The following is a 72,089-nucleotide window of genomic DNA, read 5'->3' on the forward strand; positions in this document are numbered from 1 at the left end:
GGATGGCACATATTCCTAAAAATGCTCAGTGTCATGGTTTATGAAGCCCATGGGCAGAGAAATCAGCTTCAGACGCTAAGCCTTGTTTACTTTTGGCTGGAGAGACAGAGGGCTCTTTAAAGATGAACCAAGGAAACTACCATCATTTCAAAGGCAGGAAGCTACAGACTTCCATTCCCGTCCAAAATATAATAACAAAGAACAACAGTCCATATATACTGCTTTGTAGTTTTTAATATTATTTTTATTTGCTATTATTTTTAGACTTTATAAGCACTCCGCATGCCTAGAACCAAAAAGTAGAACCAACTCACTTATAATTATGTGAGATATTGTAAAAACTTTGAGCAGATCAAGTCCTAATGTCAAACAATAAAAATTTTCAATAACACATAAAACTGAAACATAGCTCCTATAAAAATTAACCTTACAATTTTACTTACATTAAGAAAGAAAATCTTAAAAAACAATGGTTCAAATGACATATGGCTGATTTAAGTAATTTTTAAACTTATCATAATAAATCATATTTGTGATGTCAGATGTGAGCTGAACACTGCCTGAAAAATAAAATACAGTAACTGGAATATGTGGTTTTAAAATTAAAATATGATGAAAATTTAATAAAATGTAATCTGTAAAAGTTTTATTTAAATGATTTTGGAAATTTTTCTTAAAAGTTTTTTTCATTGATCCCTGGCATCAACTGTTAGTTAACTTTGCCTCAAAGTAGTTGAATCTGGGAGTTCTTGTTCTGGGAATGGATCTTGACCAGAATATTTCATTAGCCACAGGAAAACTAAGCTAGAGATAAAGAGCCAAAAAGAATAAGAATGCCTCTAAATGATAGGAATTTTTTAAAATGTCTAAATAACTGAGGAAGAGAAAAAAATCACAATAAAAATGAGAAATTATTTTGAATAAAATGCTTATGAAATTATGACATCAAATTTGTAGAATGAAGCTTAAGCCCTGCTTAAAGGAAAGCTTTAGAGTTGAATGTATAAATATCAATAATCTAAGTCTCAATGTCAAGAAATTATAAAAATAGGATAAATCTAAGAGTACTATACCTAGGGAAATGAAAATAAGAGCAGAAATTAATAAAAGAATAAAACATAGTTCTGGGGTGGGGCAAGCAAGTATTTTTTGAAACAACCTTTAAAATTGATACACCCTTGATGAGATTAATAAAGAAAAAAGGGATAAAAACACAAATTTCCCATATCAGGAATACCAAAGGTAATATTGCCACAGATCCTAATATCATTATATAGGCAGTAAGAGCATATTATAAACAAATTTAGCCCACTATAATTGAAAAACAGGTAAGATGGACAAACTCCCAGAATAACAGAAATAAACAATAGTTGTACAAAAAGGAATAAAATATCTGCATTGTGCTATATCAATTTTTAAAAATCTATAATTGATTACTTTCTAATAAAACAATGCCCAGATCCATACACTGTTTATTTCTACCAAACATTTAAGGAAGGAAGACATAAAACTCATTTCACACAAAATTTTTAAGGCACCTGAAAAAGGAAATACTATTTTAGGAGACCAGAAAATCTTGATGCTAAAATCTGATAAAGATATTAAAAGAATAGAAAATTCCAGTTCTATTACTTTCATAAACATCCTATGAAATCATAAACAAAATATAGGCAAAGTACAGTAATATGTAGAGATAACAAATCATCATCACCAAAATGAATTCATTTCAAGGATGCACATTCGACCTGGAATTTGAAAATCAATCAGTTTAATTCACCACAGTAAAAGGACAGTATAGAATACCATATGATAATAATTGGATCTAATAATTTTTAAAAATCTCATCTTAAATAAGGAGCAGAGAGTAGCACCTTTAATCTATTGAAGGATATTTAAAGGAAAGAAATATGAACATTATACTTATTGTTGAAATATAGAATGAATTTCTCCTGAAAGTAGAATGAGATAAAGATGACTGCTAGTCCCACTCTATATGGAACAAGCCAGTGCAATGTATCAAACAAAGAAATGAAAGGTACCTAAGGGTTGCAAGGGAAGAGTGGAAACTATTTTTATTGGCAGACAACACAACTGCATACAGAAAAGTTCCAAAAGAATACACTGATAAAATAATTCAAAAGTTAATTTACAAAGTTAATTGAATAAAGGTCAGTATACACAGATTAATTACAACCTCATATACTTGCAACAAGTAATTCTAATTTAAAAAAAAAAACACATCATTTTCTAAAGCCAATCAAAAAACATCAAATAGCTAGGAATAAAACTAATGAAAGATGTATCAGATATCTATTGGTTAAATGATAAACCATTATTCAAAACAAGAAGACTTTAAATAAATGGGGTGGATGTTGTGTTAAGAATTGAAAATTTATAAGGAAAATTCATCTAGGGTTTCCTTCTCTAGAAATTAGCAAAGCAATTCTAAATTGTATATAAAATTTGTATGAAGGATCAGGAATATCAAATATTCTAGAATTTAAATTAAATTGTAGATCAACTTAGGGATGGATCAGGAAAACAGAAGGTCTCAAGACGCTGATAGTGGTTCCACCAAGACAAAGCCCAGGACGCTCTTCTACAGGAAGTCACCATCAACAGCTGGGTCTCATAGCTTGGCTTCAGTCGGGCTTTCAAAAGCAATCTTTACTTAGACACACGCCAAGGTTCTGAGTAGTCATAGACAGATCACAACAGCATTTATTGTAAACATTTGTCCAAAACAAACACAAAAGACCACAGTCCAGGCAAGAAGATGGAAGATCTATAAAATGACACACTTTTAAAATGGTAATACATCAAAACTATGAAACCAGATGCTATGAAAAGAGAACATGCAGAAAAAATTAGGTGCTGTTGGATATTAAAAGTATAATAGGTGAAATAAAATATCCCATTAGAAGATATAGATGAGAAAATTTTCCAGAGAGTAGAGCAGAACACCAACAGACAAGGGTAAAAAATATAAGATGAGAAATTATATGACTAGTCCACTAGGGGTACATCCAAATAAAAGAAGTTTCAGAAAGGAGAACAAAAGAAACAGAGGGGAAAAGATTACCAAAGATGTATTTTAAATAAATTTCTCAGAACTAAATGTCATATGTTTCAAGACTGAAAATAGCCACAAAGTACCTTGCTCCAGTGAACTACAAAAAATCAATTGACATGGACTCATATCCCCCTATATTTATTTTATCTTCAATAAAATATATTCCAATAATTTCATTATCATTTTAATGCAAAAATATCAACAAAGAAATTTCCATGAATGTGTTAAAACACTTTGTTCATTACCATAAGATAACAACATGTTCTCTAGTGTGTTGAGCCCTGTGTTGAACTAGCACTAAATCAATTGGATGTTTACTTAGAATTATGTTTGGCAATGTAACTCACAATAGAATAACATAATACAATATAACCAATAAACCAAGAAAAATATATTTCTCTAAATGAAGCAAAATTGTACAAAATAATATTTACCCTTATTACATAAATGAGCTCTGGTTTACCTTATCCTTCTCTGTTTGAAGAAATGCTTACTGCTATTGAGACCCTCCAGATTGATTTCATAATGTTCTGGGATTGTGAATTTAAGAAATGATACTTTTTTAAAATAATGATCTTCACTTCAAAGTTCCTTTTCATTTTTTTAAATTCTACTGAAATTATGGTAACGTCATAGTTGATTGTAGCTTAAAGATTTTTCAAGTGTTGAAAGGTTTGAGAAAAAATACTCTCAGATATAAGTAGCATAAATTGTTTGTTCATTTATATGGTACGAGTAGCTGCGGTTGTGTGCAATAATTCCAATTTACTGCTTTCTGCCCTTTGTGATGGTCTTTAAGAACATATCAGTCTTTAAGCAAATCGGTGGATCTGATTGCTGAAGCAATCATTAGGCTTATCACCTGCTTTCACTGATGTAGTTGAATCAATATTATTCACAGCGTAAATATTACTAAGGAGTGAATAGTATAAACTTTTCTTTATGGAACCCAATGACCTTTCTGAAGCATATTTTCCAATTATCAACATCTTAAACTTTATGATTTCATACACCATTCACTTAAAAGGATGAGGAGATCAGGGGAAAAGTTGCAGATGTCAATATGTAAACTTCTCTTAAAGCACAAAAGAACATTTTCTTCTTTCTCTTTCTCAATTAATAGAAATGCTACTGCTCAGGTATGTCTTGTTTTTGCTTTTGAATAAATTCATACCCATAACTCTCCTTGACTTTATTTTAAAAAATTAATTGACTCACATCCCTAGGGATAATATTTTAGGACATTACAGAGGCAACATGGTGAATTAAATTTATTCCTATAAAATTCTAGAATTAATTTAGGAAACACTCGTTGTACTCTTTTTTAGATGGTGAGGAAGGAAAAAAAAATGAAAGAACTTAAAGAACAATGAGCAGTGAATGAATGACCAGAATATAAAAGGGCAAGATTAGAAGTGGTAATGAGCAGACACATACACAGGTAAAAGTTTAATTAATTAACACCTCAGAATCTTCAGAGTCTTGGGAGGGAGGAGTGGGGGGGGGGGAATGAGGGTAAGAAAGATGGTGGAATGAGATGGACATCATTACTGTAAGCACATGTATGAAAACACCAATGGTGTGACTCTACTCTGTGTTCAACCAGAGACATAAAAAATTGTGCTCTATTTGTGTAATATTAACTGAATTTCATTCTGCTGTCATATATAACTAATTAGAATTAAAAAAAATAAAAAAAGAATCTTCAGAATCTTCTATCTGGTTATCTCTCACCAAAAATGTTTCTTATTCTTTTAGTTTAAACATAAAATATATTTCATATTTTACATTTTTTAAAGAAAAAAAGAGTAATTTGGGTTACTTTCAGATTATGTCCCTAAATTTGCCATTTTGTGGGTAGATTGTACCAAAAAGGCAAAAAAACTTGACTTACGGTCTATATACACTTGCACATCAAATGCAGTGCTCACTAGCCACATGTTATTTAAAGTTCAACTTAGCTTCAACTGAAAATGTTCAAGTTTCTCTGTTGCACTAACCATATTTCATGTGTTCCAAGTCCATTTGTGGCCAGTGGCTATTGTGCTGGACAGTGCAGATATGAATTATTTCCATGAATACAGAAAGTCCCATTGTTGAGTACATCTCCACACTGATCTTGCAATTTTAGCAGGAAGGAAAAGGAATTCACATCACCACCTCCTCTAACTGACAGTCACAAATTAAAGGCTCGAGATCTTTCTGGGGAAAAAAAAAAAAAGGAAAGAAAGAAAGAAACAAACAAATAATTCCATAATTGCTGCAAATGAAACCAAATTCCTAAAAAATAAAACCAGAACACAAAAGCCAAATTAAGTTTCTGAAATGAACTACAAACTGTTTCAATGATTTTTTTTCACTTGAACTTATTGAATTGACTCATTGAATCGGTTTATGGAAGCATAAGTCCGGACAAATCTGCATGACATTTGTATCAGCAGTGACAGGAAGTGATGTGGGAGATGAGAGAGGAAAGCAAAATTTACCTACTCTAACAGGAAAATCGTAAATGTGGAATTGTCTTTTGAAGTTCCCCCTAAAATACTGTTAAAAGGATTGTTTTCAGACTTCAAAGGAATTTGAACCTCATATATCTCTGTGTCTTTATAAGCAAAGGTATCGCCCTATCCTAAAAAGGCTTTAGGATCTCTACTAGTCTAATTCTATTCAGTGCAAATTATTAAATACCTGCTGTGAAAAGTATTTTCTGCAGAGAATACAAAATTTAAGTAGAACAAAATTCCTTTTCTGAGGAAGTGAGAGTACAAACAATGTAAAGGCAAGTGTACTAGTGGAAACACATGTAAAGAGGCTACATTAATATGCAGAGCAAAAAAGAGAAAATAATTTTCAAATTCAGGACAGGAGAGGTGTTTTAGGAAGAGCTTCCTAAAGCCCTTGAAGATGGGGGATTTCTGTGGAAAATCCCAGGCAACAAGGGCAGCAGGAGCCACCTGGGCAAGACAAGGTCTGCACAAAAAGTGTCTTTGGCCAGAGTATCTCTGAGTCCTGGTCACACACAGCATTTATGAAAGGTATCCTGAGACAGGGAATTTGGGGTTGTATTGCAGAGAGCCTTGAAGAACAGGGTAAACATATATCATGCTTGTATTACTGTTGTTGGTTATCAGGATACAGGACTGAGAGAGGGGTGGGAAAAAAGTAAAAAAGAATAACTGGAAAATTCCATATGCTTTCAGTGTCTTTCAAGTTTTGCAAATCTCTGCAAGAGACAAACATTAAAATAGCAACTTAGATTTGTTTAGCATGTTTTCATATTAATGATGTCATTGACTAAATCCTGACAAAAACTACCTTTGGTACACTTTATTATCTTTATTTTATAAATGATGTTAACTATGGTTTAAGTTATCACAATATAACTAGCAATTTGAGTTATATTTAAAAGAAAAAAAAAGATTTCCGTTTGCTAAATGGTCTTAATCTTCCCACTGAAGCAGTAAATCTTACACTGTTTTGGTTGCAGAATCCTCTAAACACATAAAACTGTTAAGGACCCCAAGAGCTTTTGTTTAAGTGAACTATCTCTCTTCAGATTTATCATGAAACTGACCATGTAAAAAATAGCATCTATTACTTAATTTTTAAAAATTTACATGCTAATCTACATAACACATCTTTTTACAAAAAATAACTTTTACAAAAAAAATTTCCTAGAATGGCATTATTTTACATATTTTCCAAATCTTTCAAATGTCTGACTTCATAGAAGTCAGCTGGGTTCTCAGAGAAGCTTCTGCTCAGTCTGTTGAAACAGATTATTTGGGGTAAAGTATGTGAAGAAACTCCAGCCTCACATTGACAGGTAGATAGCTACAGAAGGAATAGTCCAATAGCCTTTTCAAAAAACTGCAGATATCTTTGATATGATGTCAAAAGTTCCAATGGAATTTGAAACCCTCTCAATGGATTTTCTTGCATGCTGTTCATTTCAAATCTATTCTTCTAGACTGTACATTGATTGACTTGTACTCATGAATGGTTCTATACCAAGCACTGATCATATGGGAAATATCAGTTCACTAGATTATAGTTTCCCATTGTGGACACAACTCATCACACAAGATTAAGAATCTCACATGTTTTAACATAAGTGAAGTCTTTTAAGTACTTTCAAGCTACAAGGATAGTTACAAGTTTCCAAAATTCAAATTTTCACTTGAAAGGTCAAATTATATCATTGGAAACAAATTCTGTAACTTATTTTCCTTGAAATGACATAATCACTTTATTAATTTTCAAGAAAATGTCTAGAAAATATTCAAGTTTGAATAACCATAACTTGCCAGTTGTTCTTTCAAATACAAATGCTGCTTTATGACAAAAAGTGGCCAGTTCAGCTTACATATCAATCATTACCCCTCCTACTTCAGTATGAAGCAAGTACTTGATGTACCCAGTACTTTCCATTTTGACATACAAAATATTAAAAAGATGGGAAATCAAGGGTATACATCTGATAAAAGTAATACGCTTACCTTTTCACCAAGGACAATTTTCAGTGAAATTGGCATATATTTACGTGTGTGTGTGTGTGTGTGTGAGAGAGAGAGAGAGAGAGAGAGAGAGAGAGAGAGAGAGAGAGAGCATGAACTCTGTAGGTATGTGTGACCTGAGAATGTGTGGTGGTAATACAATGACTACTAGAACATGTTGATGCTATGGCTTTAATTTTTGTTAAAGTGGCAATATTTTCAGGATGAATATTAACACAGTAAAAAACACAAATAGCAACTTATTGTTATTTTGATCTTACCAAATCGAATTGAGGGACTCACAAGGGCCCATGGACCATGCTTTGAAGACTGCTAGACTGAAGAATTCTTATGCTTCTTGTTTGATTCCTATGTTGTGTCACTGAATGAGAAAAGACAGTCACCAAATATCTTACTGAAAGCAACATTTAAGATGTTAGTAATCACTAACCTAAGGATAAATGGTTAAGTTTGCTAAGAATTGACTAATAGCAAATATCAAATTGGCCCAAGTCACTGATTTGCACTGAAAACAATGTGTGCCTCCCCCAAATTCATACATTGAAACTTCAAGCCTCTGTTTGGCTGTTGGTAAGGGAGCTTCTGAAGGAGTGGCTAAGGTTAAATGAGGTCATAAGTGTGGGGCCTTGGTCCAACAGGATCTGTGTCCTTATAAGAACACACTCTACAGGTTAGTTGCACTTGCAGCTGTTTAGGAGGCTGAGGCAGGAGGATAAATAAATAAATAGGTAAGAGAAGACACCCAGAGAGCTCACCATCACCATGTTTTCCATGTAAGCACGTAGCAAGAAGGCTGCCGTCTACAACCCAGGAAGAGAGCCTTACAAGAAACCGACTCTGTCAGAACTTGATATGGGACATCCAGACACGAGAACTGTGAGAAAACAAATTTCTGTTGTTTAAGCCACCCAGTCTACAGTGTTTTATTATGGCAGCCTGAGCAGATTGATACAGCACATACGTATGATTCATGAAAACCCCAGCAAAGTGCTAGAATTTTACACTGAAAACAACAACTCGTGGACTTGAATGCAAGACAGGCTTTTGTAAAAAACCTACATTTTTGATTGTCTAATGTAGTGAGATGCTGGACTATATTTACATATAGGTTCAGCTCTAATGTTAGGAAGTAGATTAGATTATTACTTTCTTTAATGCCCTATGCTTCCCAAGAGGAAGACCATATTAGTTTGAAGAGTCTGGATCCATTTTCCAAAATCAATACATGTTCTTTAGCAGTGACACAGTAGCAGACAATTGCATAATGAAGCTGTCTGTCTTTATTTACACAATGTATTTTTGTATTCACTAGGCCAGAAAGAATAGTTCTGTGTAGCAGCTGTCATTGTATTTTTTGCTTATCTCAGTCCTGTCTGCCAGTGTTATAATTCACCAGCTGACACCCGCGTTGGCAGAAACCAAGGGCCGTGATTTCATGCCAAAGCAACAACGGAGCTCTGAACTCTGACACAATTCATCTTAGTTCTAGTTAGTAAAGGGGGATTCTTTGAGTTTTCTCTCCCTTCTGTTGAAGCATTTTGCTGCTGGGAGGGGAGGGAGAAAGGGAGAAGATGAGGGGCAGGCGCGATGGAAATGAACACTGAGAGACAGTGATGGCTCTGTCTGGTGCAGTGGAACGGGGTCACAGGAAGACAGGGTCACTTGTGAGGGATAAAGGCTGGACATCCAGATAATGAAATTCCTGCTTGTTTGATTTTTACAGAGTTGGAAGGATATGAGAGCACATTTGGTATCCAAAAATACACTTCTGTTCAACTCACACTATTTGGAGGTTCAAAGTGTAATTTCTGGCACTTTCTGATTTAGGAAGCTTAGACTCAGGCATGAAGGCAGTTGATTGTAATCATCAAAAATAGCCCTGTTTGGGTTGTGAATGCTTGATAAATAAGATAGAAACTATACTTGTTCAAGTTAATTTCTACACACTCATGTTCATGGTTCATGTAGGTCTTATATTACAGGCAGAATGACTTCACCATGGAGGCAATATTAACCTTGAAAAGAAGTGTTGGACAAATATCACAACATTTTAAGGAGTTGCCTTTTATAGTTTTAAAAAAACACATGTACCCTCTGTAAGAATCCCCTAAATTTCCCTCAATATGCCTAAAATAAGAACTGTACTTTCCATCCTGTTTCCTGATACTGAGTGTGTCACCATGAGCAAAGTCAATTGCAGAAATGAGAAAAGGAACTAGAAAACTGAGGCCTTTAAATGCCACCTTGGTCTTGGTTATCTCACTATATCAGCCAAAAGCAGGTGTAAAGCTTGAAATATTAAGGTAATTGCCTCAGTCCTCTTCTTCTGTGTGTAGACATAATCTGACTAAGAAGACTACAACAAGGGTATTGCCTTAAAAGCAATCTGACTTCCTTCTGTGTCTCAGGCTGACATATCTTGGCAGGATATAAAGCCAGTTCTGATGAATCCCTGTATTTTTAAAGAAAACATCTGAATTTTTTTCTGATTGTGATCTCAATATTGTGTTAAAAACACAACCCTAAAGGTGGGGTGAAACATTATGTGTCAATATTACAAATGTACTAGGAAGAACAGAAACGAAAGTTATAATAATTTACCAAAAATTTAAGATAAAACTACAACATGGTTCATAGAAGAGTAATGGGTCAATAGTCACTGAATATCAAAAAGAATTCATTTTATATATTTTGCTGACATCACAGCATTGAATATTGCCAGGTTTTCTTAATGACGGATAATTAGCAAAGACTGTTTATGTTATGAGTTCTTTTAAAAGATAATATTTATTTAAGGGAAGAAGTTTTCAGGACCTTAGTTTTTACCCTAAAATTGATAAAAATAAATTTACGGTGTCATACTTACTCCAAAGGAAAAGAAAAATCCCATTCCATCAGATTTTTTTACAAGTAAGGCAGAACAGAGTACTTGGTGATAATTTTTAGGATTGAACTTAAAAGATGATGGACATATTTGAGAGGAAATGGCTAAATTGAGAGCAAAGGGATTGGTGCCCACAAGACAATGACACAGCTCAGAGGAGAATGATGAGTAAGCCAAGTGAAAGAGCTGAACAATGTCAGCATCCTCAGCTCTCAGTCAGAAACCGGGCTCTGGTCATGAGAGGAAGCTCTGGTCCTCTGAGCACTGAGAGGTCAGGGACAGAGGATCTGTTTTATCCCCAAGCATTCCTACTGCCCTTCTCTCATGGCAGTGTTGGAAAGCTAGTCTCCCCAAATCATAGCTGGTCCTCTGAACAAATCCAGCCTATAGACCCGCACTGTTGGCCTACAACAAGTTAAAAAACAAACATGTCACCAGCATTTGTCAGTAAATTACACAGAGAAATAGAGATTTCCAGATTCTCTTTTAAAACACAGGCCACTCAGACAAAATAAAGTGTATATTCTTGCAAATTCAAACAGTGTGTTTATGTGTGTCCCCCAATTTGCCTCCGTCTCTATAATGCCTATTTGATTGTTGTATCCCCACCCAACCTGCTGGCCTGCAACATTTGTTGTGACCTCTGTTATTAAGTGGTCCTGCATGTAAGCTCCTTCAGGAGACCAAGCTTGGTGAACCATCACGCTCCAAAGCGCAGGGTGAGACTCCTACAGCTCGTAAACTGAATTCAATAGCATTCCCTCTTTTGCTTTTCCAAGAGCAAACTTTACTAACAAGATATTGTCTACTCTTTTTAAGTTTGGTCAAACTCATATCTAAAAAAAAAAATTTAAAGTAGTTTATTTGGAAAGAAATTCTTTTTTGACTAATGATTTGATTTTTTCCCCCTCATTTGGTTTCAGGTATTTTTATTTTTCTAGACTTGTTAATTTATAGCAATTTACCAATTTGTTGATGTGTTTGTCTTGATTCTTCTACTATGTCTTATGCTGTTTTTAAGTTTTCACTCTAGAACAACATCTCTTAATTTTTTCCTGTTAATCTTATAATAGCTTAATGCGTTGTCTTTTTTATTCTTTTTAAAGATGAGGGTTTTTTTTAAACATTTCCATTGGTTCTATCATAAATTTCTATTTCTGTGATTTCTACTTTCATTGTTTCTTGCCTTTTAGTTCTTAAATTGAATATTTAAATAAGTTATTTTCAATTTTCCTAGTGTTTTAATATGATAATTTAAAATTATATATCCTTTGCTAAGATCTGGGCTCAGAAAACACATAGAGTCTTTGTTCCATAACTACATTCGATGATACTACATATCCTTAATTTTCTTTTAATTCTTCGTATGTCCTAATTTACACAGATATATTTTAATTTTACTCCATAAGTTATTTAATTTTGTGTTCTCTTTTTAAAATATTGGGTAAGAAAATTGTCTATTTCATATGCTAATTTCAAAATCAATTAATTTTTGTTCAGAGAAAATGCCCTACACATTATTTATTATTTGGAATTTTTCAACTTTTTACATACATGGTATATATTTTTGTCTTATTTATTAATTTTATTTTTCACATTTTTTATAAACTTACTAAATCTATCAGTTTCTGAAATGTGCTAAAATGTACTACTATAATTTTTGTTTGGCAATTTCTCCCTGAAATTCTGTATTGGGTAATTTGAAGTTAGATTCTCATGTGCAAAATGCGTATGATTTCTATATCTGGATATGAGGTATTTATACTTATATGCATTCACTATCCCCTGCTATCTCTATTAATTTTTCTTTAAATGTTATCTTGTCCTGATGTTAATGTTGTTCTGCCCAATGGACATGGGTTAGGATTTTATGCTCTTTCTTTTTATACCTCTCCATTTTCAGTAATTCTGAGTTATTTTGTTTAGGTCTATCCCTTGTCAGAAACAGGTAACAGTATTATTGTTTGTTTTTAAAATTTCAATATACTTTGGTAGGCAGGTATAATCTACTTATACTAATTGAAATCACTAACAAATTTAGACTTTATTCCTATCATTCTATAGGATTTTAGCTGTTCCTCTGCCTTTTTTTTTTAACTAGGTGATAGTTTTGAGGACATGATTACATATGAACTGTGTGTAAATATATATAGAATTTTGAAGATAGTTTAGCTAGGTAGAACTACTAAGTTGATTGTTTCACTCTTGAACTTTTTTGGTAGGGGTACTGGGCATTTAACTACTGAGCCACATCCCCAGTTACTTTTTTTTTTTTTTAATTTAGAGACCGGATCTCACAGGGTTGCTTAGGACCTCACTAAATTGCTGAGCTGGTTTTGGTTTTGAATTCATTATCTCCTGCCTTAACCACCCCAGTTACTGGGATTACAGGTGTGCACCACTGCTTCTGGTTCACTCTTGTACCTATTAGGATACTCCTTTTTTGATTTTTTATTTTTTATTCCCAATGAACAATTATTAATTGAATTACTGTTTCTTTATAGGTTTACCTGTTTCTGCTTGAGTCATGTTGCATACCAGCCCCAAATCCCAGTGACTTAAACAACAGTCATTTACTTCATACTCAAGGGTGCATAAATTGACTTCAATTCAGCTGGTGTAGGCCAGGCTAATCCAGCATTTAGTTGGGTCCAGGTATTTTTCTCACATTCTTTTCCTGGAAACCAAGTTGAAGAAATCAGCCTACCTGTGTCATGCTCATCATGAAATAGTTCAAATTCAAGAGGACTTTAAACCTGATGCTAATGTATGGTTAACTCTGCCCGTATTCTATTGGCACAAACTAATCACATAGCCAAGGTCAAAGTCAAAAGTCCAGGGAATTCCAAACCATCCACCCTGGCAAGAGTAATGACAGAAGATTCACAAGCACTTAATACAATCTTCCATTATAGGAAAGTTATCTTCTCTCTGATAATTTTAAATATTTCTTCTTCATTTCTCCTCTGTCACAATAGCAATCTGTTTTTTATTCTAACTCAGAATGGTGTGAACTCCCCCTTTTCCCCCGCCCCCCCTGCCTTGTTTGTTTGTTTGTTTGTTTTTGGTTTTGGTACCAGGAGTTGAATTCAGGGGCACCTAAACACTGAGCCACATCCCCAGCCATTTTTGTATTTTATTATAGACAGTTCTCACTGAGTTGCTTAGGGTCTTGCTAAGTTGCTGAGGCTGGCCTTGAACTCGTGATCCTCCTGCCTCATCCTCCCAACCCTCTGTGATTACAGGCCTGAACCACCATGCCCCTCTGGTATGAACTTTTCAATTTGGAGCTCATAATTTTCTTCAATTCTAGAAAATTTTTCATGCATCACTTTTTTTCAATGTTATTTAGAGTCATTCCTTTAATGATATTCTGACATTTCTTTTAGATGCCTATGGACTTATTTTCTCAACTTTACATGTATTGTGGTTTCTCTTATCTTTTTCAAATCTGTTTCTATTTCTTCTTAACTGCATTCTGAATAAACTTTTTGGTTTATCTCTCTAGTTTTACTTTATGCCCCAGTTGGAGTAACCCTTTTCTTCAATTAACAAATCGATCTTTTTAGTGCTTCTAATTGGCATCTTTTGGCCACAATTTGTTGTTTTATTTCTGCCTATTTTTATTTCATATTTTTTTGCTGTTTCCCTTCAGTCAGAAGCTTGTCTGCATCTTCCCTCATTCTTATCAACTCCTCTTCATGTCCATAAAAAGCAAACTTCTGCTTTTATCCATGTTTAATCTCTTTTAATCATCTACATCCCATTCTCTTCTGCATCCTCATGGCTCTCAGTTTATGATTTCTTTCTTTTCACCTGTCTCTGTCTGAGCCTCTAGTCTTTAGGAATGTAAAAGTCCAATTGAAATTTAAAATGTTAACCCAATATTCCTATTCTGTTGTTCTTCTTTTCATCTTCCCATTTAATAATACTGGAAAATAGTATTTGTCTTCAGGCTTCATGTAACTTCTGAGTAACTTTGTAAAGAACTAAATTCCTACTCCTCACATGTGTGCTACCTTGTACATGGGCATATTATTATAATATTATATTATATATTGATTTAAGCAAGTAGACATGTTTATTCACACTCACCCACTTGTTTGAGAATTGTCATGCAAGAAAACCTTTGCATAACCACACTTGATGTTTCCTCAAACTCCAATCAGACCTCACAGCCATAGTCTGTCTACTGCTCCTAGCACGTTAAAAGTACTTTCACAGAGTGACCAATGGCCACCAGTATGCTAAATGTCAGCAATTTTTAATTCTTCTGTTTCTTTAAGTCCTGTGAATAATTTCAAACCAGTAATTACCCTTAATTGTCTCTGAACATTCATTAATTTCTTAGATGTTAGGGATCAACTATTTCAGATTTATATCATACCTTTACCTGAAATTTCCATTCCCTCTGTCTGCTCCTTAAATGTCAATAGTTCTCACATTCATAATTTTCATCACATTAGCTTCCCATTTTCCTGGTTGATTTTATTCACCCTTATGGCTTCACCTGTGACCTGTTAAGTTTCATATCATCTTTTATCTACCTCTCAACTAAGCCATCACTGAGCTATGCAAAGCATGTAAACTTGGGGAAACCACAAGTATTTGGACTTGATGGGTGAAAAAGTACACTCACCATCTACCATGTAAAGTCTCAAACATTTCTGAATTCCTTGTGTAGATTTTTGGCACTATTACCATCAAAACCAAAGACCTATGTCCTTTTCCCTTACTTTTCACTATCCAAATTACTGAGTCTTATCTACCATCTATACCTCTTAAATTCTTATTGTTTTAGTTAGCTTTTTGTTGCTGAAACCCAAACACCTAACAAGTAAACTTTTAGAGGAGGAAAAGTTTATTTTGGGGGCTCTTGGTTTCAGAGGTCGCAGTCTGTAAAGAGTCAGCTCCATTCCTGGGGCTCAAGGTGAGGCAGAACATCATGGTGAAAGAGTATGGCCAAGGAAGATCTCAGGAAATGACAATTAGAAGTACAAAAAAAAAAAAAAAAAAAAAGAGCTCTGTCCAACAAGGACAAAATATAAATCCCAAATCCTCAGGGAACAACTTCCTCCAGCCACACCTTATCTGCTTACAGTTACCATCAAATTAATCCCTATCAGGGAATTAATGCACTGATTAGGTTAAACCTATTATATCCCAATTATTTCTCAACTTCCTTGAATCACACATGAGCTTTGGGGGACACCTTATATCTAATTCACAACACTTATCTCTCTTCTGCATCTCTGTTATCATTGCTCACTCAGGGACTCTTCCTGGAAACACATACCCCTAATTTGCCTACTCATGGGCAATCCTGCCTGATCCCAAGGCAATCTCCACAATTTATCCAGAGAGTGTTTTTGACAGTAATAATTTGAACAAGTATTCCACTAAACTTCTTATCTAGTTCCATACGCATTAGAATCCAAATGCTTTAAGAAAACATGGTCCATATTAGGCACTGTATTCTCTTCATAATAATGTATTTATATATTTTCATGTTCAACATCCTTTCATAACTTATTCTAGTTTTCATCTTTCATAACTTATTCTAACTTAGCTGAACCTGGTCCCTCTCCTCCGCTAGCTCTGGATAATGACTACCTATTCTTGAAGGCTAAGTAGAGAGTTACTTACCCCTGGAGAGTCTTATCTAACCCTTTCTTATAAAGTGTCAAAGTAACCTGCTTACATCTATCACAATGCATATAACGGCATATTAAACGATATTTATACTTCCTGCTTCTCCAACTCTAATGTGAGCTTTCTTATTAGCACATTTTTGTGTTAGAAAACTAGCATAATATCTGTCACAATAGATGATCACTAATTGGAATAAATGGATAAATAATTATAATAATTTAATGTAACCTAACCCAGGAAAAATTTTCAGAACTGTCAGTACATAAATAATTTATTGCCATGTGAAAGCAGTAATATTTTAAGATGAGAAATGTTTAAGTTAAAGAGAACTTAATGGTGTTAGATGTTAACCAGAGGCCTGAAAGAGACAAGAATAACAAAGACACGAGCATTGAAAAAAAATTTCTCTTTCTCCTACATGGTTCTGCCAAAATATTCCTGATGGCATCAGCAACTCTTTCTTCAAGTCTACTTTGTGCATTAAAAAAAAAAAATTCTTGTGCATTCAAGCAAAAACACCTAAGAGGATTTTTCTGACAGGTGTAACAAATGTGTGCAATGACTTTCATGACATAGTAACTGAGGTGAGAATTTTATTGAATTCTTTTTTTGAAACTGACAAAGAATATACCAACAGTGGTGTTAAATAGACCTATGTTTCTCTACCTTTTTTGATGTTTATGGAGATATATTTCTAGTTATTTGTTAGATAATAGTAGATCCAAATGTGTTTTCTTTTGAAAAGAATAATGTTTATGTCTTTCTATGAGATGGTCAGTCCTGACACAGTACTCAAATCACCCAGACTTCATCGATCATTGGTTTAAGAGCTCTCAATACTTCATAATATGTTTGATGATAGGTGATTTTCAAAGTTAGGAATAAGGCACTTCCCATGTATTCTCAAGTGTACCACCGCTTTGCTCACATCTTGGGCCCAAAAGTCAAAGCTCCCATAGGAAGACTCTGCAACTTGCACATTCTTTCTAGAGATTAACTGAAGAAGTACATAAAAAGGGAATCCATTCAGGAAGAATTTTATTTTGAATACATGATTTTGGTTTCAGGTATGTAATAGTCCTTTGTAGATCAAAAAGAACAGTATCCTACATTTATAAATTAATGCAGATAAAATTAGAATAGCTTGAAAAATATTTGTGCAATAGAACATTTTTTTGAAATGTTAATGATCTTTTTACCTTAGTGTCTAGATTTATTTCCTCTTTTCCATTCAAGCAGCAAATTTGCTAAGTCTACTGATACAGCATTTTCTTTGTAGGTATGAATATACCCTTGGAAGTTGTACATTGGTTACCCACAATTTGTTTGGCTTTCAGAGTGTTTTAATTAGAATTAATTACTTATGTTTGAATATTTCGAAATTTCAAATGAAACTTCAGGTTTCTGACCACTCTTGCAAACCTGGGTAGCTTTAACAACACTGAGACTGACTTGTATGGCAGCAACCGCCTGCAGCTGAATAGATGCTGGTTCCTTAAGACAAGGCAAGTGTTCTCTAGTCACTGGGCCCACAACCCTTGTATTCATCCCCTTTCCTTGCTGGACTTGAAGCATTTGAGTGTAAGAATGCTGCACAAGGAAGCTTAATATTCCTTCCAAGAATTATCTAGCCTTTCAACTTCAAGATAAAATAGGGTACACTATAAATATTTGCTGCACACACACACACAGACTCAGAGAAAAACAGAAACTATATACATAAGCATGAATCAAATCTTCCTCAAGTCTGGATTATTAAAAGGGAGAGATGTTTCCTGTACTGAAAGAAAGAAAGCCCTCCAGGATTTAAAACACAAGGCGTGCACAGGGAGAGTGGACAGCATGTGTGCAACTTGAATACAATGGATCCATCAAAGAAACCTTGTGTAGAGATTGCCAAAGAACAGTCAGCATTTCCTTTAGAAAAACTAGCGTTAACCACAGAGAGGAAAGGGAACATTCTAGGATACAGAATGAGAAGGATTAGAGTTTGTCTTTGGACTAGTAAACCTGTGATTATTTAGCAGTTCATTTAAAAATCCATCCCTGGATTCATAAAAACTTCCAGAACATTTAAAATGATCCTTTACTGAGAAGAACATCTTGTTAAATCAAAAATAACTCCAATCATTTGAACAATAGTGATTTACAAATAGCACTACCTTAAGTAAACAGAAGAGAAAGCTCAGAGTATCTCTTTTGCCCATATAACTTAGACTTTGGGGAATTACATAAATACTCTCACAAGCTCAATGATCAGCTCTTCTGTTTCTTCTGTCTCTATCATGCATTTGCAATATATCATGAAGACATCTAGCTGGCATACAGTAGGTAAAACTATGTGTTGGAATAGAAAAATCTAATTGATATAGCTCTAAAATATTGCAAATATCTGATGAGTGTCAAAATGTCAGACTTCTCTCTTTGTGGTATTATTAAAATCTTTTGATTTTAAGGAGAACATGAAATGTCAAAGCATCAGAAAATTTCTGTATGGTATTTCATTTTATTTTTTTCAAATAATAAGTATATTCAATAGAAAGCTTTCATCCCTGCAAAAAAAATTTTTTTTCAAGCAAGTTAGCTACTGAAACATTGTCTTCTTTAATAAGCCTCCTATTTTATTTCTAACTGGCAGCTGTTTATTTTGAAGGTTACTAAGATTTCCAAAGTGCTTAGCTGAAATACTAATTTGAAGTTTACAAAGATTGATACATTTTAATATAATGTCATGTGACCTTAATCTACTTAAAATCTAAAAAAAAATATTTTTTAATGATCCATTAGATTTTTAAATGTGTTCTTTATTTTTGGAATGCCAATTTGGCTCATGGATCAGAAATTTAAAATGCAACAGAAAAATATGTCTTGGGGGAAAAAAATAACAGGCATTTGTAGCATGATGGAAAAGTTCTATTGAGCTTTGAGGGAAGTCCATTCAGTCTCACTGACATTCATAAATGATGACTAATGCATTCAGATAGAATGAGTAATTTACCAAATTACGGACATTTGGATGGGCTCAGAATGAAGATCTTGTTTGTTTGGATATGTCCTGAAGTGAATCTCAATGAGGTTCACTTGGTTATGCCTGACTCTACAAATAGGCTTCAGTCACTCTCTGAACAAAAGCCCTGACATGTAAATAAATGTGAGAATGATGGCCAGCTACATTACTCTTTTTGTTCTCAGTCCTCTCAGGGATAGACAACCCCATTAAGAAATACCAGTCACAAACAGATGACACCATTATACTTATCACCTAAGTGCCACCAAAGACTTCCTTAGACAGGTGTCGGTGTCACAGCCAACATACTCACAACCACAAAAGTGAGGAACACGTGCTAGCAACTGTGGGCTACCCTGACAGCACCTTATCCACACATTAATGTTAGGGATTCACCTGAGATGGGCACCTCCCACGGGGTACCACAACAAAAGAACTTTAATCCTGAACATACTTCTTTTAAAGGATTTCCATCCTCTGGTATAAACCAGAGAGGAAGAAGAGAAGCAATAAACCCAACTTTGGGTGAAAGCTGCATCACCAAATGTCCTATGATGGTGTTCAAATTGTGTACACATTTTGGCTGTTTCTGTAAAGAATATAAATTCCAGGTAAAAATATAAAAACATCCCTTCATGGAACTGTTTTATTTATATCTTTCCGCAAATTAGATCTAGTGTATGTCTAATCCAACAAATTCTGTTCATTTAATGAATATGACTGAAAAAATAAAAAGATAGCCTACATCTTTGATAAGCTGAATTGAATTAGGAACAATAGTTTTTCTACAAGTAATTACTTCAACTTCAACAACAAATAACTGCCTAATTGCATTTCACAATAATTCGAAATCTTACTAACACCCTGTCCATAGCAGTTACAAGTTCATTTTTCTGCCACAAAGGTCATGATTCTGTCTATTGTTGGGCTGTTCATTCTGAAGTTTCATTCAAATACATACAGAGCACTAACTACACAATAGAAAACAGTAACATGCTATATATAGGGAAGTGGGCAAGACAGAAATTGTTTCTGAGAACATGGAGGTTATAATCTTGCATAGAAGACATATATTGAGGGGCTGGGGTTGTGGCTCAAGTGATAGAGTGCTTGCCTAGTATATGTGAGGCACTGGGTTCGATCCTCAGCACCACATAAAAATAAAGATATTGTATGCACCTAAAACTAGAAAATAAATATTTAAAAATAAAAAAGAAGACATATATTGATTAACTGGGGAGTGACAACAGCTGTACCAGTAGAACTATAAAATTCAATGGAAAATTACCCCAGAATTACCATAGATTTCTGTTTTAGTCAGTTTTTTTCACTGCTGTGACTAAAAGGACCCAACCTCAACTATTCAGGAGGAAAATTTTATTTGAGGGCTCACAGTTTCAGAGGTCTTAGTCCATAAAGGGCTGGCTCCATTCCCATTCCTTAGGGCTCCAGGTGAGGCGGGACATCATGGCGGGAGAGTGTGGAGGAGGAAAACAGCTCACACTGTGATCAATAACCAGAGAGAGAATCCCTGGGCTAGATACAAATATATATCCCCAAAGCCATGCCCCCATTCCTGCCTTCTCCAGCCTCACCCTACCATTTCAATTACCACTCAGTTAATCCCTATCAGGGGATTAATTCACTGATTGAGTTAAGACTCTTACAACCCCATCATTTCTCCACTGAAACTTCTTGCATTGTCTCACACATGAGCTTTTGGGGGATACCACATCTAAACCATTACAATTACCTTGTCTCCTAGCCTTGGGGGTTTCTTGAAGGAGTGATGTTTAAGTTGAGCCTTGAAAAAGGATGGCGCTAAATAGGTGAATGAGTGGCATAAGAAGGTAGGAACATTTCAAATAGAAGGAACTGTGCATCCAGAGGCTACAGATCTGGGGTTGTAGCTCAGCGGTAGAGCGCTCGCCTAGCACGTGCGAGGCCCCGGGTTCGATCCTCAGAACCACATAAAAATTAATAAATAAAAAAGAGGCTACAGATCAGGGAAGATAATAGTGTACTTGAGGAACTGCCCCAAAGCCAGTATGTTTGGAGTGCAGACAGGCTAAGGATGTGGCTTCTCAAGAGTGGCCAAGGATGAGACAGAAAAGGCAAGGGTAAAGTAAGCCGGATCATCCTGGGCCTTAGTTACTACATTGGGGTTTGTAGACTTTATCGCAGAGATGACTGAAATTCACTGCAGGGCATATGAGGCTGCCACTAGAAAGCGCCATAGACCAGGTGGCTTATTCAACAGAAATTTATTTTCTCACAGTTCCAGAGACTAGAAGTCCAAAATCAGGGTGTGTCAGAGTTAGTTTCTTCTGAGGCCTCTTTCCTTGATTTGTAGATGGCTGTCTTTTCTCCTGTCTCCACATGGTCTTCCTTCTATGTGTCTGGGTTCTAATCTCTTATAAGAATATCAATCACATTGTAAAAGGGCCCACCCTAATAATCGCATTTTAATTGAATTACTTTTAAAAATTTTTTTAACTAGAGATTGAACACAGGAGCATTTAACCACCAAGCCCCAGCTCTTTTTTATATTTTATTTTGAGACAGAAGCTGCTGAGGCTAGATTTGAACAGGCAATCCTCCTGCCTCAGCATCCAGGGCCACTGGGATTACACGCATGCAGGCCACTGCATCTGGCTTCAATTACTTCTTTAAAGGGCCGGTTTTCAGGTTCATTCACCTTCTGAGGTCTGCGGGAAAAAGGTCAAGATTTCAACATGAGTTTTTTTTAGGGGTGCACAATTTCGCTTGTGACAGGCTTTGTGCAGAATAATCACGTGACCCTGTTGATTCTTTTGTGTTTTCTGGTTGTGATTTGGAACACGGAGTAGAGGGGGCCAGAGAAGACCAACATGCTATCCTAAGGGCCTTCACTACACTCTAGGGGAAGGCCCCAGAGCTTTGCTGGGGCAGGGCCTACCTTTGCTAATGAAGACTGTGACAAGTAAATGGAGGCAAGAAGTAACCTGAAGAAGGGACACGTACTATTTTGTGACAGGAGGGGTAAAGAAATGATAGAGGCAAACTGAGGTAGATCTGTGAATATGATGGCAGGAAGTTGAGGTAGTTTGCTTTCATGATTTCTATTTTAATTTTCTGTGAAGTAGGCCATCTGCTGAGAAAGAAAAGAAAGAAAATTGTAGATGTGAGTTGAGTGGAAAATGTTTCAAATTGCCATTCCAGAGAGTGGGGAAGCAAGCTGACTAGCAAAATACCTCATTAGAATTTCTATGAAGTGCTAAAAGCCCCTGTTAAGATGAGTGACCACAGATTTAAAATGGTACAAATCTCTATCATTTTGTGTTATTTTTCCCCTCTACCATGCTTAACTGTGTGGGCACAGATGTGGGGGGAAGGTACAGAGTTGCATCCTTGCAGGGTTCCTATTTCTCTGGACACAGGAGTTCTAGGCCATAACCTTTCCTGTTCCACCCATGGGAATTTCCCAGGTGCTTAGAATTTGAAGTTATAATTTGGCAGAAAAGGGTAGGGTAAGAGGTGTCTGCTGACAGGGCTGTTGGAAAAAAAACCTCATGGAAGCCATTCACTGTGGAATGTGGCTCCTGGGAAATGTGTCCTTGCTCATCCTGAAGCACGAACTGTAAACCATGGTTCCCTGTATCTTTATATGTTGATATATCAGAAATTCAAATGTCTGCTTGGCTGCATACTTCCCTGTATGGGAAACATGCTCAGAGTTTAATAAACACGCTCATGTATCCCACTCATGTCACATTTCATATAAGAACACACAAGATTTGACGAAGGACTGCTGCCTGGACCTCACCCCCCTTGCTCTACCCATTAGTGTTCCACTGGGATTTGACATCATTCTCACTGTCTTGGGAACTAAAAGCAAATTCATCTCTTGCCTGAAAACTTACGATAATCTCTGAGAGTTTGAATGCAAAAGGGAAGGAACCCCAGAATGCCTAGGGATTTAATACATCCCTCCCATCAACCTCTATGTGCATGAGGAGCCAACAGTTTGGAACATTTCAAACTGTTCTATTGCCTCCCCCTACCACACACACACACACACACACACACACACACAAATGCACACACATATACACACACAAATGCACACACATACACACAAATGCACACACATACACACAAATGCACACACACATACACACGCACACACACTTACACACACGCACACACACACATCTATCACAGCATAAAGCTCCGCAGAACCATAGGAGCTCAGATTTCACATATCTCAAAGGGAAGGAATTTAAGGATATACATTCCACAATACAAATTGTTTTTACATACGCTACTACTTACTGTGTTTTGTAGCAGGATATGGGCTCTTGGTGTGAAATAATAATAATGACAAGGGATTTGCCAATAAAAAGAAACTAGATACTGTAAAATATTGTACATGCAAAATGTAACTCCAAGATAATGTATACCTATTTTAAAGCAAAGTATGCTAATCGGAAACTTACAGTTGAGTCAGGCTTTGAATTTTCTGAATAACTGTATAATTTCTGTGTTAACCTTTATGGTACAAACTATAATATTAAAGCTGGGGGACTTAAAGAGTATCTAATGTGTTTTTAGTCTAAAATACAAAACATAATACAATCTTTTTATTTACAAATATACTTTTCTTCCATTATTTAGGAATTATTTGTAATTGCAAACAGGTAAAACTAGATGTTACCATCTGTTGGAAAGGAAAGAACACTCTTGAATTTATTCACTGTTAGTAATTAGAGACCTGAATTGGTAAAGAAAGAAGAGGGAGAAATAATAGAACATGGCTGGGTGGTATTTTTATTAGATTGTATCCATAGAGAATCACTTATGTGACATTCCAAAAATAATGAATAGGACCCCCCAAGTTAAGGAACCCACTGAGCCAGAATTTTGACAGCTGGACCCCTTGCAGTGATGGTAACCAAAATTCTATTCCCAGGACTTTTTATTAATTGAGACTTTTTTTTTCTAAAATCTAGTTTCTAAATTTCTACTTTCAGATCACTAAAATAGATGTACATGTAGAAAGTTATAAATCCTACAATTTATTTCACTCTATACAGTATTCTTGAAAGAGAAAAAGGAAAAAAAATGCAGTTCATATGGCAACTAGTCTTCTAATTAAAAGCAAATTAAAAGCAAAAGCAAATTCTCCTTCATATTCCCATAATCAGATATCTTACCACCCCTTTAAGAGAAGAGAAGGAAAAAAATGTCTTTCATTTTGTATAAAGGAAATAAATTTATCTAAGTAAATAAAATAGTCACAATTCCCTTAAGTTCAGGGAGAAGTTTAGCCTCAGATAGTATAATTTGATTTCATTTCTTGTAAAAACAATTCAAATCTCATATATTTAAAATATGTTCTATTGCATATCAACATCTTATTTTATATGGAAATTTACAATCTCAAAAAGGCAAGCTAAGAAGTAAGAGGGACATAGTCACAACTCCTCAAAGCTTTTTTACCAAAATGAAATGACTATTAAAAAAAAAAAAACATGTGGCAAACAGACCTGCGACTGTTTTAAATTGGAAGCATTCCACCTCCAACTCTCAGCTGAAGACCAGAATTGCTTCCTTTTACCGGAGGTCTGAGAAAATCATGCTGAAGAGGTACACAGCATGTTTGTTGTGATATACTTCAATTCCATGGACATGTAGCAAACTTTAGTTGCAACACCATAAAATTTTTAGATTTTTTCCAATATCATATTTTTTTCTTTCTCTTCCATTACTTTCCTCCTACATAGGAAAGTATAGCTATGCATTATCTAAAAAGCAGTGATCACCCTTACTATTGCACGACAGCACACTTGACCCTTCAGGTCGATTTGGATGTTTATGGTTTTAAATGCTATTTCTCAAAAGATCAGGAACTAAGTTTCTTCAGGATACTTATTTCTTTCTGCTCTATACTCCACTTCCTACTAGTCCAGACAATGTGCCCTTCCCATGGAATTTTCACCATTCTTACAGCAACTAGTACCCTGAAGCCAGGTGTAGGTGATGGGATTGAGGACATGTTTCCCCAAATATGGCACCCAGGCATTTCAGAATACAGCAGAAGCAGGAGGTCTTTGTGACCTTCCTCTGAAGCAAGTCATAATACCTTCATTTGAGAGATAAACTCTTAGAAGAAATAAATGTCTTTCCAAAAACACAAGGACACAGAGATGAACTTGAAGAAGGAGCCCTTGCTATGTTCTCTCCAGTTTATTATGATTAGATCATACTTATTTTGTCCAATCACACTTTACAAATATCCATTTCTTCAATAAACTTACCATAAAAAGGCAGCTTCCTTATTTCTTTGGATCTCCTTTTCCTCATGACAATTCCTGTGTCATGTAAAACATATTAAATAAATGTGTATGTTTTTCTCTTGTTAATCTGTCTTTCGTTATAAGGGCCTCAGTCAGGAACCTAGTGATGAATACAGAAAGAAATCTTTTCTCCCCTATGGGGATAATAACACTTTTCACAGGATCTAGGCTTCTCTGTATTGCTGTAGTTTCCTCTGATTGAAACTTCTAATATGGTGTCCTCTAGACAAATTCACAGAATGAATAATCTCTTTGTATAATTTTTCATGTTTTTTTTTTTTTCAGGGCCACTTCTCCTTAGTGCTCACATTCCTGCTTGTCTCCCAACCTTTCCCTGTCAAAATTATCCTCAGGAAAGGTACAAACATTTAAGTATGATTGAGTGACTCTAGTCTTTGAGGTAATTGAAACTTAATAACAAACAAATTCTTAAACTTAAGGAATTCTGTTGTTATTTGCAGCATTGGAGCTTAAGCATTCAGAAACTCTAATTTTGGAGGTACCATAGAGATTACCCAAAAGAGTTAATCGCCTGCTCTATCTTCACTTATCCATTATGTAAGCCCTTGGTACCTACAAGATATCAGACAGCATGTGTAATCTAGTAAGGCTGAGAGACCCCAAAACAAACAAGGAATGCATTTAAATGTTAAAGGATCTCTCTCTCTCTCTCTCTCTCTCTCTCTCTCTCTCTCTCTCACACACACACACACACACACACACACAAAGACAAGGAAATTTACTTTAAGGTGTCAGCAAAAGCTTCAGGGAGGAGATGATACTCTAACTAGGTCTGAAGTAAGCAGACATTTTCTAAGTAGATGAAGGAGTGAAAGGTTTTCTGGAACCAGGAATTGCTGTGAGCCAGTAACGAGGTTGGGGAAAATATGGATTATTCAAGCAAAATAAAATGGGATGTAAAGCATTACTCAGAAAGAAATAAGACAGAAAGAAATCAGAGCCATATCACTGAGATTTTGTGTGCTTTGCTGATGTGAATTTTATTTTATATGCCCATATATCCTGAAATGTGGCATGTTTGCCTTTAGTGGAACATGAGCTGATTTTGGTGTTTCTGTATACTTTAGTTATTTTTATTTAAATATATTTAAAAAAAAATCTTTTGCAAATGAGTTCTTTCTGTAAAGACCATGAGATACTGGCTTTACATTGCTAAGAGTAACACAAAATATCCATAATACTAAAACTACTACTACTAATAAATATGTTAAATAATTTATGAGATAAATAAAAGCATATATTAAGTAAATAATGATAAGATAGTGCATACACATGACATAGATTATAAAAGCATTTTATAAATAACATCGGTTGAGGAAACATTAGAGCAGATAGTAGTTGTGATAGTCCACTGGGGAGCAAAGCAATAAGCATGGAGTTCCTGTGTCACTTATCACATTCTTGTCACAGATGTGCAATTATCCCCATTCTGTGTTTTACCCATGGCCACCTTCCTTACTCTTCTTCCTGCTTCACAGAAACACCAGCTGTTAGCTCATCAGGCTTGTGATTTGAAGAAAAATAATTGAGTGGGTATTTTTTCTTTTTTGTAAAAAATACTTTTCTACATTTTAATGCAAGAGTCAGTATATGATTCGAGAACAAAGCAGGGATCCTACTGCCCCCTTGTGTGTGGGTGTACTTGTGCACAAATGTGCACATGTGTGCACACACACACAGATAGATGTACACATGTATATTCACAGAACAAAACAAGAAGTCAAAAGTTTCTAGAATTCAGTCAAGATTATTATCTTCCTTTCTAAGGGATATCACATTCCAAAAATCATTCAAGGAGACAAATCAGAGGAATAGATGTATCTATGCATTAAAAATAATTTGCAGGGTCAGTGACCTGAGCTATCTTCATGTTTGTTAATTACATGGGTATTTTAGTTTCCACTCATTTTCAATTCTTTCCAAAAGAAGCAACCCAAGAGAGGCTCTTGATTAATTTATTAAACAGTCTGTTCCTAACTCCCCTGAAGTAAAATGGAAATTTCACATGAAATTTTGGTGGTATTTACAGTTCATCACTTAACCACTCAGGGCTTAATAACATATGGACTTAGAATGTTCACTAATTATTTTACTAGTGATAGTCTTGCCCACTCAATAAGATTCTGCAAGAAAGGAGTCATCTATTTCATTTCCATAGGTTAGACTAAACCAATGTGTAATTGACTGACTCTAAAGTTTCCCAAATGTGAGAATGGAAACTGCTGGGTGTTCTCAGGAGTCCAAATTATTTCTGTAGAAATTTTTGTTGCTGTAATCCAATTTTAGTATTTTAAAGTGCCTATTAAAAATTAAAATTGTTTAAATTAACTGATAATGAAAATACAGCTTATTAAAAGTTGTATGTGCAGTAAAAGCAGTGCTTATGAGAAAATCATAGCATTAAATGAATACACTAAAAAAGAAGAAAGATTTTAAAAAATCTATAACCTTGAATCTACTATAGGCAACCAGAGAAAGAAGAAAGTTAAGCTTAAAACAAACAGAAGAAAAATAATAAAAATTAGAGTAAAAATTAACGAAACTTAAAACAGGAAAAGAATAGATTAAAAACAATAAAAATAAAAGCTTATGCTTGAAATACTGAAGAAAAGTGATAAATCTTAGTAAGAATAACAAAGAATAAAGATGAGAGAGATAACCAGTATCAGAAACAGTAGGACATTCCTTCAAATGCTGCAGACATCAAAAGAAAAATAAGCAAATATTGCTAATAGCTCCACAAATATAAATTTGACAACTTAAATGAAAAGGAAAATTTTCTCAGAAAACAAAACTACTACAATTCATACGAGGAGAAACCGGTAATTTGAATGGTTATATAAATATTAAGGATATTTAATTTGTCACTTAAAAAGTACCAAAAGAAAAATTAGTGGACTAAGCCAAAAAGAGAAAAAATAAAATTTACCAATATTAAAAATAAAAAATATCTCATCACTACAGTTGCATGCTTGTAAAGGATAACAAAGGAATACTATGTGCAACTCTACCCAGAAAACTAGGCGCACCTGTGTGATAATCTGGTCCTTGCCACAAGCTAACTTTCTTTTGCCCTCCCCTGACTATAATCTAGTGATATTCAAACACAGCAATAAAATTCCATTTTGCCTTTTACTTTTGCAATCCACCATGACACTCAATAAAGGCATTTGTCCAGAAGTGTACATTTTCTCTCTGTCACTCACTCTCATTCTCTCTCTCTCCTCCCAACTTTCTTGGTTAAGCCCATTCTTTAGAAACTCCTTTTCTATAGCTCCTTATACCATGCCTCCTGTCTCTAAGATCTGGGAGAATAACAAACCTTCTAATATCATATGACTCTCTTGAGTGTGGCTGTGTTAAGTGATTCTTAAAGACATTACAAAGGAATGCGCTCTCCCATGTACAACACAGTTTCCTTGTTAAAACCTAACACACACTTAATAAAGAAATATACATTTATCTGAAATTATATATATATATATATATATATATATATATACACACACACACACACACACACACACACACTTTCTAACATATGATCCATTATGTGAAACCAGCACTACTTTGATTCTAAAGCCAGATAACATGGACCAACATCTCTCCTGAACATAGATACAAATATCCTCCAAAAACACTACAAAATTGAATCAAAAATGTATATAAAGAAGTATGCACTATGATCAGTTTGACCAAGAAGGAATCTGTCAATATGTAAGAAAACTGACAAAAATACAAATCTTTCACAAAAATTAACTTGAACCATAAACCTAAATGTAAAACTACAAAATTTCTGAAAAACAATATAAGAGTAAATCTATGTGATCTTGAATTTGCATAAGTTTTAGATAACATCATCAAAAGTATAAGCCATGAGAGATAAAATTGATGTTAGATTTTAAAAAATTAAAATTATTCTACAAAAGATAATATTAAGGAAATGAATATACAAACCATTGATTGGGAAAAAATATCTACAAAACATATTTGTGATAAAGGGTTTGTATCTAAAACATACAAAGAATTCTTAAAACAACAAAAAAGCAAACCCATTTTAATAAATAGCTAAAAGGTCTGAATAGGCCTATCAGCAAAGAAGATATAAAAATGATAAATAGACATGAAAAGGTGTACAATATCCTTTATCTTTAGCTATATCCATTTCGTATTGCTGCTATAAAAGTTGGTATAAATTTAGTAGCTTAATCCAATGCAAATTTATTTTTTGCAGTTTTGGAGGTCAGACGTTCTAAACAGATTTTATGCACAAAAATCAAGGTGTTGGCTGATCTGAGTTCCTTCTGAAAACACTAAAGAAATCTACTTCATGTCTTTCTAGCCTTTAAATATATAAATTATTTTAACTATGTACATGTGTGGATTAACATGCACTCACAAATTTCTTCACACTATCAGTTGAAAGGGCATAGAAGCAATCCATCCCAGTGGCAATGAACACTTCTAGAGCCAGATTATGTGTGTTTCTTTTTTAATTTGTTCTTTTCAGATATACGTATTTTAGCATATTATATATACATGGAGTATAATTTATTCTAATTATGATTCCATTCTTGTGATTGTACATGATGGGGAATTTCACTGGTTCATGTATTCATATAGGAATGGAGAAATGATATTCTAGGTTTGGGGAAGAAAATACACAAAACTAGCCTAGAGCATCTTGAAGTGGCATAAAGTAAGAAAATAAAAAATAAAAAAAAAAAAAACATAATTATGAGGCACGTCAAGGGACACAGGAGACAAATGAAAGAGATCCCAATGCCCGCAACTGAAAAAACATAAGCAACAAAATTTTAAAAAAATTGTTGGATTAGCAACCAAAGTATAAAATGAATACTCACAAATCCATATAGAGGTAAATAAATGCTTGAATAGATAAAAAGGTGGAAGAGAAGAAACAAATTTCTGATGCAGAGGAATTCCCCAAAATTTGTCTTTAAAGAAATGGAGCACATAGGGACTTCCTTCCAGTGAGTAAGTAATAAAAAGGAGGAAAAGTACCTTCACACTGGAGATATCTAGCAAGCCTTGCTTAAGATGGTCAATGTTAATTTCATGTGTTAACTTTTCATCACTGTGACTAAAATTTCTGACAAGTACAAGAAGAGAAAATGTATAGTTTGTCATGGTTTCAGAGGTTCAGTCCACAATCGGCTGGTTCCACTTTGGGCCCAAGGAGAGGTGTAACATCATGGTGGAGGATAGGTGAGATGGTCAGCTCATTATAGGACAAATGCAGAGAGAGAAGAGAAGAGGTCCCACTGAAAATTAATCATTCAGCATTTGTTGCCAGTGAACTACCTCTACCAGCTACGCCCACCTGCTTACAGTTACCACCCAATCAGTCCATTCAAACTATAACAGACTGGTTAGGTTGCAGCTGCCATAATCTAATCACTGCATTTCTGAATATCCCTGCATTAACACATGAACTTTGGGGGAGTGCCTCATATCCAAGCCATAACACTTCAACAGTGGTAAGTTATCTTGGTGGTGTGTACTCTTGCTATGATGTGATGCCAATGGCATTTTACCTTTGTGATCTTCCTCCCCCAAATTCATAATTACAGATTAATCATAAGAAGTTTAAAACAAATCCAGTAGAGAGGCCTATTATATAGTATTTGAACAGTACTTCTTAGTGTTGTCAAAGCCACCCAAATCAGGTTTTGAAACTGTCATAACCAAAAGGAGCTTGAGATAAAACAATCAAGTGTAATGTACTACACCATCCTAGATGGGATCCTGGAAAATAAAACCAACATTATGTAGAACTGAGAAAATATAAATACATTATGTTTTATTAATTGTGACAATTAATACAAATGTATTTATGATAAATGATAATAAGGAGAGACTGGGTATGGGTTAAGTAATTGGGAATCCTCTGTGCTCTTTGTAATTTTTCTGCAAGTCTAAATCTTCTGAAATTGAATATTGCTTAAAAAAGCACTTATTCTAATTTCTCTGGATCACCATCTTATAATCCAGTTTTACTACATGATTTTGGCATGAACACTTCTATACTTCTCTATGGTCATGTTCATGACAAATAATCATGGGATATTTAAATGTTGGTGAATATATCTGGGTGGGAATCAGTAGCTGGTTTAATACAAATTGTTGCTCTCAAATGAAATTATTTAACTAGAAATAAATATAAAATTTATCTTCTAAATGAATAATTCATTTCATATTTGATATGTTTATAAGGCATAAGAATTTGACTTTTTAATAGGTTAAGTCTTTGATTCTGTGTAGCAGTGTAATATACTTCCTTCATCCTTTTACCACTGAGAAAAGGACAGTGGCTCAATCCTAAAGTAAAATGTTCATCAAATAAAGGTCAAATGCCAAATAATAGCTTCATGGGGGTTTGAATATTCATAGTCCAAAGCAATAGAAAATCTATTTATAATATATAATAATTTCCTTCAAGATCTAATGATGGACTCTTTTGAAAGTATAATTTTCTTATCATCATCTCAAGACTTAAAATCAACTTCACACTATTTTCCAATTCCTGACTCCATAAATAATTGTATTATATACCAATTTAATATAGATTCAGTAAAACTAGATGCTAATTTATCTTTAAATGAAGAAAACAACTTTATAGACTTAACAAGTGATTCCTCATTAAAATATTAGTGTATTGGTATGGAGAAAGGGCAGATTATGCTTAACTAGAATTTAATACTATTTTGTGTGCTATTAGAATGCTATCTGACATATTCTAAATTCATTTGACTAATGTTATTGAGTGGTAATAAAAACAGAGATTCAAGATATCGTATTTCTCATTAAAATGTGAAGTATTTAGGTTTATTTGTTATTTTATATTGACTAGAGTTTGCTTACATAGTTGTATAGGAGCCATAATCATGGTAAATTTATTTCAAGTTTTATGATATAATGTAGATCACATTATGACAAAAATAAAGGCAACAATAAAGGTCTGGAAGAATATTTCTGAAACAAATTGATACATTATTCAAATTTCAAATACATTGCATAGAGGGCTCATAAAATTCCCCAAATAGCAAGTCAACATTGAAGAACATTATTTAGAAGCAAATGAATCCTAAATTTTACTGTTTATCTTTTGCTTTGACCATTAATGCTAGTCAGCAATGATATTCTACAATGTATATTATTCAGGAGTAAGCACCACTACTAGAAAAGTCATCAGACACAAATAAGTCTGGATCAATGGTGTAATTTTGGGTGTGGCTCAATGATAGAGTATTTGCCTAGTATGTTTAAGGTCCTGGATTTAATTTTGGCACTACAAAATAATTTAAAAGTAGTAAGATTCAATGATCTGTCAAGTTTAGAGGATATGGAGGCACAGGGAAGAGAAAAAAATAAAGGAACAGCGTAATAGAAATAACAAGGGAGAAGGTGTTGAGGACAAATTATTTTTTAAAAAAAGACAATGGAAGATGATTTTTTTTGTAAAAGGGAAATGCAAATAGAAGTAATACCCAATGTAGCTTCACTAATGTGTACTTTTCTGGATCTTCACCTCTATATATCTCTTCTCACAAAGTCGAACCAAAATCCTTCCCTTTTGCAAGGATTGATACATAAGCACAGCTGAATCTGTACAATGAGGAAAAGGGTTGGAAAATTTATCATATGGCTGATTCAATTTTACCACACAAGGTGACATATGGACTATTCTTTGTTCAGTGTATTATTACTCTTCACAACTAAACTAAATTCTGCTATTTGCAACAGATGCAGATTTTCCTGTTAATCAGTTTCTCATCACTGTGACCAAAGTACTTGACTAGAACAACTTATTTTGAGCTCACAGTTTCAGAGGTTCCATCCATGGTTGGCCCACTCCATCACTCTGGGCTCAGGGTGAGGTAGAGCATCAATCCAGAGGAATACTGCTCACCCTATGATAGCCAGGATGCAAATAAGAAGGGAAGAGTCGGGAAAGAGTCAGGGAGACAAGATATAAACCCCAAAGACACCTACTTCCATTAGCCAACCCCCACCTGCCTGCAGTTGCCACCCAGGACAAGAGTCTTTTCTCATTATTACTCCAGCAAATGGATTAATCCAGTAAATAGATTACAACTCTTATAGTCTTATCATTTTACCTCCAAACATTAACGCAGGAGCTTTGGGGGGACATCTCATATCCAAACTATAAGCACCTACTCAATCAGCTATGAAATAAATCCTTGGAAACACTGTTAGGGCTTATGTTTTGACAATCTGTTAATCCAGAAAAACACAGTGATTTTTTTTCCCCATTATATGGCTTCTCTTCCAGGTTTTGGCAGGAATGTGAACAATACGTGAACATAGTGTAAATACATGATCCAGTCATTATAATCCTCTGGAACAGGTATTGATCCAGCTGCAGCTCTAAGTACTGATGGGGAAAGCAAAAGACAGTGATTGTACTAGGTCAGTGGTCATAAAGAAGGATTTATATGGATTATTCAAAAAGAAGACACTTTAGTTTGAGTTCATTAAACATCATTTCATATTGGGATAACAAGAATTTTTTTTTAAATTCTGAAAGTAGTTATATATTTTTAAAAAGACTGTATAAGTCCTTACATTTCTAGAATCTTTTAAAAATGCTTGCTATTTTAATATAAATTATAGCTTATTAGTTGGATAAATAACTAAGCACGTAAAATGTCAAATCAAAATATCCATGAAAAGCAAGTATATTCACATCTATGTTGAAATAAAATATTATTATGCTAATATTTATAAATATATTTACATGTATAAAATACTTAATATTTTACGTTAGATTTGTATGTGTATGCATGCATATTTTAAGTTAAGTAAACTTTAAGATCACTCTTTAATATTATGGGAATTTTTAATTATGCAAAAATTTTCAGATAGATGGAATTTAGACATGGAAAGTTTATGTTCTTCATATCTAAAAACTCCAGTCACTTTTAGGAGTTTTAGGCAGTCACTTCCAGACTCAAACCCACATCATATAGATATTTTTCTAACCTGACAATAAAATTTAGTTAAATTTGTAATAATGATCTCTCAAATGTATAATATTATACGAAAGAAACCCAGTAAGAAATTTTATTTACTTTATGAAGGGTAAGTGTATTTAATTTGAAATATGGCACTAGGTGATAATGTTCATCTCTGTTAAGAAAAATTAAACTTTATTTTATCCATCAACCTTTGCTTCTCTGTAGTTCAATTAATATTGTCATTTTGATAAAATACAATAGCCACTTTTAGACTTAAATTGGTCCATCAAATTTATTCCAGTTTTCTGTCTCCTCCTTCAGTAATTCATCTTTTGCATTGTATCCAGAGTTTAAAAAAAAAAAAATTAAGCTGGGCAAGGTGTTGTACTCCTAAAATCCTAGAGGCCGAGGCAGAAAAATAGCAAGGTCAAGGCCAGCCTCAGAAACTTAGGGAGACCCTCACCACCTTTGAGAGACCTTGTCTCTATGTCTCTGAATTAATTAATTAATTAGGCTGGGCATATAGTTCAGAGGAAGAAGAAGAAGAAGAAGAAGAGGAGGAGGAGGAGGAGGAGGAGGAGGAGGACTTAAAATGTAAACAATGGCTTCCCTGTGAATAAATACAGCAGGTACTTCTTTGCCTTTATCTTTCTTAACATTTCAAAATGTTTAAATGTGATAGACATCATTATCCAAAGTACATGTATGAAGACACGAATTGGTATCAACATACATTTTATACAACCAGAAATATGAAAAATTGTGCTGTATATGTATAATAAGAATTGTAATGCATTCTACTGTCATTTTTTTTTTTAATTATTTCTTTCCTGAAACATTTGCTGCTTCTGCCTGTCAAGCAGGATACTCTTCCTGTCCTTATCATCCTGCTCTGGTGGCTCCTTCTTTGTTCCTCCTATAGGATTATCTTTCCTTGCAGAGCAGGAAATGGTTGAAATTCCTCAAGTCAATCTGCTCAACCTAGACTCTCTTCTAGGGAACTTTCACCTATAGTTTAATTACCACTATACAGATTCTTTATAAATTCATATTTGCAACCTAGACTTTTCTGATCTTCAACCTACATTATCCAACTTCCTCTCTCAGATGACTCAAAGGCACCTTAATGTGAGACTATCCACACTTTTACTGAAGAGGTTATACAACACTTGTTACAAATCCTTGGAAATTCTTTCTGTTGGGAGGTGGGGTTTCTGTTCCCTTTCTTTGAATCAGTGTGAGCTTTGTGATTCTTTCAATTGAAAGAATTGAAAGATTGCAGAGAAAATAAAGGTGTGGAATTTCTGAGACTAGAATACAGGAGGCCATGATGCTTTCAATTTATCAGTTGGAATATGCATTGAAACCTACCATGTAAAAAATTTACCTGCCCTTAGGTTATGGTGTTATCATGAAACCCAAACCACACACAGAGTCTGAGACTAAGCTTTTGAGTTATCCAAGGCCAAGCTCCAAATAAGAGAACGAAGAAGCCTTCAAATGGCTTCACCCACCAGTCATCCAACCCATTTCTGGCCACTTGATTTTTTCCAAGGTGAGACTCCAGATACTGTGGAGTAAATGACAAGTCATCTTGAAGCCCAATCTAAATTTTTGATCCATTGGTGATGCAGTTACAGATTGCAGTTATAGATTTCAGTGTCTCCTGTTTCAATATCCTTTTTAACTCTGGATTTTGTTCCTTAAAACTCTCTTGAAACCATTCACTTCTATCTCCATCAATGGCACTCTTGTCCAAATGAGCATAATCTTTGACTTGAATCTTATCAATGTTCTTCTTATTGGTCATCCATGATCCACATGGCTTGATAAATAATCTTTCTAAAACTTAAATCTTTTTATGTCATCCCATGCTTAGTTCTCTTCAGTGGTGTCCACTGGGAATAAAGACAGAATTCCTACAGATGGTTTGTGAGGCCTGCCCTATCTAACTGTGGTCTCACTTCTCCATTCTGCAGTGACCAGGAGTGTATCTGCCTATCTAACTTGTGACTATTGAGCATTTGAAATGTGACTGTTGTGACTGAGGAAATGAATTTTTAATTTCACTCAATTTAAATTAAATTAAATGTAAATTTAAAAATGGACGCTCAAACCAGTTATTGGGAGACTTTGTTGGAACATCTTGGAAATATTTATTTACTTTTTCAACTATAAGCTTAATGAGGTATACAAACAAAGTCAAACATTCCCAATGAAAAGTTAGCATCCTAACTGAGGGATGTTGAAGTTTAAAATACATATTGGATTTCAAACAGAATAAGAAAAAAAAAGGTAAACTATCAAAGTAGTAATTTTTAAACTGAGTATATGTTGTAATGATAATATTTCAGATATATTGGACCAAATACATGTTAACAAAGCTTATTCCTTTTACTATTTAAAATGTGGTTACTAGAAAATTGTTTTGACTCTCATTTGATGCCGTGGCACATGCCTGTAATCCCAGTGGCCCAGGAGGCTGAGGCAGGAGGATTGTGAGTTCAAAGCCAGCCCCAGCAAAAGTGAGGTGATAAGCAACTCAGTGAGACCCTGTCTCTAAATAAAATACAAAATAGGGCTGGGGATATGGCTCAGTGTTTGAGTGCTCCTGGGTTCAATCCCTGCTCCCCACCCCCCAAAAGTAATGTGATTTTCATTATGTGTTTATTGAACAGTATTGCTTAAGATCAGTTTCTCCAGACCACCCAGTTCTGTTTGCTCTTGGACTCAATCATGCTTCCTCTCTTCACAGGGCCTTTGAACCTGCTGTTCTTCTCCCTTTCTACTCTTTGCCAAGTAATCTTTCAGTTGTCTGCTCAAGCCACATTTCTATTTCCCACAAACACACTGATGCACTAACCTTCAGTTTCATGAAGGCAGGGACCACATGTGCTTTTGCTCACCTTTCTTCCCCCTATGGTTAGCACAGCATCTGGCACACAGTAGCCTGGGCTGCAAAGATCAATAAAGCACAAGTCAGGACCCAAGAATGTCAGACTAGAGCAGATGAGAGAGCTTGGTATTTAAAAAGCAATAACAAAAATTATATGCGTGCTTCACTAATCAAGTTCAATATGTACCTGCTAAACAAATAGGTTAATGCTATTTCCTCAAAAAACAATATTTAATGCTTTTCTTCTGTTGAAAAAATAAAATATAAACCCTTTGCCTTATTATTCAAGAGCTTCATCATCTGAGCCCAAACTGCCACTCTGTTTCCTTCCTACCAATGTGCTTCATCCTGGAGACAGGATGGCCAATCTCCAGAGACAGGCAAAACCGGGTGTGGTCCTGCTCTTCTCTGTGACCTGCTAGGATGTTTCCTCAGCTCTAAGGGGGCTAATAATAGTAACCATGTCAAAGGACTATTGTGAAGATTAAATGGCATGATGTGTATTTAGCACAATGTTTGTCACGTAGCCAGCTCAATGACTTCCAGCAGTAAATACTATCTCCAGGCCAAGCACAGGGTAATAACTACCCCTCCCCCTTACCAAGTTGTTCACATGTACTAATCATTGTATGAAGTGTAATGATCGTATTTCAATGAATCTTTACTGCAGTTACTATAGTAAATAGGAACCAAGGCTCAGAGAGTTTAAGTCACTTGGGAAAAAAAAAACACACATTTAGTAGAAGGAAGATATGAAATGCACAGCTAGGCAATTTGATGCCAAAGACCACCTTTGTCATCATGCTATACCCAGCAGAAAGCACGTAGGCAATCTTAATTTCCTTTCTCTTTTCATTTGTCTTATGCTCCTATCATTTAAATAACCATTCATCCCAAACGGCATGCACTGTTCATGCTTCATCCTTCTATCTGCTCTACTATGCTAACTTTTTAATTTGGTTTCCCACACATTTCTCCAAAGGTAAAATTCTGTTTAAGCTTTAAGGCTAACCCACACATCATCATCATCACCAAATTTATTGTCTATCATTCATCTGAGTATATAAGTCCACCCAATCTGCTAACTAAGCACTTCGTTCATAAAATAAAGTATTTCATTGTTCTGTTGCTCTTTGTGTACAAAGTATCTCTCCTGTTCTGCGCTGAAACTTTTTAAAGTCCAGAACAAGGTCATATCCATTCTTGAAGCCCATATGTCTAAGAAAATACTACAGACATAGTATGTGCTCTTTGAATTTATGTTGACTTGAAAATTCATTTAATATGTTGTCTTCACAAGCTATTTCTATTCATATACACACATATTCACACACATGTAAATATACATACATGCACATTTGCACAGACCCACCTAAACATAAACACATGTAGACATATAAACCCACACAGTAATACACTAAAAACCATGCAGACCCACAATCACAGAAGTATGCACATATGCAAAACTCACATATGCCAATATTCATGATCACCACATGCATGTATGTACACATGCAAATGTGCACAAGCTGAGAATGATCCAGTTTTGTTTTTTGTTTTTATGGCTATCCAAGCAAAACATTAAAGGAAGAATGAGTTTAAATAATTTTATGAATGTAAACATAGCCTCATCTTACTGACTTTGCCTTTTAAGATACAAAAAGGAATTTGTATTTAATTTCAGTAGGACACTGAATAACAGAAGAAGTATTGTTTTTGTTTATTTCCTCATTTTTTATTATAAAAGTGTGTTTCAAAATAAAGATGACCTTAATATTTGGTATTGGGATATAATACACACTCATATATAAACACCCTTAGAATAAAGTTTACTCAATAATTTTTGATAAAAGATCAAAAATATTAAGAAAATCAGGCCAAGATTATCTTGAAAAGAAAATCAAAGGTTATGTATTTCAATATTTTTATCCAAACCATTGAGCTCTTAGATTTTATGTTCTATTAAGATATCAGAAACTTCCAGAGCAGTTTATTTTATGATCTGAACTTCTAAAGCAGTTAGGCTACTAGGAAAAGATGTTTTAAGGAATTAAACAGATACTTTCCGCTTTTTAAAACAAATAAAACAGCATCAATGAAGCAGCAAAGCGATGCTCCATAATCATTACAATTTTAACAAAGCAGATGATAAACAATCAAGTACACACTGCACATAGAAGGATAATTCTGCCCTGCATCACTGATGGTATTACTAAATTATGGTTGCATCATTTCCAGGATAGAATACACTGGGAGCCCACTAGGGAATTAAAGTCCTATTACATATAGCTGAGAGTACATTACTCTCTGTTGGGAGGATGTGTGGGGTTATAAACATCTCATATGGTCTATGCTCCATTATATAAGGTTGCTAAACTCTCAGATCAATAATATGCCATGAAGCTACTATGGCCACCAGCAGTTAAAACAGTCCAAAACGCTGGCTTTTGTACACAGAGAAATGTATTGTAATATTTTTGCATATCAGATGTTGTTGTATTCTAAATATTCCTGCTTGAGCTTTACTCTCTGTGCCATAAAAAAGCAAAACTTCCATTTGCATACTCCGATGCTTGCAACATGAGTGTTTCAAGTGGTGATGTCAAATGGGCCTGATTTATGTCACTTTAAGAGAGCCTAGTAATTTCAGACCTTGTAATGGGGTTTTCATACCTCTAGCTACATAATGCATGCAAACATTATCCTGATGCCTTTTAAAAAGTTGTCAAAATGCATGGGGAGAACCAAATGTATTATATGTTTGCCTCCTCTAGACTGCAGCGGGGAGAAGAGTGGCTCAGAGAGATTTCAACTGTGCATAATTATAAGTGGCTCTACAGCTGAACAGCTATTGTGGTGCCTGCAGTGTGTGGTGTCTGGAAGAGAATACGGATATATTTGCAGCACAGTCTTGGTGCTTAATAGATTACACATACATTCATCATTACTCCATCATCAGCCTACATACGAGGTACCAGTAAGAGTGGTTTACCCAAGTTCCCAGTTGCCTCCTTTCTGGTCCTCTATGAGAGGGGGATGGGAAAACAGAGACCCATATTTCTCTTTGCCAGTCTGGTCCAATGCTTTTCATCTGGTTTTAACAGTGACATTTTGATTAAATGGAATTATAAATCTGTCAGAAAACAATTAGCCCCCCAGGCCTCTTCTGTGTTTTTACAGTGAACCATACAGAGTGGGGACAGCTCGAGGGTAATCAGCCCTAAACATGTATGAGGACACTCAGAATGTATGTTAGAAACATTCGGGTCAGGACACTGCCATAAGGACTTGCACACAGTGGCACTTCCCGATTCCCCTGAGTCCTGCTGAAGTGGGGAGCGAGGCTCCTGCAGTCCTTCCCTCCCTTAGCCTGATCCCCAGGATACTCATGCTTTGTAGAAGTCAGGCTCCAGAAAATATACAGCCGTTGGGGGAAATAAAGGTCATCAAATGTGAAATAGTTTCCCATATAATAGACAAACAAAAAACTTGTTAAGTTGAATACTATCAGAGATTAAAATGCAGACAAATAATATGAGGTGCAAGGAAAATCATCAAATTGCCTGGTTTTACTAAGAAAATTTATGGAGAAAATGCAATTTGTGTGAAGCTACCAATAAAAAGTAGCACTTGAATAAGTTACCCAGAGGAGGTGGATGACATAGTATGGCCGCAGGCCCAAAGGCCAATCACAGCTACACCTAGTCTTAAGATAGAGAAGAGGATTAAGACAATGCTTGGTAGACAATGCAGTGTGGCTTGTTGAGTGCCTTGTCACATAGATGAGAAGAAAACTGCAGAGTCATTCTCAGTTCTTAAGCAGTTGCTATCTATTAAACTCTCCTACATCCAGGGGCAGATCACAGGTGTGCATGTGAAGTTACTCAGGACCTTGTGTTCAGAAATGCTATGCTTAACTAAAAGCTCTGCTGTCACTATTCTGCAAATCTTAATAAGAAGTACTGCAAAGTATAAAGTCAATCCTGCCTGCAGGCACTACTCCTCACACAATCATTAGATGCACAAAATCTCTGCTCTCACACACATTGAAGCTGACATGCACGCTGATACAATGGTAGAGTATGTGTGTGCATGTGCATGAGTGTCTATGCACATGTCTGTGCATTTGTGTGTGGGAGGATGGGGTAGCTGTTTGTAGGGGCTATTGGAGTGGCCCCATTACATTTGCACCCTGGCTGCCCTCTAGAGACTTACAAGCCTCTACACATCCCTTCCCCCTGTGCCTTTAAGTAACCAAAGACCCTTAATTTCATTCAGCTTTCCCTTAGAGCTGTCCAAAACAGTCCTTCAATAATTGTACCACCTTTGAAAATTGTTGAAGATCCATTTTGGACAATGTGCTCAGGTAAACTACCACATCCTAATCCTCCTCCCTCCTTGGTCTCACTGCCTGTGATCTTGGAAAATATTTTATTTTCCCTAAGTCTTTGTAAAACTGGAATAATCATATCTAGCTTAGGGATCTGACAAGGAAGAATGTAATGGACTTAATTCAGCAGCCAACACAATGAACCACATGCCTCTCCCCCATCTTTCTCCTCACTCTTTTCCTTCTTTGTTCTTTCCCTGTAAGGAAGTATGCCATGTCCAGGACATTCTGATGATTGATTTCCTTCAAAAATTGTTTTCAGTGTGCTGGGGGTAAATATAGTTAATAATGAGGAAAATAAGAGATCTCAGAACTAAAGTTGGCAATAGGACTTTGAATTATAGTCATGCATCATTTAATGATGGGAATACATCTGAGGCTGGAATCAATAGGCAATTCCATCATTGTCTGTCTATCATAGAGTGTACTTATGTGAGACCTAGATGCTGCATACCTAGGTGTGTACATGTGTACTATGGTAGAGCCTGTTGCTCCTGGGCTACAAATCTGTACAGCAGGCACTTTACTGAACATGCAGGCAATAATAAAACAACAGTGTCTGTGTATCTAAACATACTTAAACATAGAAAAAGTACCACAAAAATATGAGGTGACAGGAATTCCTTAGCTCCATTTGCAGTCCACTGTTTACTTAAATGTCACTATTCAATTTGTGACTACTTCAATAGAGGAAGAAAGAAACCGGGAGCTCTTCTGTCAAACTCTACCAGTTCCCATACCCGAGTTCTTGAAGGCATAAAAAAATACAGGATTCAATTAATGACCTTTGATACACATTGCCTTGTCATTGGCAGAGAAAAGGAGATTTCAAGATGCTCAGGAAGAGGAAAGAAAACTGGATCCCTGGTGAGGGCAGAAGAGTCCACTAGTAGATGTTAGATGGGTAATAAGTGGGAAGTGATGATGGACAGTTGAAAGCCATTGTGTTTGTCCAGAATGTCATTTTATTAGATGTCATATTGTTGTATGTTGTATCATTGAAAGATGGATTTTTTTACTTCAGTATCTAAAATGATATGTAGGCAAATAGATCCACCATTGGATTTATTTTCCCCCCATATTCCCTCTTGGATTGGAAACCCCTTCTTGCTTTCCTTGAGTTTTCCCAAAGTGAGTTTGCTCTCCTCAGACCATCTCATCTTTTGCCTTGATGTCCTCAAGTTCAGATCCTTGTCAGCTTCTGAACTTAGAAGCAGGGCCCCCTGTGATTTTTAAAAATGTTTTTAATCCTTAAGTGTGTACTTCTGATCCTAAGTCAAGGGTGAGTGCAAGATATTTCTGAATATAGAACTCAATCTGAGATACTAGAGGTGTTCACGACTTAAACCTCCATTTTTAAATTTAGTTTTTGATGAAAGCAGGGCACAATACTTATGGGAGAAGCTCGGGAGAATGAAGATGTTCCATTCCTGTAGAAAAGCTAGGAATAATTCTTACATTTAAGTGGATCTTTACCTGCCCACGTTATCAATATAGGGCCAAAAAAGAAAGTAGGACTGGCAGCGCATATTCCTTGGATAAGAGACAGAGTGGTGGGGTGGGCACAAAGAAAAATTAATGAATACATCTAAGAATTGTCAACTTGATGAGCTAAAGACTTTTTAGAATACACTGAATTTTTTTCCACTATAGCTTATGAAGCCTGAAGAAGTACTTACAAATCTACCATCCACCCTAATATCTTGAGTCTTCATTTGAAATCATATATAAGCAGTTCCTTCCAATATAAATACTCCATCACACACCACATCATAGAAAACATATCAACTTGTGGCAGCCCATCTTGTATTTTTTTATTTGTTCTTTTTAGATACACATACATGCAGCCCATATTCTTGATGAATATAGATTACATAAAACTGTTTCATATTCCTTATCAAACTTAGTTGCTAAGAAGCAAAATAGCAAACAGAGAACACAGCAAGACCTGGAGATTTTGTCTGCATGACAAGCATAATAAAGTATCTACCCAGGGTGGCTTCCTTCTGGAGGAGAGAGTTCAAGGGTATTCATGAATAGGCAACAATGGACTATCTGCCTGGGAGAATCGACCCAGAGCCTGCTATTGTGCTAGGGATGATAAGGGCTCTGTTGTTTGAAGTCTCTTTCAAAAACCATAACCAAGAAAATTCAATGAATTTTCCCCCAGCTTTCAGAAATAATATTGTTTCACTCACTGAATAAAAGAAGACAGAGAAGGAGGAGAGGAAGAGGAGACACTGCAAACAAACTATGCATCTTCTCAAATTTCATTACATATGCTATGGTTTAAAGAAAGACAATTAAGTTCTATCTTACTATGTGAAGAGGAATAAGAGAAAGGATGATGTTCCTATAATTTGAAAATAACATGTAATACTAAATGGACAATTTCCCTGCTTGAATCAAATTAACTTTGAGAGCAAATGCCATTCTTTTGGCTTGAAGGAACTTCTGAATTCTTACCTGTTCTTTCACTGCTTGCCTAGGGACTAGATTCCGACTGGCTTGGTTATTAAGTCCACCCTTTAGTGCTGCTGGTGGTGAATTACACCACTGCCTTGCTTAGAAGGCTCCTTCCTTTGCAACTCTCCTTGCCTGGAAATTCTTACTTCATGACTTTTGTCCCGATGTTCCTTAGCATAGAGGCACCACACCACAACGTGGAAGGGAAAATGTCTGGATTGCTCAGTTTTACATTCACTACTATGTGGAAAGCCAATGATCTGAAATAAATGTCATAACCATCAAATAAAATGCCCAATTCTACCTGATAAAGGGGCTTTACTGAGAGAAAAGAAGGAAGGTACATTACATCCCAATAAAATCTGAGGAGATTCTGTTACATATTTTCCTTCTCAAGGGTTCCATAAACTTCCCAAACCTCATTTTGTCCAGTAATAAGGGGATAATACAACAGAAAGGAAAGAGAGGGGGTTCTCTGATGACAGGATGTATTATGAAGGATGAGATTCAAGGCCCGTCCATGTGTCAAGACTTCAATCTCTCACAATCAAGGGATGTGACTTAAGTGACCCAAATAAAGTGTTGGCCTACATTAGTGCTATTAACTCACTTGAGTGGAAAATTTATGCAATTAATCTATGCCACATATCAAACTGAAAGTAAATAGTGAGTCTATTGAGTTCATTTTGGTCATAAATTGAATATGTTGGATGTTTGATTTGATTGGGGAAGTGTGTGTGTGTGTGTGTGCGTGCACACATACATATATGTTCCTTAGTTTTAATTTCATATGTGGGATTCAATTATAATTGCAAGACACCATGATTTTCATAAAGAAAGCTAAAAATCACTTTTAAATGGGAATTTGAAATGCTATCTAAATAAATCAATCATATCAAAATTATAGAATAGGAGGAGGATGCTTGGGTGTTCTATTACACCATGAGGTAACTATAGATAATACTGTGTGTTTCTCAAAGAGAAGAAAGAATTTCAAATGTTTTACCATAAAGAAATGATAAATTTCAAGGAGATAGATATATTTAATCTGATTTAAACCCAGTATGTGTGCTATGTGGACCACACACCATTGTGTAGAGATATACATCACATGGAACCTTATTAATATGTACAATTTAAGGGGGGGCAATACCAAGGATTGAAGCCAGGGGTGCTTAAAAACTGAGCCATATCCTCAGCCTTTTAAAAATATTTTATTTAAAGAAAAGCTTTCGCTGAGTTGTTCAGTGCCTTGCTAAATTACTGAGGCTTTGAACTCCTGATTCTCCTGCCTCAGCCTCCTGAACTCCTGGGATTACAGGTTTGCACCATTGTGCCAGGCCCAATATTTACAATTTTTATGTTTCAGCTTATAAAACAAATTTTAAAATAATTTCAGGGAAATGCTCATCAAAGTCACAATGAGATATCACCTCACCCAAGTAAGAATGATTATTATCAAAAATCACTAAATATAAAAGTGATGGTGAGAATCTGGAGAAGAAGGAACTTGTACACTGTCAGTGAGGACATACGTTAATCAATAAATGGAATAAACAAAGTGTCCATCATCTGATAGTTGGTTAAAGAAAATATGTTACATACATAAATGTAATATTATTCAGGTTAAAAAAAATGAAAGACAAAGTGGCATTTGTGGTAACATAGGAGAAACTGCAGATCATTAGATATAGAAAGACAGGTGCTACATAATCTCACTCACATGTGGGAGGGAAAACATTTGATCTCATAAAAGTTCAGAGCAGAATGGTAGTCACCAAAGCCTGGAGAGGGTGGGGAAAGAGGAGGGATGGAGAAAGACTTATCAATGGGTGCTTAGTTATAGTTAGATAGGAGCAAGAATCTGTTTCTGGTGTTGATTACACAGGATGGTGACTAGATAGCAATTATGTGCTATACATTTCCAAAAACTAGAAGAAAGTATTTTGAAAATTTTCACCATAATGAAATTTAAAAAATGAGGTAATAAATGTTTAACCTCATTTAAACATTATACAATGTATACATGTGTTGAAAGGTTTTTGGTACTGAATTAATATATACACTGTTTATGTTTGGATATATTGGTTAGAAAACAATAAAAGTGTGCATGGTGTTTAATGCTGGGGGAGTCATATCTTTGAGACTAGAGATTCTCATGTCAACTCCCTTTATTATTATTATAAATAAATATTTTAAGTTAATTTGTAAAAATCCCTGCATGCGATTTTTAAAATCAAATGAATAGACCATATTTTAATATTTTGTTGTTTATTGAGAAATCAAATATATATTACACATATAGTTATTTTTGTTATTAATGTAGTAACCATGTTATCTCCTAGAACAATACTTTCAAGCGTCGCTGGGGAAGTTGACTATCTTTCCTAGTCAGTTAAGGCCAACACCCAAACCAAAGACATTAGTGTTACTCCTTGATTTGTCCCTGAGCAGACCTTTGTAATTTTATGTACTTAAGTGTCCTTCTTTTTCAGGAAATCCTGAGTAATACCTCCTATGGAGGAATTCTAGGTCCTTGTTTTGGTGTAGATTACAACTGAATTGTCTGCTCTTAGCTCTGGTGCCTGAGGGGCCAAGGCCTTGACTGCCAAGGGGCTGCAGATTTTGAAGCACAACTAAGCTCCCGGATTGTCACTTTTCATTAATAAACACAAATACAGCTTTTACATCCATTCTGTTTTGTTAATTAATGTATATCAATACATATGTCTTTGTAATAATGCAAATAGAAGGATAATCTTATAACTGCATGTTCTATAAGCCTCAGGAATTTTGAAAATACGGGGTCCCATTAGTTCATCAGTATTATTCTTACATACTCCTCTCTCATAGAGGACATCAATGCAAACAGGGATGTATATGTGCATACAGTGTAAAAGTGTAAAGGGTACAGAAACAGATGTCACCTTAGGCTCTTTCTGCAAAGAGATCAGAAACCATCTGTCCTTTCTAGATTCTAAATATATACAGAGGAAGGTGTTTACTCCTCAACAGTCATAAATAGCCCTGTCTGTTCTAGTTACTGCTGTATTCCCAGCACTAGAAGCAGAGCACTGTTTGGAACAAAGTAGATGCTTGAGAAATATTTTACCAAATTCTTTTTTATTTATTTTTTTTAAAAAAAACAAAATCACAATTTCCTCTGTTTGTGTGTGTATGTGTGTATTTGTCTGGTTAGGCTTATGGGTGTGTGTGTGTGTGTGTGTGTGTGTAATATATAGATATATGTTAAGGTCTTTAAATCATGAATATTTTGGCATGTTAAACAAATAAAACTCTCTATTTGCCGTGTTCAACATCTATATTACAGGCAAAAGCATTAGTTTTTTTTTTTCAATTACATTTCTATTGTTTGCTTTGGTTTTGGTTTCTGTATTTAGCATTTGAATCCTGACATTTTCTTTGAATCTTTAGAGAACCCTGTAAATGTAAAGCCTTGTATTGCAAAAAGCAGTTAGGTGACTCCATTCCACTAAGCACAGGTGATGGATTCAAAAGTAGACTCCTGAACAAAGCTGATGCTATAAGCCAATTGTCCTGAGAGAGGAGAGAACGAGACAGAGAGAGAGAGAGAGAGAGGGAGGGAGAGAGAGAGAGTCTGAGGTAAGCTTTCCAGGGAGGTTTACCCATAAGACAAAGACCTGAAAACTTGAGGTAGACCTGTTGTATCCAGTCCAGGTGCTGAGAAAGCAAAGACAGGCAAGGTAAGAAGAGAAAAAGCAAAACAACAAAACAGATCTGAGGGCCACATGATAGTCTGGTGCCTTAGCAGTCTCTCCCTATTCCTTAGGTCTACCTTATGGTCTCATCTCCTTCCAACCTCAGAAGAATACCCAATAGATCTTACTGCAGATAGATTTCTATTAGTTGTGAGAAAAGAAGTCATAAATCAGTCAACTCATATACATACACACATAGCATTTTCAAAAAGAATGTAAAGTGGCTATAGACAAATAAAATAAAACAAAAAATTATTTTAAAAATTAAAGGCATAAGGGCAGGTCTGGGGTGTGCCTCAGGGATAGAGCACTTGCCTGGCATGTGAAAGGCCCTGAGTTCAGTCTCTAGCATTGCAACAAACAAAATCAAAACAACAACAACAACAACAAAAGAGCCAAGTAAAATGAAGACCTGAAAATAAATTAAATTATCATCCCAGAATAAAAAAAAAATTAAAGTTCCCATAATAAACATCTTAGCTTCCTGGACTTCAAACCAAAGAGGAAAACAGTGTATCAAGTGTCTATTTTTAACTGAAGGTAAGTACCAAAATTCAGTACAGAAAGACAAAAATTTAAATTTTGAAAGGAACTTTGTGATCATTTTCACCAATAAAACACTAACTAGGTAAATTAATGTATTTTTTAATTAATAAATGTATCATAATATTTATAGTATATCCATGTATATGTATGTACATATTATACATATATAATTGTACGCATTTTTGTGCAAACACACACACAAATATATATAATTGTATCTCATTACCTGCAGTACATTGTTTCTAGGATTCCAGGAAGTTACCAAAATCCACATATGCTCAAGTCTCTTATATTAAATGATGTTGTATTTGCATATAATCTATACATGTCCTCCTATATACTTTAAATCATCTCTATATGGCATAATATCTAATACAACTTAAAGATTATATGGATAGTAATTATACTATTTTGTTTTAGAAATAGTGACAAGAAGGAAATCTACATGTTCAGTACAAGTGCAATTTTTCAAATATTTTTTATTTGTGGTGAGTTGCATCTGTGGATGTAAATTCATAGACATGTGGGACTGCCTGTCAAGTATGATGCATATGTCTTTTATATGGACACTTGACTAAATACCATGGCTATAGTTGATGCATTTCTAAAAGAAAAAATATATATATATTAGTGTTAAAATCCTAAAAATGTATTATTTATATGTGGAATCAGCCTAAAGGATTTTATGGATTGACAGTTTAACTTGCTTAAAAGCTGGAATTAGATTGATAACTCTCCTCTAATAATTAAACCATCTTCTTGAATATATTTATGTTATCTTTCCTGATTTTATTTCCCTTTTTGCTTTCTTTCTTCCTTTACTTACTTCAAATGATATTTTGCCTTGTCATACTATCTATGCTTGTAAAGCTGGTGTAAATACTTGGGGAACTAGGTAGACTGTGCATATATATGTACATACATATTTGCACACATAGACCCAGGGCAAAGGGAAATTCTCTGAACTGATTTGCTCCTAATTTCCCTGCTAGATTGACCTATGTTCTCCATTGCTTCCTTGAAACTCTTGGCTGTTGCCCAGGGAACACTAAAACTCCTGCTAGAAAGTAACTTTCCATTATGTTCCTATCTGTCTCTAGTAACATTCAAACTGAAATCAGTTGTGTTTGTTCTAAAGCTGGTTTCATCCTGCACCACTTGTTATTTTAATAACCCATCTAATTATATTATATTTATCCTAGTTAATTAAATTGTATCTATCCTTATGAATATATCCTTGTGAAAATAGATTCTGTCTTTAAAAAAATGAAGTTATGGCTTCAGAAAGACTTGACATAAGCATCTTACCCCCGCCCCCACCAAAAAGAAGGAAAGAAACTGAAATTTTCAAAATAGACCCCAAATTCAGTTTTCTCTTACCCTTTCCACTGGTACCATCCTGGGCTAAGTCACATTTCTTACCCCAATTACTTAAGTAGCTTCCTCATTAGTATTCCTATTCCTTCTCCTTTCCCTTGTGAGTCTGTTCTTGAGATAGCTGCCAGGGTCTGGGCACCAACTAATGCCCCTTCAGGGAAGTTCTTCCACAGACATTGGCACAGTTAATGACTCACCTCTGTAAGTCACTGTTCCAAGGCCATCTTCTCCATCAGATCTAACCTGACCTCTCTAGTCATAGAGCACACACTTCCCCACATTCTTGATTCCCTTCATCCCTGTCTTCTTTCTCTTATAGTACTTTTCGTTTCTATTATAATACATCGTTGACTTACTTACTATGTGTATCATTCATTTGTGGGTCCTCATAGAGTATACTAAACAGAATTTCCATGCGATCATTCTATTCTCTATCTACCTCAAATGTCTAGAAAAGTGCCTGCATAAACTCTCAACAAATATTAAAATAATGAATAAAATCAAGGGTGAAAAAGACTGTCGCAACTATAGGGAGTAAATTAATGGGCACTAAAATCAATTTCTGAAAACCAGTAAATGTTTTCCACACCAGCAATATATTTTTTTACAAAGCCAAAAAACTAAGAAGAATTGACTTAACCAAAGTCAACATGAATACCATCTTAATAAAGATATTTAAATCTAAAATATCAACATGAATACCATCTTAATAAAGATATTTACATGAATTCTTCCCCTAAATCAATCTATAAACTCAATGCAACCCCAATATAAATGGCATTTGAATTTTTGAGAAAATCACGAAATTATTATTTAAGATATATGAAATAATAAGGGAAATTAATAGATGCCATCCTTTAAAAGAAGATTAATATTTGGCTTTTGTCTTATCAAATATTAAGCCATATTTAAAAGGCATAAATCAAAGTTTCCTGTCATTTTTGCCAGAGCCACAGACCAGTGGATTGGTGGTACAGAACAGATCACTTAGAGGAGAATCTTAGTTTATTAATACAGTTGGCATTATAAGTCCATGGGGAAGAATACACAGCTTAGAAAATAAAGATTGGAAAACTTTATCACTGTGTTGAAAAAAATAAAATTATTTTCTGCCTAACACAACATTCAATGTAGACTCCAGGTAGATTAGACACTTAAAGTGAAAGAGTAAACTATATATTGAGTAGAAAAATATTAGATTATCTCTGCATTCTAAGAGCATAGAATACTTATTAAAGCCTATATCATAGGAAAATAAATGAATGAGTACATAGCAAATAAAGATTTCTGATTAATAAAGAATTCCATGAATAAGCAGGTAGGCATGGAAATATGAGAGGCATTTGCAATTTCTAAAACTGACAGAGGATTAATAACTACAATATTTTTAAAAAGTATGTGTACCAACTAGAAAAATACAAGTTCTTCAAAGGAACATGGGCACATATGTGAATAAGCAATTTACATAACACTAAAAAGAAAAGATTGAGCAATATATGAAAATATACCTAAACTTAACCAGTAAAAGAGAAATAGTGTTTTGTTTTAAAGAGAGAGAGAGAGAGAGAGAGAGAGAGAGAGAGAGAGAGAGAGAGATTTTTAATATTTATTTTTTAGTTTTTTTTTCGGTGGACACAACATCTTTATTTTTATGTGGTGCTGAAGATTGAACCCAGCGCCCCTCACATGCCAGGCAAGCGCGTTACCGCTTGAGCCACATCCCCAGCCCCGAGAAATATTGTTTATGTTAATAATGGTATCCATTTGAATTAATTACCAGTGACTAGTCATGTTAACTTTATGTATTCCTTAATATAACATGATAAGAGGGGAATCTCACCTCTATTAGATTATTCCTAAACAAGAAACCCAAGTCTAATCAGTATAAAACATTAAGCAAATTAGGGGTGTTCTAAAAAACATGTGCCAATGTTCTTTAAAAGTCTTAAGGTCAGAAAAAGCAAGGGAAGAATAAGAAACCATAACAGATAGGAAGCAATTAAGGTGATGTGATAATTAAATGTAATGCTGTAACCTGGAGTCACTCCAGGAACCAAAAAAGACCTGAGTTTAATAATGTGATATCTAAATAAAAATGCAGTTTGGCTAATATTATCATGCCAATGTTGATTCCTTGGTTTTGATAAATGTACTATGATTATGTTAACATTACAGAAAGCTGGATGAAGGTTGAATCGGAATTTTCTGCACTGTCTCTACAGATTTCATGTAAATGTAAAATTATTTCAAAATACAAAAGATTTTTAAAAATAAAAATTAACTATCCCTTTGCATGTACTAGACAGACAAAATTAGAACACTGGAAAATGCAAAGTGTTAGAGAGGATGTGCAAATATAGAAACCCTTATGCACTGCTGGTGGAATTGTAGACTGCTGTAGATATTCTGGAAAGAAATATAACATACTCTATGGGCCAACAATTTCTTTCCTGAATATCTATAACACAAATTCTTACACCAAAAGGAGACTATATATATAATTTTTTAACAGCTGTGCCCAACACTGGAGAATTGAATATCCAAAATTCACATCAAGGAATACCATGTAGCATTTGAAGTAGTGGATAAATTAAATTACATATGAAGTGATATAGATGGGTGTTGAGAATGCAAAATGAGATATAGTGCAATTTATACTACATTTATAACGAAACGTACAAAATGCTACATATTTTATGAGAACACATACAACTGAAATTTTAAACAATTTAAATATAGAATGCTACTATTACATTAGGCACATTTGAATGGAAAACACAAGATTAAGGAACAGGTATTCATTCTAATCAATCAAGCACTAATGTGACATTGAGCAAACCAATGACAATGGGCCACAAAATAAGAAGCACGTTTTACTCATGTTATTATAACATGTGTTTTTTGTTTGCTTGTTTGTTTGTCTTAATTAAGCAACAGCTAGTATACCATAGATTACTTTGCAAGTATTCTTAGTTTTTGGTTTGTTTTGCTTTCATTTTAAGAGTCTGACTCTGAATATCAGATAATGTACTATGGGTTTGGTTTTTACAAGAAGGATGATCTTAAATTCAACTGAAAGGCTCATCCTCAAAACCATCACCCTTGTCATATACGCAAAGTTCAGTAAGTTAGGTTTGAGGTTAGATTTTTAAATTATGTATGCCTTAGTTTTTAATGAATCCCAATTTCACCTATATATTTTAATGGCCTAAATAAGTTAAAAATTGTATAATAATTTAATACTACCCATCTGTATGCAAGAAATGTAACCTAAATTAAAATTCAATTTTGTCCTAATTAGTATTTAGTGTTCTTCCTCACATTCATAGCAATTGACCAACAGGTTAAATTTATTTCTCTAAAAGGCAGTCCTAGAATATAAATAATAAGGTCCTGTCCCAGAATAGGGAAGATACCATTTGTTTGTTATTGTTGGCTCTGATAAAAGGTCTTGTATTTATACATTTTAGCCCAAACAGAATCTGGTGAAATAATGATGTCTTCACGGATTTTATATATTCTTTAGTAAATACAAACATCTTTCTATTTACCAATGATGAAGGCATTTTTAAATGAGCATTCAGGCCTTTTTTTTGCAAAAAAAAAATAGAATTTATGAATATCAATTTATCTTCATTGTGTTTTTCATTAGAAAACATTCAAAATTTAGCTATAATATATATGCTAGTTGATTCCTTCCCAAGGCTTTATTGCTGTTCTGTGGATAGACATAAATTGTAAAATTATAAATTGTAAATTCATCCAAACATAATTCTATCATCATCTTGAAGTCAACATGAAATGAATACTGATTACATTCATTTAAATGCTGGAAGTTAAGTGCATTTTCTTTGCTTTAATGCATTGCATATAAAATATTAATCTGTGTTATGTTATATTTTTTGTTTTATGGCATGATTTTTAAAATCTGAGTTGCTTTTCTATAAGCATTTCATTTTCGCAGGTTACCATTTCAGTAGTTCAACAATAATTAATGGTTTTCATAATTAACCTAAATGCATGTGATTATAGGATTTTCAACCTATAATTACATTGCCTAATTAGGAAATTATGATGCAGAATGAAATAATTATGAAAGATGATGACATTAAATAAAATCTATCCTAAAGTATTCTTTGTTTACTTTGTAGAACATGTGATTAGCAAAATTATATAGTATTCTCATCTTCCCAGTTATGTATTTTGAAGGAAAGCAAATAACATACATTCAGCATTGATTTTCCCTTCCAAGGTTAGGAAGAACCCACTCTCTCCAAGAAGACAAAAAAGAATCAGTCTCATTCACGGTTTCAGTAGAGTTGTTTCTGCTCTTCTTTTTTGATTACAGGAGTCAACATGTCACTAAAACTTCGAGAATTAAACATCAAATCCTAGCTTTAAATTGGAAGAGAGAGAATAATTATCAATTAATAATTTACCTTAGATCCTATTAAAGGAACCTCTCCATTCCTGTCTGCTTTCCATCAGATCTCATCGACAGAGAGTGATCCCAGTCAAGGTCACCACTTGGACTTCCATTGAGGCCTATACAGGGGCCTCTCTCACACAAATGCTTGCCAGTTTCCATTAATTTGACAATAACATGCATCTCACAAGTATAACTGAGAATCAAGTAAGAGGTGTTCATGAAGTATAATGGAGCTATAAAATATTATAAAAACTAAAGAGTTTTTTTGTTATTTTTATTAGAGGTCACAGCTGCCATATGATGAGATTAAATACATTTTCAATGCATCCTCTCTTTTAAACCATTTCTTCTTCTGACATTTTCCCAGAGAAATATTTGCTATATTGAAATGTCCCTTCTTCCACATACACCTGACCTGGGAAAATTAATCATTCCCTTCTCTATGCTTTCATAATATATTGTATATTTTTCACTTTTCCTCTTCGTGTGTTGTGAAGATGAGGTCTTCTTCATGAGGTTGAAAGCTCTTAGAGGGCAGAGGCCACACATTTCATTCTTCTCTGGCATTTATTAAAGTACTTGTTATAATAAATGTTCAATAAATATTTTTTGAATAAGTGAATAAATGACCAGGTAAGATGTCCTTAGCTAGCTATGTAATATTCTGCACCTAGTCTCTTAGAAATTTACAATTAGAGTCATCCACAATTTATAAAAATAATAAGATTAGAATTTAAATTCTATGTCTAAATAAAATGTATCCCTGCTACATAAAATTATCTGGCTGATTTAAAGAAAAATAGTATGTGGAAATTTCAAGCAAACTGAATTTCGATAGCCATAATAAAGAACCAGACCACAATTTCACAATTCTAAAGAAAATGAGAAAATGAAAAGGCTATAAAGAAAATAAACTCTCTCTCTCTTTCTCTCTCTCTCTCTCTCTCTCTCTCTCACACACACACACACACACACACACACACACACACACATATCAGTTTTTCTTTACCTTTTAAGGAAATTAATAAAGGATGTTGTTACTGTTTTTATTCTTTCCATTACCTCTATTCTTAAGCAATCTACAGTGTCACAGAAAGTATTTGGGGACAGGCCTGAGCATAATCGTGGGCCAAAATGGAAATGTTTCACAGTTGTTACTGTCTGTCAGATGCAAAGCAGATCCAAAGCATCTGAGGCTTTTGGAAATTGTTAAGTGGGGATCAGATTATTATCCAATAGGAGGTAAGTCCAGCTTGAAAAGTCATTGAAACTTTCTCTAGTCACTTTTTAAAATTTGTTTTTAAAATTTGGACATTGAGACTTAAAATTCCAAAGTGATTTAGTCTGATTCTCTAAGAACTGTTATTATTGTTTCTTAATTTCTGGTCTATTTTTTTTTCAAAGTTTCTATTAGAAATAGCTAATCCTATATTAACTGAAGGGAATAGTATGCCAATAGAACTCCTTTAGAAAGGGCATTTTTCAGTTTGTCCAAAGTTTGGATGCCATTTGTAGTTGAGCAAAACATTTCAATCATGTTCTTTTATTGCCATGTTCAAAAAAATCACCATATAGAAGGACCTTATAAACCAGTGATATTGTCTGAATTCTGCATTCTTCAATGGATTCATTCCACATTGAAGCCCCAAAATATTGACTTAAGGAAAACAAATTGTGAAACTTGTGACTTTCTGTAAAACCAGCAAGTTAAAAGACTAACAAATAAGTAAAGACATAAATAAAAACAATAGTCTAAGCATTCACTTGTTTCAAAAGTTAATATGTGCATATATTGCTAGTCTGGTGAATTGCCAAACCAAAATTTGCTTTATCAGCTAATTCAGGGGTTGTATCCAAAATGGTTCCTCTGGGAAATGCAAGAAGTAATCTTCCATTCTTCAGATTGACTGATCTCTTGGGCAAGTCAGGAGGAGAAGGGATATGATCTGATAAATCAACCTTCCAGATGGTTTTCAGGAATTACTGTTTGCTGATAGTCTGAGATAAGTATTATATTGGCCTAACAATTCAAGATAAAACTGCTGACTTATGTGGGCTTTGTAAGATGTCAGTTCTTAAAATTGTGCAGAAGGCTAAGGTTAGAATCATGAAAAAATACATGTTTCTACTAAAAAAAAAAAAATTCAGTGAGGTGCTGCCAAGATCTACCAGGACATTTACCTTTTAGAAGTTGCAAGTAAAATTTTATTTCAAACTCAGCTATGGTTTGACTTCACAATTAGATAAAAATGAATTAAATAAACTCTATCTTTAAACACATTGGAATATCATTTGATCAGGTTTTCTGGTAAGAGTATTATGTATTAGGAAGAATGATCTATCCTGAACAATCAAATTCTTTGAGGGGAAGGTTCATTTTTTATTTTTGTATTCTTCACAATAACCAGTATGGAGCCATGTATACCATATGCAAGTACTGAGTATGAAATGATTTCAATCAAATATATAAGAACACATTAAATGTTATTGACTTCCAAAAGAAATATACATCAAAAGTACTTATCCTATGAATATTATAATCAAATGAATATTATAGAAGGAGAAGAAAAACATGAGTCTTGAAGCTTAGCAGAAAGTATCAAAAATCTAGAAGAAGGGTGTGGCTATCTAGGATTTATGGATTTAAAATCCAAATTGTCTTATTTGGAAAACCAACCTCACAAACATGAAATTGTTAAATGACAACAAATGTAGATGCAATAGAAAAAAAAGACTACCTAAGTTATCTTCTAATTTTAAATAACTATAAAACTAAGTTAGATTATCAGATGATATGTAATTAGTCAACGGATATTATAGAATGAGAAGAAAAACCATAAGTTTTGAAATTAGAAGAATTTTGAAATCTGGAAAAATGGTGTGTATAACCTAGAATTCATAATCCAAATATAAAACCAAGAAGGCAAAATAAGTAAGTTGAGGTTAGGTCAGGAAGAACTCTAAATGACAAGTAGGGAAATCTGGCAAATGGAAATATCTTAAATATTTTGATTATGTATGGAAAAAATCCAAAAAAGTAGTCTTAATTAAATTTATTTAATATGAAGAAAGGATTAAATATATTCTCTGTGGTAAGAGGACAGATTTTAAGACTGGTGCATAGAAATCATAAAAGTGATTTTGCTCAAAGGGGGAAACACATAATGATATTACTTAACTGAATATGGCATAGAGCAACTTAAAAGGCACAAATTCCCTGTTATTGTTTGAAAGATTATGTTTCTATAAGTCTCTTTGTGAGGAAAAAGAAAAAGGATACATCAAACAAATTATCTGAAAGATGGTGTGATTCCAGACATTTAAAGGATTGAATGTAGAAAGTGACAGGCAGATCAGCCAACAGTCTAGTGCTAGAGTTTAGTGTTAAGTGATGTGGCCCATAATACCACCCATTGTATCATTATTACTGCTCCTACCAATGCTCACGATGCAGTGTGTTACATACACTGTGTATTTTAATCCTTTCAAGATCTCCTAGAGTAAACTCTTGTGCTCCTTATTTTATAGATAAAGTGTGGAGTAATGGGAATGGCAAACGTAAGAGAGGTATTTTAATGCACAATGACTGGGATAGTTAATATGTCACAGGTATAAAGCAATGGGCTGAGCTGAGGTTATTTGATATGATTTGGATTATGCTCTCTGTGGGGCATTACAGCACAGTCCTGACTAATCCTCAGCAATTTGGCATTCACTGGGTAAATTGAGTATTAAATCTCAGATGTTACCATTTTTATCTAATAATTTCTTATTTCTCTCAAGCTGCTTCACAGTGGTTCTACAAAGCTCTGGCCCATGGCTTAGCTCATATTCCCTGCATTCCCCATAAGCAAAAGATAGACTCTTTTGTCCTCTTTGCTGTTCTTTCTCCCTCATGGCTTCCCTCCCCTCGGCTCTCAGAGTTAGGACATGATCACTCATGATTTGTTCAAATGAAAAACACAGAAGTGACAAAGATACACATGTAACCAGGTTAGACCACTCAAGTGGTTAAGGAGGAAGAAGGAGGGATTAATCACCTCTCATCTACCTGAAACTTATTCCTGTGGTTGGTATAGCATGTCACATTGAATTTTCCTAAGTCATTTTCCTGTATGTCATGATTGGCAGACTGTATTTGGCATATAGTTTATATTCAACATATGTTCCTTGAATTAATTCAAATTATCACTGTCTTCTAAACCTCTACTGTAATTTAATGACATAAATTATTATTCCAATTCTGGAGTAGAAATAGGCAAACAGATGTGGGTCAGTGAAACTAAGAAATGTTATTTAAAACAAGCATAAATCAAATTTCCTAAAATAAGTGGCAGCAAATTAAAAGTCAGTGAATAAAAACATAGCTAGACCACAGGTGGTCTGCTTGGCTCAAATTGCTTCTACAATGCTTTCAGGTGGCTTGCAGGGTGCCCTTCTGTAGCCCCACCACACCCAATTGATTTACATCAGGCCTTTTGACACATTTATGTTAACTTCTTGGTGCCTTGAGGCACTTGCATTTTGTGGCTCTTCTACAACTTGTCTTAACACTATGAACATGATCTATGTATTTTTTTTTCCTTCAAGTATTTTTAAAAATTTTCTTTCCTTAAATTTTGTTTGACCTACTAAACTTTTAGAGATATGTTGTATTTCAGAATTAAAGCAATACCCACATAAATACAAGTATACAGGCACTTGTATAAACAATGAATATATTACATTTGCTTCTACTGTAGTATTAAAGGATGGCTATTTCAACTATTTAGTTATGTAGGGAAAACATTTATCAAATGGCATCGACTTTTTTTTTCCTTAAGTGATTCACTAGTTGTTGTGTCATTTCTGTAAGCTTTAAGGGGGTGTAATTTATATGTGAGAATTGTACACAATTAATGTAGATATTTTGATGAGTTTGGACATATGTGTTTTTTTGTGTGTATGATTTTTATTTGGCTGCTTCACTGAGTTTTTTTGCGGGGGAGATGTTTGCAAACTTGTTATTATTGGGTTTGGGGGGTTAAGAACTCAATATAAGTTATCAATAAGTTATCCTTTTATTAATTAATCTATTTATTTATTTATTTATTAAGTTGGACACAATAGTTTTATGTTTTTTTTTAACTAAATGCATACATTTTATTTCCAACGTGTTCAAATATCTGAAAACCAAGTTCAGAATTACGGCACATATTTCAGGTTTTGTGACCTTGGAATGAGAAATGGTTACATGGACCTTATTTTTATTGTTTCCTAAGAATTGTTAATATTATTGTTTTTATTGTTTCTTTGTATCATCTCAGGAAAAAAAATATATATTCTTTTGCATATATTCATATATTTCTTTCTTCTTTTTTATTTGTTTTAATTAGTTACACATGACAGTAAAATGACCTTGACATATCATACATTTGAATCAGATGGGATTTAATTTCTCATTTTTCTGAGTATACAGGTTGCAGAATCCCATTGGTCATGCAGTCACATATATACACACAGTAATAATAATGTCTGTTTAATTCTACTATCCTTCCTATCTCCCCAACCCCTCCCCTCCCCTCCCATCACTTCTCTCTACCTAATCTAGGGTAAAGCTATTCTTTTTTTTTTTCTCACATCTTCATACATGCATTTTGTATAACAATGAGGGTCTCCTTCCACCATCCATGCAATTCCCTTTATTCCTCCCTTTCCCTCCCACCCCTCTTCCCTATGTAGAGGTAATCTTCTTCCCATGCTCTTCCTCTCTTCCCCATTTTGAGTCATCCCCTTTATATCAGAGAAGACATTCGGCATTTGTTTTTTTGGGATTGGCTAACTTCACTTAGCATAATCTGCTCTAATGCCATCCATTTACCTGCAAATGCCATGATCTTATTATTTTTTAGTGCTGAGTAATGTTCCATTGTGTATATATGCCACATTTTTTTTTTATCCATTCATCCATTGAAGGGCATCTAGGTTGGCTCCACAGACTAGCTATGGTGAATGTGCTGCTATAAACATTGATGTGGCTGTGTCCCTTTAGTATGCTGTTTTTAGGTCTTTTGAGTATAGTCTGAGAAGAGGAATAGCTGTTGTTATGTTGTTTATTTTTATGTAGTGCTGAGGATCAAACCCAGGGCCTTGAACATGCTAGGCAAGCACTCGACCGCTGAGCCACAACCCCAGCTCAAGAGTTATCCTTTTAACATATTTTAAAGCATGTGATATTGTATTGTTAAATATATACACTATATTGTACAGCAGACCTCAAAAATATATTCATCTCATACAATGGAAACATCATACCCAGTGAAAAGCAAATTCCTAATTTCCCCTACACCATTCTTTTGTTTGGCAGCCACCATTCTCTTCTCTTCTTCTATGAATTTGACTGTTTTAGTCAACTCACCTATGTGGAATTATGCATCTTTGTCTTTCTATAACTGAGTCATTTCACTTAGCATAATGTCCTTTAGGTTTATCTATGTTGTTGCAAATAATAGGACATATTTCTTTTTTTTAAAACTCAGTAATAATCCATTACATGTATATACCAAATTTTCTTTGTTCATCTGTCAATGGACATTTGGTTTATTTCTACATTTTTGCAATTGTGAATAATGCTGCCATGAACCGAGGGGTGTAGGTATCTCTTAGAAAACATACAAATGACCACCAGGTCTATAAAAAGGTGCTCACATCAAGAATAGGCACACTTACTACAGAGAACAGTATTTGATTCTTCTAAAAATGAAAAATAGAACTACCTTGTGATCCAACAATCTCATTTCTGGATATACTGCTACCTAATTATATAAAGACTATGAATTCCTAGGTAAAAGTGGCCTCTGAACTGCTCTAAGTGAAGTGATAATAATTTAATTGTGGAATTAAAGGCAAAAATTTTGAAATAACCTAAAGAATAGAAATGCAAATAATGGTTAAAGAACTAGTGTAGTTCTAGGCAGCAAGTGTTGTTTCTATGTAAAATACCAGAATGCAAATAAAGAAAATATTTCCAGTAGATAGTATTTGGAAGTGAAAAGTATTTTCCATGCTGAGTCAGGAGTTTAAGCTACAAGTTAATTACTGATGATTAAAACAGGAAGTGAGCAGAATATCAAAACTTCCTTAGATTTTTCTCCAAAAATCAGAATGTGATGAGTTTTGGGTTGTACTCAATTTTCTCAGATATAAAATAAATAAAAATAATTCTTACAACAGAAATGAATTGATGATTCACAAATGTTCATTTTGTTTTTTGCCACAAACAAAACATGTTCCAAGAAAATGTTTGATCAATTAGAACACACATTATGCCATGTTGGGGAAAATACTTACTTGCTATAACTTTTGGGGGGGGTTGTTGTTGTTAAGTATTAATCGAGATTCCATAGCAGTGTTCCCCAAATCAAAGACTAAAGTCTGAAGAAAGATAAGAAAACAAAAAGAACAGGGCCTGTTCCTTGTATAAAACAATGTCTTTCTAAAACTATTAATGGAAATAATAATCTCCAACATTTCTTATTGAAAGTAGTCCTTGGCAGAGAATGCTCAATAAATCTTAGCTCCTATTGTTTCATATCAGATATTATGCCAAGAAATTTACATGTATTAAATCAACTATTCCCCTCCAAGGCTCTAAAACGTGGATATTATTACCCACATTTCATAGGTAAGGATACTACTGCTCAAACTCACAAATCAGGATCTGAACCTAGGCCAGGGCTCTTAACCACTCATGAACTGGATCCAAATAACAACATGCTGTTCTTTTTGGTCACCATTACAGGTAAGTTTATTTATATCATATACTTGAGTGGGCATTGTCTGAGAGAGTAAAAAATAACATTTATTGACAAAACATTTGTTTTATCTGAAAATTACACATCCTTCCAATTAGAAACAACCCAAATTAGATTTGATTAGATTAGCACATAAATGAAATGATTTTTTACAAACTTTGATAATTGTATACAGTGTATTTTTTTCAATGAAGAATTCCACTTCACCAGATACATAATTAAGGTGATTTAAATGGTTGAAATTATTTCAAAAGTAAGTATTTTGTCTTACAAAATACATGAAAGTAGTTTCGATTTTAACATCTCCTATTTAATTACTTTTACTCTCAAAAACAAAGTGTGTTCTTTATATATCCTAGAGATTAATGCTTTATCAGAGGTGCATGTGGTAGATTTTCTCCCAATCTGTAGGTTGTCTCCTCACATTATCGATTGTTTTCTTTGCTGAGAAAAAACTCAAAAAACTTAACACCAAAGAAAAAAAAACAAATAACCCAATCAATAAATGGGCTAAGGAACTGAATAGACACTTCACAGAAGAAATACAATCGATCAACAAGCATATGAAAAAGTATTCAACATCTCTATCAATTAGAGAAATGCAAATCAAAACTACACTAAGGTTTCCTCTCACTCCTGTTAGAATGGCAATCATCATGAATACAAGCAACAATAAATGTTGATGAGGTTGTGGGGAAAGAGGTACACTCATACATTGCTGGTGGGACTCCAAATTGGTGAAACCACCATAGAAAGCAGTTTGGAGATTCCTCAGAAACTTGGAATGGAACCACCATTTGACCCAGCTATTCCATTCCTGGGTTTATACCCAAAGGACTTAAAATCCACATACTACAGTAATGCATGTCAATGTTTATAGCAGCTTCATTCACAATAGCTAAACTATGGAACCAACCTAGGTATCCTTCAATAGATGAATGGATGAAGAAAATGTGGTATTTTTATATATTTAATAGAATATAACTCAGCTGTAAATTGCTCACTTTTAAATTTAAAAGTGAAATTATGGCATTTGCCAGTAAATTGTTGGAGTTGGAGAATATTATGCTAAGCGAAATAAGCCAATCCTGAAAACCAAAGGCCGAATGTTTTCTCTAACATCTGGATACTAATTCACAATAAGGCGGGAGGCACTAGAGAAGAATAGCATTACCTTAAATTAGGTAGAGGGAAGTAAAGGGAGGGGAAGGAGGAGATGTGGGGATAGGAAAGATAGTAGAATGAAACAGACATTATTACTTTATGTATATATGTGACTACATGACCAATATAATTCTACAACATGTACACTAAGAAAAAAAAGAAATTATATCCCATCTATGTATATCAAAGTACATAAATGCATTCTACTGTCATGTATAACTAATTAAAACAAATAAAAAATTAAAAGGTATACACACAAGAAATTTCTTGTTCAACATTTAAACTCTCAAGTCACTACTTTTAGCCTTGGATTTTTTTTTTTCTAAAATTCAGGAATATGTTTTCTGATCTTTTAATGATGGTATGATCTATTGATAAATACTCAAGGAATTCCCTCATTTTCCTCTTGACTTCCTGTTGCTGTGAATGTCACATCATCATTTTTTCATTATCATTCAGGATTCAAATTTTAAAGTAATAGTCTTTACAGTCTGGCTTCTCTATCTTCTTGAATGTCTTCCCATCTTGTTGAACTCTCGCAATCCTTCAAGACTTAATTCTTCATCAGCTGTGGTCACTTTTTCTTTGGAATCTCCATCGTATTTGTTTATTCCTCTCTTACAGCAGCATGAATGAGGAGTTAAGAGAATGAACTCAATGGGAGCCAGTACTGCCTGTGTTCATATCCTGGCTCTTCTAACTACTAAGCCATGTGACATTGAGCAAGATGATTTGTTTTTCAGTCTCAGTTTCTCATACACAAAAATAAAAACCTATACTATCTACTTCATAGGAAAGTTATAAAAACTAGATCAAAGAGAATATTTCTTGTTAAATACTTAGTACATTCTCAGAACTCCATAAATTGTTAACTTTTATTATCCTCATTAGATTCACAGTCTAACAGATCAATCATTATCATCATCATCCATTGAAAATATAATATGGCTTATTGTGTGATATCAAAGGTCCAACCTTACCTACAAACCTTGCCTTTGCCTCTTCATTAAGTGCCCAGTTTCAGGACAGAATCACATGTAGTGTAGAGTAAGTAGATATGAATAATCAGCAGTAATGGAGGGATCAATCCTAACAATAAACCTATGATAATCAAGTTATCTTTAGGCATCATTTTATAAACAAAGTTAGTTTACATGAGCAACAGTGCAAAATAAATTCTCGGTAGGCATAGCTGTTTAATTCATTTGTCATACCTACATGAACTAGCACAGGCTCTGGTATAGAGTTGGCCACAACACATTGTGTTGAGAGAAGCTAACCATGTCAGAATCCTGACACAGCATCATTCATAAAGCCATGATAATGAATACATTTTGGACAATAAGCTATATCTACAATAATTTTCTACTTGGCCTTTGGTCATTTAATATAATAAACTGTTAACTTCCCCACATTATCCACATTTGTTTTTATTTTTCACTCCTTCATTCAACTAGTTTATATCGAGCATAGATTGTGTGTTAGATGCTTTTCCTTAGAATCTTGAAAATATTGTTGAAGCCATTATTGACAGCCTTGCTATCGAAACTTCCTGTAGCATTAGAACACCTGGTGGTTTGTTCAAAATATACACTCAAGCTTTAAACGAGGCCTCCTGAATCAAAGCATACATTTTTAACAAGGTCCCCAGGTGTTTCAATATACTGTCAAGGGAAGCTCTGGGCTGCATGTAGGAATTATTTGTGTATATAAAAATACAGATGCAGGCAATCAAGGTGGAGAGCCAGTAATATTGAGTATTGTGTCCCAATTAAATGATTCTTTGATAACTCAAGAAGCTCTTTTGAACATGTAGATGAGATTTTGTAGAAATATAGTTTACCACTACCACAGAATATATTTTAATGATATGACAGCTGTAATTCTAAACCATAACCCATAGTGATGAAGAAACAAAGGTACTAAGATCGTATGAGGTCCTTTGTTTTAGGTTCTCTTTGGATATATGCAAGGGAGATTATATCAACAAATATTATTTTGTCATAAAAATGCCTTTCATGAATTTTAATAGTGACAAATTCTATAAGGAAAGTAAAAAGGAAAAGGTATTTCCCAGGACTGGAGGGATTAATTCTTCCTTCATCTAAGAGGGTAAAACCAGAGTTTCAGTCCTGTTAGGAGGCAACCATTTCTGTCACCTGAGATAATGTGTCAGGAAACAAAGAGATCCATACGAAGAGACAGCCAAGAGCTTCAACTCATCAGTAAGCCTTGTCAGAGTTGAACGTAGGTAATCTGAAACGTTCAAAGTGTAAGTCAGGGGGTCAAGATAGAACCTGCATCACAGCTAGGTCTGAAGTAGCTTAGACATCAGGTAACATTCACAAGATATCAGGTAACAATCAAAAGTGGAAATGGACATCAGTCTGGGTGTCCAGTGGAGCCTGCACATAGGACAAAAAAAGAGTAGAATGAATAAGCACCAGGTGTCAAAGACACCTGAGGCAAGTTGAGTTTGCTATACTGACCCCCTCAAAATAATCCATCTCAGGAAGCTGCCTGGGCACCTCAGCTGGTACTGTGGAATTAGCCCTGCCTTCTGGGTTAATCTGGGAGTAGCCAAGGCACATACATTAATGGCAAATGTATTGTAAAGCATTGTAATTAAATTTCATTATAATAACTAATCAGGTCAGAGGAAGGAAACAGTCCTCTCCTATACCTTCTCTGTCTTCAATGGTGCTCTGGGATCTCCTCTGGGACGAGCTTTTCAAGGCACTTGGGTGCCCAGCGATGACCATTTTTTGTATATTTAAAATTTATGATAGGAGAGTTTCCTCAGTGTGTTTCTTATGTGGCATTTCCTGGATTAAGGGTCATGAAATAAAATCAGTAGTAAATTAGGGAAAGCATAAAACATCATGGATACATGAAAATGGCCCAGATCCAAAAAAAGCACACTAAAAAGCAGGCACTTTGCACTTCTTAAACCCTCCTAAGTTTTCAACAAAGTTTTTTCTTTTTTTCTTTTTGCACTTCTTTAAGGAAAACCCTTGGATATACATCATGGCAAAGATTTTCTGTCCCCTGGGGTCTCCTGGTTTCCTTATTTATATGTTGATTTAAGAGCTGGCTGGAATGGGCTGACTACATGACAGGTAGAACGAACGCCTTTTCAATAAACTTAACAGGACACCAACACTGCCACATTATACCCACACTACATTCAGGTAGAAGCCTGTTGCCTTGTGAACAGATGAGGTGTAAACAGCTTATAAAAATCTTTTTACAGACTCCATTTTCATGAAAGAACAAGCATGGAATTGTGTATCAGCATTCTGTACCAGGAAGATAAACATTGCTATTCCTAAATTTACACCTTCAGATGAAGCAGTCTAGCTGATCTATTTACTGTGTCCTAAACATACTTTTCTCCACCTCCTTGCCTTTTTTATGACTTTCCTTTCTGATCCAAATTCTCATTATTTGTCAAGGTCAAATGCAATTTCTGCCACCGTGCCAAAGCTTTCCTGAGCCCCTCCCACAACTGGAAGCTGACTCTACTTAGCCTCATTTACAAAACAAAGATGTAGAAAGAAGTTCACCTTCTATATTCACATCTGTCATTTTGGGTGTGTGTAAATCTGACTTATAAACCAGCTTTACATGGCCCTGTGAGAATTACTACTATGCCATGAGGTAAGCTCCCTTGCCCCTTTCAGCAGCAATATGAGAGGAGATGCCACCTTCCCCTTCCTTTTCTCCATTAAGCCCTCACACTTAGCAATAGATTAAGAATGGAGTAAATGAACAAATTAATTCTAAATAATGTGTGGACAGTATTTCAAAAGGACAAATTGATCCTAAATAAACAAGGACTGATGAATAGTTTGTAGAAGTGCATGCCAGAGAAATCTCTCATTTAGAACTTAACTCTACACTAAAGTTCTTGGTTTTATCCCTGAATAATCTAGGGATTTAGGGTAGAGATTCTCAAAACAAGTGCATCTGAGGGTCATCTGAGCCAAGGGGTTGGGTGTTTTTAAGAATGTCTTGGGTCTCAGATCACTGACTTACTCTATGAGAATCTCACAGGAGATAGGAAGGCATAGGGAATGGGGTGGATATCTTAACATGTACTGAAGTGTGCAATCCTGATCAGTATCTAGAATCTGTTTCCTTCTGGATGACTGCAGGTAGCTCCTAGATCCCTTTTGCTGGTGGTGGTCACACCAAGCCTTTCTTCCTTTGTTTCTGCATTAAACCAAGCAGAAAAAATATCCATATTCCAACTCTGAGCAAAATATCTAGGATTCATTCTGACTAGATCAACTTTGATTTGGTTAATACATTTTGTTCTCCCCAAGCCAATTGTTAGTCCTGCAATAGATATAAGCCAACTAGAAAAACTATTAGAAACATTAGCATCACTTAAACTTATTCAGCTGAAAAAATAGAACCACATAGCAAGGGAGAAGGAGAAATGGATGTAGCGAGGCAATCAGGAGATAGCTACTGGGTTTGATATTTTTCATACTCCACGGTAAGTTACTAGAGGCCAAAGACATCTGCTCAATCATCCAGTCAACCAGTGACTTCAGGTTCTCTTTGTTTGTTTGTTTTTGTTTTTTCAATTTTGTTTGACTGTGATCAAAGTTTATTTTGGCTTATAGTTTAAAATGTTCTGTCCATTGTTGACTGACTCCATAGCTCCAGGCCTGGGGCAGAACATCATGGTGAAAGGGTGCTACAGAGGAAGCAGCTCAGGACATGGTAGCCAGGAAGCAGAAAGAGAGCTTCACTCATCAAGGACAAAATACAAACACCAAAGGCACATCCCCCCCGACTTACTTCCTCCAGTCACAATCTACCTGCTTATAATTATCATCCAGTTAATCCAGTGGGTTAGTCCACTGATTAGGTTACACTTTTCATAATCTGATCATTTCACCTCTGAATATTCTTGCATTGTCTCACACATGAGCTTTTGGGGGACACCTCATATCTAAACCATAACAGGTTCATTATTTATAAAATGATGAATGAATGAAAGGATTTATAAAATAATGATGTTAACAATCAGCCCTAACTTCCTCACAATCATAAAAACTTAGATTGGACAAAAATATATAATAATGATTTTGAAAAATATAAAAATCTATTTATGATCTTTATCTCAAATACTTGTCAGTAAATGTCTACTAGGTAATGAAAACATTATTTGGTGAAATGTCTATAAATAGTAAATGTTTGCCTAAATTTATACCTATATTTGAGCCAGTATTAGAATCCAGTCTCACTCCTACTCTAATAATCTTTCCAGCTTATCATTGACTTTTCACATTGGAAAAACACAAAATATAAAACCTCAACTCTATGATTGCATTTTTATATATAGTTCATTTCTATATTGGTTAATGCAAAGCAGAATTTTAACTAGAATATAATTTCTCAAGTGCTTTGCATAATTAAAATTATCCATTTTCCATACACAAAGTGAACAGCCAATTTAGAAAATAAAATTTAAGAAAGGATAACTGGTCTAAATGCACATTCTGTGTTTTAATCTCCATATGCCTGGTGACATGTGAAAGGAGCACCAGAGAGTCATATGGTGCCCAGTAGATGTCACGCAGAACAAAAGCCTCATCACTCACAGCAGACCAAAGAAATTCAGGAAGGGCAGCAAGCAAATCATCTGGTAAAATGTCTTATATTTTCAACCTGACCTTTTACTTTAGTCATTGATATCCAGCTACCTCCTCTGGCATCTGATCCAGCAGGGCCACCTGAACTTTGTATCCCTATAGTGTTTGAAATTACTTCTGCTACTCTCTGGAAATTGCTGGAACTTACTCTGCTCCTTACTTTTTATGCTCTCCTCCTTTTGCCGCTCACATTTACCTCTCTCCAAGATTATGGAAACTAACTAACTCTTGGCCTCATGTTGCTATTACTAACCTGAAATGTCTGCCCCCTGGATTTGAGAGCTGACTAGCCCTATTACCTGGAAAAAGCTATTACTGACTAAATTTTAATTTGGAAAAGGCAGATATGCTTCTTGTTCTTTTTCGGGAGACAACAGACAAACCCAGGTAGAACTCCTGAGGAAAAAAAACAAACCTAATCTGCAAGCTGTAGCGCTTGCAAATACCTACAGGTATGTTTTTTATGCTTTTTCATTCTTTATAAGTCTTTACCAGAACTAGTTGCTCAGAAACAAAAATGCATACACTCAAAGGCCCAGTCCTGTAGAAACACCTATATTCATTCCCAGTGGAACTTTGTTATCTCATCTGTGATCCAGGATATTAATGAAGCAGATGGAATGGGAGCTGTGCTTTTTATACAATGAAGGGAAGGAAACACTATAAAGACGAATCCATTTACAGCCACTATATCAACAGAGGGCTAATGTCAGATCTTAGACCCATAGTCACTCCTCTGCTATGTCTTGTCCTGTCATCAGAAGCATCCTGATGCTACACTGTCATTGAACAGAACAGATGCCAGTCTGGGGGTTTCAGTTGTTTCTTTCAACCAAGACCTACATGTTTCCAAATGTAGGTTTGGAGTCATAATCTTTTCCTTTTTAATCAACCACAAAAAAAAAAAAGGTTATAGTCAGAATTCCAGAGTGAAGGGGATGGGGAGAAAGTGAGCTAGAGAGAGAACAGGTAGAGAATTAATTGATATCTCATGTTTACAACACAGTCTATTTAAGCTTCTTTCATTCTAATAAATGCACTTCATCTGATTCAAATCACAAAACAACTATTTGTGAGAATGAGGAAATTTACAGGACTAAGAAATTATTCCTTTTAAGAATATAGAATGTCCATGACCACCTGTTCCACTGTAAAATCAATTAAAAGGAATTTACCCACAAGAGAGATTCAAGAATAATTTTGGAAGTTAGAAGTTAGAAGTCTTACTGCCAGGATAGCATCATTTTAAACTTTATGAAATCTGATGATTGTCATGACCAGTTGTGTTTCATCCTTAAAGATTCAGAGTGGATAACTTCTTTACCCGAAAGTTGATGCTGAAAGCGAATCAAGGAATGGATTTTTTTGAAGGTTACTTCTTTGGGAATTGACTGTCAATTGATACTCAGTTCCCATGAAGTAGAGAGGCCTTTCTTGGAAATCAGTGAGAAAGGGAAGAACCCCTGATCATTGACTCTGATCCCTGGTTGCTCTGCTTTCCACACCTGCAAGCACTTCCCAAACCTTGAGGCATTTCAGTATCATATGGGGGGCCATTTAGAAATATATATACCAGCACACCTCCCAGGAGTGAGCCTGACTGAATAAGTTTAGGGAGATTTTAAGCATCTATATTTTAACAAGTTCACAGATAATTCTGATACATACTAAAGTTAGAGAACTACTCTAGGCCCTTTCATTGTCCAGTTCCATTAAGTGGATGAATGGATAAAGTATGTCTTTGTTGATTTCCCCTGAAAATGAACAATGTTTTAGAATAATAATGAAAAAGTGACTGGAGATGAACAAGTCACTGAACAAAGACCTAGCTTTTTCTATCCCAGGTGAACTCCACTATTAATCAAAGAGCAATGAACAACTGAAAAAACACAAAGAAAGGAAAAGTACTAAATAGAACTTGGAAAAAGCAAAACAATTTTTCAATCACATTGGCCACACCCTTCAGGCCCTTAATCCAAATCAAGAGAAATGTTATTTATTGATGCTACCTTTATGTTATACCATTGAAATTTAAAAATAACAAGTAAGCCAATTCCATCATTAGTTCTGCCGAGGGGGAAAATATCTATTTCTCTCACTTTAGTCATTGTGAGGGTGCTTTGTGTGTGACTAAAATTGTTGATATTGAATGACTCTAGAAGAATTAGTGCTTTTTAAACTATGCTATTGTCATGATCCCATGCAATGAAACCTATTATATTTGCTTTCCTGTGGTAATGTTACATAGTCCATCTGTACCCTAGCTGTGCCCTTGTAAATATCTTTCTAGGGTGAAATATATGTATTTCAGATCATCAGGAAGGGAACTTTTGTTTTTATAAGTCTTGGATTTTAAATATTTATCTGCTCTGTGTTGCTGATATAAAGTTCAAGTTTTCATTCAAATAATTATTGGATGTGTGCTGATGAAATAGGTCCATTTGGGCTCTTTGGTATGTAAAGAGGCTATGTTTCTAGAATACCTTCAATGGAACAGGATAATTCCTAGATGACATGTGACCTCTCAAGTGAAATCTCTTGGGAAGAGATTTCCAGGGTATTAAAATATGTTATAACAGCTGCTTTCACATATTTTATGATGTACTCCAGCACTGCTGGATCAATATTGATAAGGATGAATTTACTTTTGGGTCAGCCTCAGAGTAGGACATGGCTTTATCAGCTCTGATCAAGCTAAATCATCACATAATAATCTCTGCCAAAACACATGGCTTTATTTATAACCAAATGGCTTATCAAATGATAAATTTCTTTCATGCAACATGTGTGTAGTTTATTTTTGTGGGGAAAAAATTAACATATATGTTTATATTGTATTATTTATTGTGAATCATGAATGTTATCTGAGTCATTATGAGGGAACTAAAATCAAAAGTTATTGGTAATGCTTACAATGGTAAAGACTATTTTATTTGATGTTGAATCCTCCGGCAATTCCTCATAAACCTTTTGCTTTCCCCAGCAAAATAATAGGAATGTGCCCTTTTGGTTTGAAAAGCACTGCAGCTCTCTTATTTCACTTAATCATATTTCCGCATGTTCTGCTTTGAAGCCTTAGTCTGTGGCTGCTCCTTTCAATTTCTAGTATTGCCTTGGTGTCACAT

This window comes from Marmota marmota, unplaced genomic scaffold (genome assembly GCF_001458135.2).
Source record: "Marmota marmota marmota unplaced genomic scaffold, marMar, whole genome shotgun sequence".
In the NCBI taxonomy this organism is placed as follows: Eukaryota; Metazoa; Chordata; class Mammalia; order Rodentia; family Sciuridae; genus Marmota; species Marmota marmota.